This window comes from Arachis hypogaea, chromosome 14 (assembly GCF_003086295.3).
Source record: "Arachis hypogaea cultivar Tifrunner chromosome 14, arahy.Tifrunner.gnm2.J5K5, whole genome shotgun sequence".
In the NCBI taxonomy this organism is placed as follows: domain Eukaryota; kingdom Viridiplantae; phylum Streptophyta; class Magnoliopsida; order Fabales; family Fabaceae; genus Arachis; species Arachis hypogaea.
In genome coordinates this window covers 17,247,178-17,318,820 of record NC_092049.1, presented here as the reverse complement: position 1 = coordinate 17,318,820, position 71,643 = coordinate 17,247,178, and the positions used below count along the sequence as shown (strand labels likewise).

Below are 71,643 nucleotides of genomic sequence, written 5' to 3'. Positions count from 1 at the left end.
ATAGGTCAATTTCTTCATCGGACTCACTGCAAAGGTCGGCCCAAGATTTTTTGTTGAGTTTAGTGAGACCCTGGTCCTGTAAGGCTAGGAGGGTTTCGATTGGGATGGCATAGTCTGCTTTGGATTGTTTGGCTTGATTGTTTTGTGGTTCAAAAGATTTTTGGGTGGGTTGTTGGGTAGATGGCCCAGCTTGTTGGGTTTGGGTGAGTTGTTGGATAGATGACCCAGGTTGTTGAGTAGGTTGTTGGGTAGATGACTCTGTTGGGGTACTAGACCCAGATCTTCTGATTGTCTTATATTTATAATGTCATCTTTTTAGGCATCAATATATATATATATATATTATATATTCTCGACCTGTGAAGCAGAGGCTGGCTAGAGTACATATATAACCCAAAAGACAACCGAAACATAAATTTTGTTTCTCTAAAAATCAACTTCTAAGCGGGATACACAAGATAACATACAAAAGTGGAGAACACATATAACTAGGTACAAAATATATAACTCCCAAGATGAAATCTTTGCTTCCCAGAGAGAATCTAGCACGCTCAGCGAAGTACGTCACGTCCTGTATCTAAAAACAGAAAATTCCCAAAACGAGTAAGAACCAAAAAGTTTCCAGCAGGGTAATAGTTCCAAATAGAAATAATGTAAAACTACACGAACTCACTAGGCAATTCTAAACTCCAACAAACCAGATCTAAGCCTAGGGTCATATTAATCCAAAACTGGGTAAACACACTACATACTTCATTATATCCATGATCCAAATCTCAATTTTTCTCCCACACTCATCTCAGCTAGTCTCTTTACAATTCAATACCACAGAATTTCGGTATTGATTTTAGTAAATATATTCAACAGAAGCACACAGAATTTTAGTAGTAATTTCAGTAAATATATTCAGCAGAATCAAACACAATCAAGACTAGTTATAACATATACAACAATTAGCAATTAAACATAGATATACACATAGGTAATCCAAGTACAAGATGCACACTCAATCAATTTCATATAAATACATATGCTGCATGCTTGTCCTATTAGCCATGAGCTCACGTGTTGGTTAAACTGCCAGAACCCGACATATTCGGTAGCTAACCTGGACACTATCTTTCTTCTGTGAATCTCTAGGAGGCATATAATCGAGAGATTAGTGCCCTACCACCTTCTCCCGGAGGCGGGCATAGGGCAGCATAAATCGTAGGATGAATTCCCTATCACCTTCCCTAGGTAAGGCCGTGCCCTACATATTGGGGATTAGTGCCCTACCACCTTGCAGATAGAGAGAACCACGAACAAGCGGGACAGATCTACCGCCGTCCTTGTTCTAGCGTATCTCAGCTCAGTGCACAAGCGGGATTCACCACCGTCCTTGCCATGTCCTTGCCAAGGGTAAACAATAGTCAATATGAAAGCGGGTTATACCATTGACCTTGCTAGAACAGTGAATCAGATCATAGTCATCCTTATTATTCATGTCTTGAGTCAATATAGTATTTAGTAAGTTCATTAATTACAAGCTTTCATCAACTCATCATTAATCTTGACATTTCAATCCACAATCTTATTCAAATTTATCAATTTCATCCATCAATTATGCTCACACTCATTCCCAAGCCTAAATACTAGTTAGCGGACTTTAAATAGGGGTCACAGAGGTGAAAAAGCATATTGGATAGGCAAAAATAGTTAAAATCAATATTTTCTGAAAAATAGGACAATCGTGCGTATGCATGCCTCGTGCGTATGCACGAGTCCTCTTTGGTGCATATGCGTAGAAACACGCACAAAAAAATATTCAGTTCTGTAATACAAGTTGTGCGTACACATGGGTCGTGCGTACGCATGACTTGGCTTTTTTTTTTATGCGTACGCATGGTATGCGCACGAAACTCTTTCAATTCTGTAATACCCCTTATGCATACGAAACTCTTCAAACATGCATAACTTTTTCATTAAAAATTATTTTTCGTCTATTCTTTGAACGTCATAAACTAAACAAACTCAATTTTTATTTAAAATAATTTTCACAAAATTTAAGGGTCTGAGAACCAAGTTATAGCCAGTCGAAGTTTATTAAAAATTTGTTTTTACCAAACTTACACAATTGCTCAATTTCATCAATTTTTAATCCAACTCAATTCCAAACCATACAAAAACCTTTACTAAGCATACTCAACGTGCATTTATCAATTCTCTATCCCTTTCTAACCATTTCAATACCTAACTAACTAATCAAACCTTTAGCATACACACTCATACAACTATCATTCCATTCACATCAACAACACATAACACTCATATGTCCAAGTTTACAATCAACCAAAAATCAATCATCTCATACCACTTACATCCACTTACTAAATAGGGGATTCCTCACCCTATCACAACCTCCGGCTCAATTTTACATCAATTATATTTATAATCAATCATACAACAACAATTAAATCATGCATACTCATACATATACCCACTCAACTAATCACAACAACAACCAATTTTATTCAATCCTATCCTAGGGGCAATTAACTTAATCATTCATATAATTTTACATAATACCTACCCGAAACCAAAACCCGTACCTCTAGATGGCAGTTCCTCCAAAACTTAGCTTTCCTTTGGGCAACTCCAACATCCACCAAAACCTCACCACTTCGATCTGCAACTCAATTCCATACCAAATCGATGCTAAAATCAATTCCAAACAAGCCAAGCTAATCCATATAATCTAATCACAACAATAACTCAATATTCACACTAGAGTTTTTATTCAAAATTAGGGATAACAAAGAGATTGAGTTTTCTTACCTTGTACCACTCAATCTTGGGTAAAAATCCTACTTGGGATTATGTTTGAACTTTCCCTAAAGCATTAAAATCACAATTCTCTCAACAACTTATCCCAAAAATGAGAATTGGAAGAGAATAGAAAATTGGGCAAGAAGTTCTTACCACAATACTTAGATAGATTTAAAGAGAAATCCGAGACGAACGCGTGGCTGTAAATGGCTCGTCAATCGAAACTACGGTTAGAAAGTTATGAGCAATTAAAGGATATGGTGAATAGTGCACAAGTTAGGGCACTTCCTTCCTCTCTTATTCATTGGTTTCTCTTTCTCAATAGAGGCGAATGTTGTGTGCTGAAATGGCTAAGGGTGAGGGAGTGTTTTAGTGTAGGCTTGGGCTTTGGTCCAACATGGGCCCATTTGGTGATTTTTGGTCTGTTTTGCCCTATCCTGGGCCAAAACCTTTAGAATAAGTATTTTATTTTGTATCCTAATTATTTTTATTTCTTCAAATTATAAATTCTTATTTCTTAACATTCTTTACTCATAATTAATTTATTAATTATAATTTAACCGTGTTTTATACTTCCGTCTTTTTTTCTCTCTCTCAAAATCAAAAGCCCCTTCCTCAAGAACCCTAACCCTAACAAAGCCTCAGAGAAAATCACCAAAGCAAAGCAGCCACCATCAGCACCCATCACTATCGGTGCTGGCGGTGGCAACAGTGGTTGCCTTCCTCGCCTCTTGAAGGTTTGCTCTTCTCGTCGCGTCGCCAGAAGGTCGGTTAAGAGTTGCTGTCGTAGTCTCTATCCTCGTCATCGAGCCCGGACCTGTCCTTGTCGTCGTCGATCCCCTGTCACGTCGTTGTCTCTATCCACGTCGCTTCTCTCTCTCTCTCTGCGAAGTATGAACGTCCCTCTTCTGCCATCGTGAAATTACATAGGTTAGTTATATTATTCTGATATTCTGATTATGTTATTCTGATATTCTCTCTTCTTCATGTTCTACTTGAGTTCTTCCATAATTCAATTTAATTTTTTTTGAATTGTTAATTATAATGCTTTTGATTTTTAAATTGCTGTATTTTTCTATTTTGGATTTTGAATTTTGGTTGCTGTACAAAATAGATTTTGATTGATATAATTGTCAAAAATAGTGATAAGTTCAATTTCATTAATTTTGGTGAATGTATATTTTTTGCTGGTTGAGATTTTATTTTGCTGTATATAGTTTGTATTGTTGTTGGCAGTATTTTGTAGATGGAACAACCACAAAGTGATATATATTGTTATGGTGATTTTACTGAAACTAAGAAAGGTGAAAAACTATGAAAACTAAAGGTGTGTAACAATGCTAGATAATTAGTATGGGAATGCCATGTACTCCAGTGTACTTTACTAGAGTACTGGAATGCCATGTACTTTTAGGTTATCAGTTATATATTTGTCTTGTAGTGAAGCGTTAAAAGACTATATTAACCTCTGAAATTGATTTAAAATTACCCAATTGGTCAACTAAAAATTCTTCAAAGCTTGCTTCTTGAATTTAAATCTTTGCAGATTACATAGCAAGATGCCAAGAAACTTTATTGGCTTATAATGTTGCCTGAGTTGGAAGAATGAGATCCTTAACCATGTTCATGAGAACTCAATGTCCTCGCCTCTCCCCTGCTGTCCGCCATTGATACAGCGGAATGGACGAGAGTTGTTCTGATCTACTGCTACAGCTGTTCGGGGTTCTTGGCCTTCTTGACCTTCTCCTTACTATCTAAGTCGTTGTTCTACACTTGGGATTTTTTTTCTACAGTTGCAAGAAAGGTGAAAAGCGCGATTCAGCAGTCAGTAATGTGCGGGTTGCATAAGTTTGCGCCATTGAAGGGCTTATCGAAAGGTATGTTCCTTATTTTTGGCATTAATTTTTGTAGGAGGTGAATTTTTTAGGGCTAGATATAAGGCATTCGAGCTGACCCAGGGAGATTAAATGTGTTGAAAGTGTTTTGTTGGATTATTGACATGGTGTGTACCCGAAAAAATTGGATATGATCCTTTTAGATACATTAATTGATTCATGTTAAAGGATTATACTGGTGTGCAGTGGAGGATGGACTTTGGCATTTAGTTAGAGTCATGTTCTGTAGAGAAGCAATGGTATAAGTTTTTTAGTTATTCAGCAAATAAATGTTATTTTCTTAACTTTTTACAATTGTTTTATTTTTATAAACTTAATTAAAGAGTTAGTTTATTTATTTATTCAGCACATAACTCTTTTTTAATTGCTAGGTTAAAGAGATTAAGAATAGCTGCAAGTAATTTTAGTGGCATCAAGTTATTTACTATTCATCCGGTCACCACTTTAAAAGGAAAAGTGTTAGTTTTTACCTCTCCAAATTTCAATTCCAATTGGTTGGTTAATGTGCTTTACCGGTCGTCTGGTCTATTTGTTATTGGAAAATAAAATTGTCTTGTTTTACATTTGTTATGGAATTGGCTACATGTCTATTTCTGAAGCCTTCATGCCAGTTTAGTTGTTTAAACTTACAACAAATTTTGGTTTCACAATCACTATCAGTGAAGTTGAAGCACTTTATGAGCTATTTAAGTGCATAAGCAATTTGGTTGTTCATAAAGGACTAATAAGCAATGAACGATATAGCAAATTCATTTTTCTCCTAGTCTCAAACGTAGTTGTGTTTATGACATTTATTTTGTGATCTTCATTTTGTTAAGATATATTAGGTGTGCTTTTTTATTTGTTGATATGAATGATCAAGGTGAGGTAGTTGTTTGTATAGGGTGGGTTTTTCCGATGATGATGTAGTGAGTGTAAAGTATTCCTGGAAGCATTAAAATTGGATTAGAAGGTCTGTGTTTCCTATGTTAACATGTTACAATAAGTTGCTCTGTTAACAGGGTTGCATCAATTGGCCAGATTGTGACAGTGAGACTGGATATTATTGTTGCCTATGCAATTGTTGAAGTTCTTAGGAACCACAAGTGAGAGGATCCTCTAGAAGAAGCAGCAGCTGCCTATTAGGAAATAGATGAATAACATAAATCATGAGGCGATATCGACATCAACCAATCGTGAATCGGCGATGCCAGACCCAGAGAACGGGCTTTTGAATGAGGTATATAATAGGGTAGAACTTGCAGATTCGGATTATATTAGTTTTTTGTCATTCTGAAGATGAATAGTATAAGTTAATGTAAAATTCGGTGATCGTAGTATTGTTAATTGTTGTGCAGGAGATACTTTTTGACATGAGCATCTTAGGGGACGAAGCATGATTTCTGAATATGAAGCAGACAGATATAGAGCCTCAATCTGCTCAGGTACCAAGTCATGTCAGCGTTGAAGATGTGCTGAAGATGGAGTTCTTTACCCCTGGGGAAGCAAGAGAATTCTACACGAGTTATAGTAGGCTAAAAGGTTTTGCAATAAGGAAGAGTAAGAGGGTAAAAAATGCCAAAGGAGAGATTGTTAGTTATACTTTTGTTTGCAACAGACAAGGGTTTAGGCACAAGAAGTGGTTAGATAAGCTGGATAGAAAAAGATAGCACAAGCCTATAACGCGATGCGAGCGTGTAGCAGAGATGAGGATAAAGAAGAATCATACTAATGGAAAATGGTTTGTTTCACAGTTTGTGGATGATCATAACCACACCCTACTCTCTAAAAGGTTTATTGGATATCTGCCTTCACATAGGAATATGTCTGATGTAGAAATTGCTCAAATGAATAGCATGAGGCAAGTTGGGATAAGCATTCCAAAGATATACCAGTCATTTGCAATGCAGGTTGGGGGCTTTAACTTAGTAAGATTTACTAAGCAAGATATGCACAACGAGGTTTGAAAGCAACGTGTATTGCAGAACGGAGATGTAAATGCCGCACTGCGTTTTTTCAAACGCGCTGCCAAAAACGATGAGAAGTTATTTTGGAGGTATGAAGTAGCGGCTGGTTCTCGTATGTGTGACATTATATGGAGTGATGGTTGGAGCCAGGAAGATTATGAGGCGTTCGGTGGTGTCCTCGCCTTTGATGCGACGTATGGGAGGAACAAGTATAACCTTCCTGTCATTGTTTTGTCCGGGGTTAATCACCATAATCAGACATGCGTGTTTGCAGCAGCAATGGTTTCATGTGAGTAATAGGATTTGTACAAATGGGTGCTGAGATGGTTTATGGAATGCATATGGGGAAAGGCCCCGAAGGTAGTTATAGCTGATGGGGATCCTACTATGAGGCTAGCTATTATGCATGTTTTTCCAAATGCTCATCACAGACTTTACGCGTGGCACGTACTAAGGAATGCCACTGCTCATGTCTCACAACCACGTTTCACCCAATTATTCAAACAGTGCATGCTCGCTGACAAAGAGGTTGATGAATTTGAAATGTAGTGGGAGGCAATGGTTGATGAATGTGGTGTTCGAGAGGTTGAATGGGTGATGGACCTCTATAAAAAGAAGTTGTCATGGGCCACCGCATACATACGAGGCAGATTTTTTGCAGGTTTAAGGACAACCTCTCGGTGCAAGTCGTTGCATGCTAAGTTGGGTGGGTTTGTGGAGAGTAGATATGGAATATTGGACTTTGTTACAAATTTTCAAAGATGTGTTGATTTCCTTAAAGACAAGGAGGAGGAGCTTGACTTTCGTTCCTTTTATGGTACCCCGGTGCTTCAAACACAATTCCCAGAGATTGAGAGGTCAGCAGTAACCCTGTATACCCGTGAACTTTTTTATAGATTTTGAGAGTCCCTAGAGCGGGCCGTTAGATTTTACATTGTCGACTGCCAGGATTGTGAAAATGGATGTTGCTATGTGATACAGAAGTATCACCGACCGGAGTCAACCTGGCAAGTCTTGCACCAGCCGCACAATGGAACCTTTCAATGTAATTGCCGCAGGATGGAGTCATATGGGATCCCTTGTGTTCACATAATTGTAGTTCTGGTTGGTATTGATATCAGTTCTTTGCCAGAGACTCTGGTCCTCAAGAGGTGGTGCAAAAATGCCAAGAACAATTTGACTTCCGTTTGACAAGTTACTGAAACAGGTGATACTGCATCCCAGTACCGTAGCAAACTTGGTGCATTTGTGGACCAATGTAAGCGTTTTACCAAGGTGGCTTGTCTAAGGGACGAGGACTACAAGGCCTTTAGTGAAAAAATGGCACAGGATGCTGTCATGTTGGAGGTAGAGAATGGGTTGCGTGTGGCCCCAGATGTGAATCCACATCTTAACGGTGAGGGGGTGGTGGGATAAATGATCCGGTCCGCGTCCGGACAACAGGCACTGGCAGAGGAAACGTTTATCAGGTAACAAAGGGACCAAAGAAGAGAAAATACATCTCCTGCGGAAAACTGGGTCATCGCCGAACTCGCTGCCCCAATGCGCCTGCCCTGCGACAGGGATGTCGTGGATCGCTACCGTTCCCGAGGGTTGCCAGGCTCAACCTCAGGTTAGAACCATATGCTGTGTGTCGGTTATAATTCATGTGATTTTTAGGGTGGTCATGATATTTTTCAAACGTTGAATGATCAATGATAACCTAATTAGGACATGCCATATGTGAGTAGATCCCGAAACAAATAGCTGATAAAATGAAGTTGAACTTGATAAAATTGTTGAATTTAGGTAGATCTTCACAATTGTTCATTAAACAAATAGCATCATTATTTTATGAGGATGCAACATGTTAAACAGGGTAGAAGCATCATCAAAGTATAAATAGAACATGAGCCATTCACAAAGTAGGAGAAGCATAAATGTATAAATCTATGAATGTCAATATAGGCAATTCAAGCTCTTAGGGGGTAGAGGCATATGTTTTCTGTGAAATCAATTAATCATATTGGGAGGATTCATTAATATTAGGAGTGGTTTCTTTTGTCAGATCTGAATCCACAAAGAATTCAAATCCATTAGAATTTAAGTTGGAAACATTTTATTTACAACCCAACTTGCCTCTTTTTACTTTGTGCAGGCGACACCGTCACAGACAACTCGACAAAAGCACTCAACTTTTTTTGCCGCTGAACTTGCTACAGGTTATGTAAGTGCCAATATTGTCCCGTAACTATTTACTGACTTATGCTGCGCGTTTTGTTTAGATTTCCATCAGTAGGTTTGCTATTTGTGGGAAAGCACCCTAATCTTTACAAAATAAATGTAAATTGCAGCAAAAATTGCAGATGGGCGCAGGCACGAGGAAGAGGAAACTGAGGGTTGAACTTCCAAACACATTCCCGCAATTCATGTCATAAGAGGATAGCATAGATAGAAACACTTGTAACGGCTTTAATTATTCCTCTAAGTGTAGTAGATTATTTTTAAAGTTTACCTAGTGAGTGACAAGCCACCAACCATGTTGTGTAGTTGAAACTAGCGTAAGAACACTTTGTTTGACTATGTTGGGTTGTTATGAAATATCCTCTTCTAGTAACAACTTCGTTTTGTTACATTGGCTTCTTAGCGTCCTATAACCTGTGGACGAATTTACAGAATTTTTTTTAAAGCACCGTGTGTAATAATTAATATGTTGTCTTGTTAGGTGATGCATAGTTTGCTCCTGTAGGGCATCACATAACCAAGAAAGAAACGATGGAGTAGTGACAATATATCTTGACCAGTATATTGAGTATCAAATATATCCTAGGCAGTGCACAATCTCTTTGGTGCAAAACCGGATTAAAACACTCACCACACATGAAAATTTAAAAAAAAAAATCGTTATGAGAAATGAAAAGATGATCATGCAAGCTGACTAATACGGATTCATACAAAGGGAAACCATTTGCAACCAGACTTCCACCCGGATAATACAAGCTGAGTAGTTAGACATTAAAGTTTGGAATTAGCAATATACAACAGCAACAACTAACTTCAAAATATATGGACCTTGTTAACAGTTCCCACTTACATTCTTCAACAAGTCATCATGCAAGTTAACTATAACAGGTGCGTACATAGTCAAACCATTTGCAACCCAGGTGGGTGCATATACAATGTCGACCACCGAGATAATACAAGTAGAGTAAAAATACTAAAGTCTGGAATTAGCAATATTTAACAGCAACAAGTAATTTCAAAATATTTGGGCCTTGTAAATGGTTCCCAACTTCATTCATATATAAGCATGTAAATAGAGTAGTAATTAGGGAAGGAACGGGAGACTACGCCACACCGTCTCTGCCTTGAGGTCCACAAGAGCCTTAAGATCACTGTAGTCAGATGCGACAATTCTGGTTGCTGTTTTCATCCTCAATATGGCCTTATCACCCTGCGAAATATATATATATAAATAGTTTAGTGGTAATATCACCAAGGCCAACTTAATTTCCATAAACCTATAACGATGACGGTGTTCTTACCAGGTTTCCTAGGATAGCTGGGGAGAATCAGCCATTGTGAGACATCCACCAGATGCACTATATTCCATATTCATCTCTATCCAATGAAAATTATCACAGTAGTAAATGAGTGAGATAAAAGACATACAGTCTGCCACAATATTTAAAGTTATGTTCCCAACAGTTTGGTTTGTGGGGTGTGGTTTTGGATTGTATCAAGTATGAAAAAGTGTGTACAAACTAATTATGTGAGAGAAAAATTGCGGAGACATCATAAAATGACTTACGCGCCTAGCCTGCTAGGAAAGCTCATGGGGTATTCAATGCGTCCCCAGGTGTTTGGATCTGGCGAAACGTGTTTAATGTTGGGCAGATTCGGCTCAAGTTTGAAAATGTTCCCGAGGACAGCCATCTGCAGTTCCCATCACCATGGCAAGCATATAAAATTCAGAAGAAAGAGTTGCACGATAATTAAATGTACTGTGTACAAAATGCCTTGTGGGTTACGTACTATAAGGCGCATGTTGCGCTCACGCCTGGGAACAGACTCTATGCTTGTGCAAACATCAAGAGCATAAACAGAAGGTCTCTTTACATCCAACAATAGCATGTACCAAGTCTCAGGTGGCTCGCAAATGGGTACAAAGACCTGTTCAGGCGAGCAACAAAATACAACATCAGTTAAAATATATCCATATTTTCTGTGAATGCCGGATCTCTAATGAGTTAATGATAAACTTGGAGAAATTATGGAGAGACGATAACTTGAATATTTCTTACATGCTCAAGTTCTTAAGTTGGTGGCATCCAGCATCTCGCATAGCTCTCTATTACATGTTCCATCGGAGTTTGGAACAAGATCTCGGCGGCAAATGTTGACAGGAAGAACCAGCAACGGGGTACAAGGTTTGCCTCGGCTTGAAGAGAGGAAAGCATTGCAACAGTGTTGACGACCCTACATATTTCAAGTGTCTTAGCTTTGAATTGTGAAATCTTTCAATCAAATACTGTTGTTATTTAGGGGAGAGTATTAAGTCAAGTTCAAATGGCATTACATCAAAGTGGGGCATGCATTCGGGCTTAAGGGATAAGAACTTACCGCGAGGCAGGGTTAGCTCGTAATGCTTAAATAAGTTCTTCGTTTCCCTGGAAAGACAACAAACATGAATAGGGAGTTAGTTTGAATCCTGGAGATATATGATCAAACCCGAAACAACTGTTGAGTGTGTTCCAGATTTGCAGATTGTAACCTCATTTCTTCATTTTTGGCAAATATATACATCCCAAGAAGGCACTCGTCCCTAGTTAGACTCATATCGGCAGTGGGCCTGAACCACATGGCAAAATTCTGCGTTGGAAACATTTGAAGTGATTAGCATTGAAACTACACAGTGTATCTGTATAATAAAGAGTTTGAACCCAACAGTGAAATGCAATCATCCACAGGGTTAATCACATGGGTAATGTAACGTGACTTGCCTTAGGGATGTGGTAAACCGGGTTCTCCATGTTCGGCGCCGGAATGCGTCCCCGACCCCCCCTTCCAGCACGCCGAAACAGAGGTCGTCTCTGCGGCACCGAGTTGGATTGGGTCTTGGGAGGAGAGCCCATGGACGCATCGTCAAGCACGATTGCAGCCACCTCTGCGCTCGACAACCGCGGCATCTTCGAATGCCTTGGACCTAGCTCAGAAGAGGCATAGAGATCATAGAGCTGAGTTGTACTCTTGAAATCCCCTCCAACCTTTGTTCTCTGAAAAAAAAGATTAGTCAGTGTTCTGTTAGCAACCAGCGCCAAATGCAGATGCCGAACAGGCGAAATTTTTCATTGGGTTATGTACTTCAAGGCATCGTTGACGGATGAACACCGACTCGAGAGGTTCCGATTGGAAAGGCTTCCTGGGTTGGGGTATTGCAAAGGGGCTGATTTAGGCCGAATAACATTTGGCCCACGGTGCCAAAAAAAAAATAATGGTTGACACAAATTAATGAAAAATTTTGTTTTTTGCATTCAGCTATTTACTAAAGGCCCAACAGATACTTATCACTCTTATTTGCATTTGTAAGCGTGTTTTTAAATTCACATGTTATCCGCATTTATTTTTTCGAGACATGGTAACAACATTTAATAGTTATTAGCAGACTAAGAAAAAAATAAATAGTAAATAGTAATGGTAAATATCTACTAACATAAGAAAATAATGATAATCTCATAACATCGTTAATAATAATTATTTTGTCTAACTAAAGATTAACATTAAGTGGATATTGATTCATAATTATATATATATATATATCAATAATTGTCTTACTCATGAGATTTAACTAGTTAAGTTTCGAACGTTCTACCGATGTGATTTATTTTATGGTAATTTACGTCTATTTGTTTTTTTGGGTTATAATTTATGTCTATTTATATATACAAACAAAAAAATTGGCCATAGTTTTTCCTTTCCCAAAGAAAAGCCCAGATATATTTAGAGGCATCACATTAAAAATATGGTACATGGGTATTTCCCAAGTGAGCCAATGCACGTCTAGCTTAAGGGTTTTGATTTAATCAGAGCCATCAAGGGAATGGTCATCAAAATTAGGCCAAGTCAAAATTCAAATCATGGACATAAAAGGAAAGGGGGTATGGGGAATATATGTTACAGTGCGGACTATTAAATTAGAAAGGCGGCCTTGCTTTGATAAATAATAGGTTTGCCTTGCATCTTTTAAATCACTAAAGTCCCATAATACCAACTGCACTATGAAAAAATTCATAAAAAATTTGAAGTTGATGTGCGTTGGGTTTTTTTTTTTTTTTTGGTTTGCCTTCTTTGGGGTAGTCAAGCATGTGTGGCAGTTACAATGGGGTAACTTGCCTTTAAAGGATTTTTCATTGGATTTGAGGTTTACACCCCTCGCGCACAATACCATCGTAGTGCTCATGGGCACAGGTTTGATACGTCACCACACAAAGCTGCGTATACCTGGGCAAGGGATCATGTTTCAGTCGCCGGTGAACTTGTTATCTGTGATCAACGCCATAACCTCAAAAAATTTTTTATCTAGGAATACAGATAAATATATTTATGCTTAGCTAAACATTATTCAAAAAGTTCACCTATACAGTAGCATTGCATGGTGTTAGTGGATCATCCTTGGACTCGTTCAACGTTTTCGGAACCCCACGCGACCAATTAAGGCTTGTTGGTGCTTCGGTCGGGATTAGTGTTGCATCGGTGGAGATAACGGGTGTTGAAGAAAGATAGTCAAACAGCATGAGGTCATCCTCTGAACCCGAAGAATCCGGGACAACAACGTCCAAGCTCAAGTTTGTGATGGGGTCACCTAAGATTCCCTTACCTTTTTGTGAACTGGTTAGCTGATGGGTGAACATCTGACCAGGTGCTCCAATGTTGCTATTGTTCAAAACAACCGCATCAGCGGTGGCAACACATCGAGGAGTGTTTGGCGGCTGCGCTATTTTCTTGTCCATGGCTTCATCCTGGACTTGAACCTTAGGAGTAGGTATCATCTGAAACGTCTCCTCCTTCTTACATAAAATGGGTAGCATCATCTTGATATACACAATGAAAGCCTCCGTTCGGGTGGCCCGAACATCAAGCATTGCAACCGACTGCTCAATGGCCATCAAACGTGCTTCAATGCTCTGAAACGGTAACAGCTCAAAAGTTCATGTCTTCATTTTATTAATTTAGATCAAAATAAAATCGTTTCTTTTCGGGCAACAAAAGTTTCGGATCAACAACCGACCTCGATCGGAGCTTGTGGGGGGGGGGGGGGGACTTATACACAGAAGGCGGAATGAACTCTTCAACTAGAATGCCAGACTGCGACGCCACATTAAGGAGGGGCTACAGAAACAAAGGCCACGCATGAGCACTGGTTATGATTGCTCATGGTCACAACACTGTTGGTAGTGATAGACATAGTTCAAAATACAAACTTACCACGTCCATGGTTAGGTCAAGCTTCAAGGCGTTCGTGTCATGGTCATCATTTTTCCGGTTGGCTTCGTCCATGTTGTCAGGAGGTTGAAGCCTGAATCCATACATATGCAACGATCAGTTCCATCACCGAATTAGGCAAGTAAATTAAAAATATGAAACTCGCATCGGTGGATGTTTTCGCCACCCTTTTTTTTAGGCAAGGTTATCAATGTTACAGAGGTTACTTCTCTGATGTTAGGCAGGGCTGCTCTGGATCGTTCCCGGTAGAGTCCGATGCTTCCATTTGTGTTGCTGGACGTTCTACTACAGAGGACGATGTACAATAAAAATAGAAAGATATTTGGAAAGGAAGCCTTTCCGGCAGAATAGGGATCCTTTTTTCACTTAATTTCATTGCTTTTATAGTGACATATGGCTCATCTAATGTGACTGATACTTTGGGTAATCATGATGATTTGCTGCCTTGGTAATCCACTGCAGGAGCATTAAATGCTTCTGGCTTAATGTGCCAAGGGTTTGAAACTAAATTTTGACAATGTTTGAGCAGATCCTTGCATTGCCAGACTATATGACCAAACATCTGTATGACATGCCTCTTTATAGACCCTAATGGCCGTGAAACACCATTAGATCATGTACGTTAAAGCTAAGTATTTTACCATGGATAACAAGAAATAGTGGCAACAATAGCAAGAAGAAATATTTTAGATTAGATAATAACAAAAAAATTTTGTTTCAAGTTATCTTAGATAATATCATAAAAATTCTATCTCATGTTATCTGTAGTACTAATGTGAGCACTATTTTTGGCCTACAAATAGATGGAATACATAACTAAATTTAAACATATATAGACTCCAAATAAATTAGTGCAAAACTTTTGTGGCTTAGTAAGCTAGGGGGTCATCTAAAGTGAGAGTGTTTACATGGGGTCATCTAAATTGAGTGTCTACAGTTGATCATTGTTGAAGGCTCAAAATTTTTTTACACCTATAGCTTTATTTTGACAAAGTTTACTAATCGAGCTCTTCTTTAGCATATTCAAATAGACTTCTTTGGACGACTATGTACGATTCATCATACTTATAAAGTTCTCTTATATTCACGGAACATAAACTTTAAATTTTGTCTTTAAACACTTCCAACAGGTAATGAAAATAATCTGTGATATGTTTTAAATATAATGTTAAATTTAGTTTTAATTTATGTATATGGATGTTTCTAGCATAGGAATAAAATTTTTAAATTTTACCAAAAGAATTTTTTGTAAGAATAGACAATTTGGATGAGTTAAATTTAAAATTTTAAAATCACATTTTTATGGATACAATTTTTTAAAAAATAATTAAATTTTTTAAATAAACTAGTTGAATATTGTACTGTTAATATATTTTGTATTTAATTTGGCCCCTCTCCAATAAAATTTCTTGATCCGCCACGGGCTTCAATAGCAATTATCTTTACTTACTTAACAAATAGAATTTCTACTGACAATTTTTTTAAGCATAATAGGTCAATAACAATCACCTCTATTAATTTTAAAAATAGAAAATTCAGAACTCTGTTACGCTACAGAATAATAATCATGAAAATAATCATCTACATAAAAATTAGAATAGCCATCTGTATATGTACTAAAATTACCATCTTAAATTGACCATTAAAATAGAAGAACGAAAAAAAGAATAAACAGAAGAAACAACTATTGTGGTGAAAGATAGTTGTGCAAACTAGCCATGACGAAAGCGGCATTGTTGTGATGCATGGTGCTCAAATCATTGAAGAAGCTAACCATGCTTAGATCCGAAGAAGAAGAAGAGAATGGTGGTTTTCATTAGTGAGAAGAGGTTTGAAGGAATGGGAGAAAGCAAAGCCAGTTTGCATGTGAGGCGCGAAAACAGCGGCAACATCGTTAGGCTGAGCATCGGAGGCCGAGGCGCATCGGACTGACCGGCAGAGGTGATGACGAGGGAGGTTCATTTTGTAGTGCTTGAACAGCACCTCGGCTGTGCTGCGAGAAACAGCGGTGTACAGAGGAGTCCGGTCAGTAACTGGGTTATGATAGTCAGCCTGCCATAATACATGAAACCAACTAAGAGACTTGGTAAATCTCTTTACCTCAGCTCGTCGTTATTCCCGAAAATATATGTTGCTAAGCGACATTCATCCATTCACAGGCCCATGTCAACTGTTGGCCTAAACCACATGTTGTATTGCTGGAAGAAAAAATTAGGTTATCCGGTTAGTCTGCCGAAGACATGAATTTTATATCGAAACTGAAACGAGAAGGATAACAACTTGCTTGTGGTATGCGGTACACTGCTGACTCCTGGGTCGCTGCAGGGACATGTCCCCGACCACCTCGAGGTGATCTTTGGATGAACGGACGCCTAGATTTAGGTGTCTTGCAGTGCCCCACTAGCATGTCCAATGTTGGAGGTGACGACGAAGTTATCCCAGCAATTTTGATGCCACCAAACCTTGGAATCTGAGGAGATCGTGAAGAGGGCGGAGTTGGGGTGTACGGATCATACATGAGGGACGTCGAATCAGGTAAGCTTCCCCGAACTCGTAACTACAGAAGCAAAGGAAATATGCTCATAATGTGATTTTCAACAAGTGATGACAAGCCAACGATAACTGAAAAAATATTACGATATAATCACAATGCTTTTTTCATCGTAATTTATAACTAAAAAATCACAACTTATCAACAACAAAATATAAAAAACAGCATAGGTATGAGCAAGTTTATAGTGTCTTGGATCTTAAGCATACCTGAGAGTGTCAGGGTATTTATCTAGGGTTAGAGTAATACCACTATTGATGGTAAATAACCGCCGATTTATCTAGGGTTGTGGAGATTTCTCTTTCAGAGGTGGGAAGAGACATTCGGGGTTATTTATAACCATAGGTGTTTAAATTGGACCGAATTGAATGATTCAACCAAAAAATCGATGAATCGGACCCACTAGCAGTCCGGGCTGATAGTTGATTCGTACAAAGAGAAGAACTGAAACGAACCGGTTAAACACAGTGTGAACCGATAAAAACCGATTAAACTCGTTAAGAATCGGTTCAACCGAACCAGTTCCAATCTAAAATTTCCAAAAATTTCATGGCCTGGTTCAAACCCCTGTATTGAAAAAAACAAGAGTCCTTATAGGAATGGCAACGGGTCCCCATGGGGCGGGGACATACCCCCCGCCCCCCGTCCCCCGCCTCCAAAATCTGTCCCCGTCCCCGCCCCGTCCCCGCTACGGGTAACGGGGACCCCGTATCCGCCGGAGACCGGGGTCTCTGCGGATATCCGCCCGAGTTCTGTAAAAAACAATAAAAATAAAGAAAAATGAAAAAAAATTGAAAAAAATAGAAAATAAAGATAATCCCAAATTACATTCAAAAGCAGCCAAACATAATAACATATACATAATCTATAAATAACCAAACATAATTCATCATATCAAAGAAACGTAATTCTCAATAATTCTCAAGCCTTCTTCATCTTGTAATAGTTGTAATGGTAGTGATGTAGATTCCAATTTACTTGAATCCTACAGACATAAATTACAGAAATCACAAACATAAGTCATGCAAATCAGAATCAGAATAAAAAACATAAATCATAATTAACCTAAATCAAAGAAATTATAACACAATCACATAAATTATGTAAATCAGAATCAAAATAAAAAATTGTAACATAAACACATAAAATTACATAAATCACATAATTAACAAAGCATCACATAAATCAAAAAAATCAAAATCAGAATAAAAAACATAAATTATAGTTAACCTAACTCAAATCAAAGTAAAAAAAAGTAATATTTCTGATGCTTCAAACCACAAACTAAAAATCAATATCAGAATCATAAACTAAAAATTTCTGATGCTTCAAAACAAAATCAGAATCACAAATGCTTCAAATCAAAGTAAAAAAACAAATTCAGAGTTCATAAAAGCTACCTATCAGAAGGAAGAAAAGAGGGTCGGAGATCGGTGAAGATCGGCGACGGCTGAGAAGCGGCGTAGAGGCTCGGACACTCTAACGGCGAAGACGACGAAGACTGAGAAGTGGCGCAGAGGCTTGGATGCTCTGATGGCAAAGACGGCGACGACTCACTGCTTTTGTGACGTCGAGATTGAGAGGGGAGGATCTGAGCGTTGTCGGTGAGGGGCTCAGCGGTAGGAGGTGGTGGTGGCAGGTCGGCAGTGATGATTTCGTGAGAGGAAATTGTTTGAGAGAGATAGAGTCGAAGAGAGGAGAGGAGAGGAGCAAAGGACAGAAGAGAGGAGCGTAATGCAGTGTGAGTGATGGCTAGGGTTTGCTTCAACTCTCATATCTTATATACATATAATATGGGCATTTTAGTATTTTCACATAAACGGGTATTAAACGGATCCCCACGGGGTGGGTACTACTATCCCCGTCCCCGCCCCATATAATAAACGAGTCCCCGCCCCCCATCCCCGCGAGTTCAAAAAGCCCCCCATATCTGCCCCCCGGCGGGTAAATCCCCGCGGATACCCGCTCCGCCGGGGGGTTTTGCCATCCCTAAGTCCTTCCGTGCTATATCAACACTAAAAAATAACTAGATTTATTTTATTTAATATGTAATAATTGTTAAACATAATTTCAATTATTAAAATTAATTAACAAAACCTAAATAAATTGAGTGTGGATTATTCTAAGCTAATAATTTTCTGGTACACTATACTTACAAAATTTCTGAAAACCCAAAAATCCTAAGGATCATTACCAACATATGGAAACATAATTTTTACATGAGTCCTTCACACCTCTTCGTATGCATCACACGGAGCAAATTTCTATCAAACCCACTCCAACCTACTATTGCAGCGCATTAATGCTACGATTTGCCCCTTCAAGAGGGGCTTGGTGAATGTCATTCCTTCACCAAATGGAGTGAGACAATGGCGTAACGAGGTTTTACTTTAGGAAATACCAACTGTCAAGACTTTATCATTGCCACTGTCACGGGACGCATTCAGCTGACAGGTTAGGCTAGGCTACGACATGATGCTGGTGCTAATCATTCAGGTGCATTAATTACACATATTCTACCACTCAAGCTACAAACCATCCTCTTTAAGCATCATTCTTGGGCGAACTTGAACAAACACTTCAGTTTCATACTAAAATCATGAGCATCTCACTAACAGTCATTTTAATTACTCTCAAAGGGCCACCATCTCACTAACTTGCGAGTATTTTATTTATTTTTTATAATCTAATTTTATTTACTTCATTTAGAGTTTAAAATTCGTTAAAATTCGTGAATTGAGATTTAGATTATTTTATATAAAATAAATGAGTTGATATGTAACATTGAGGAGCGAAATATTTTTTTTTATTATTTATTATATTTGAATTTAATTTTTCCTACTTGACACTTTTACAAATTAGTTTTAAAGGCATATAATTTTATTTCATAGTAAAATAAGATAATATGAAAATTATATGTAGTCTTTACAAGTATTTTGAACAACACAAAATAAAGAATTAAAAGCCTAGTAATCAATAAAATTAGTGGCATAGCAGTCACAGATATGAAAATACTAATAAATGCATAATCAATGAAAGAAATAGACAAAATTTAAATATAATAAAATAAGTAATGCTATTTTTCTCGGGGCAAATAATGACAAAATTGTTGCTGGAAATAGACCTCATGCACACTATATTACATAAGTATGGAATAACATATTAAGTAATTAAGTTTAAGAATATTACGAATGATTTTTATTGTTTTATGTGTTAATGTTGTCTTGTTATGTAATTTAGTTTTATTAAAAAAAAAATTTTGTTCTATCCAACAAAATTTAGAAGTATTGTTTATACATACTTTTTTAAAAAAAAATTCTAAATACTAAATAATTTTTTATTGAAGAAATCTAACAAGTTAACAAATAAAAATATTATTCTCTAAAATGTCAATTCAAACTAAGTCTATAATAATTCTGATTAACAATAAATTTAATGTGACATACGCATAATTTACATAAATGAGTTGTGTCATTTATTCATCTAATTGATTCGATTTAATTATTTTTTTACGACAAATTCATTGACATATATTATATCCAATTATGTTATACTATAATATCTAGGCATGGAACTTAGTAGTTGAGACAATTAGGACATTATAAATTATTTTAATGTTAGCAGCTCCAATGTCTATAATGGATCAGGCATATTAGATGTGTATTTGGATTATTATTTACAAATAAGACTTTTTATATAATTGATTTTACAAACTCAAATTTAATAAAAAGTGAATCAGTGTTAAAGTAATTTATGTTTCATAATCGGTATAAAAATAAATTATAATAAAATAAATGTTGTTCGAATTACATTATTTATAATTATATTAAACAAAAATTACTAAAAAAAGACATAAATTTATATTATTCAAAACCATATTATTCTAACACTCTTTGATTACAAGTTTTTTTGAAAAGAATTTAAACTTATTTGTTGAAATTTAGTACTCTTTACGTTATAATTTTTTAGTATTCTTTTTTAGTACTTTTTTTGTATTTAAATATATCTTTCTTAATAAAATTTAAATTAAAAAAATAACATCTTATAAAAAGATACGTATTAATATAACATGATTAAAACATTTATATAAATAATTAATATTAAAAATTCTATCTAAAAAAGTACAATAATATAGATGGGTGAACATTTAAAAAAAAACCTCTAATTGATTATTTATGGTGAATGAGAGTTTAAATCCGACCTCATGTACGCGTTTAAAGAAAAATAATTAACTAGACAAAAAAAAAAAAACTATGCCGTTCAAATAAATTAATTGTGTTTTTTATTCTTTTAACACATTTGCCAAAAACGTCCTGATTCTACTTTTTTCAAACAATTACTCATCATTCAACTAACCTTTTTTAAAACCTAAAAAATAACTTTAAATTAAATAAAATCTAAATTCACTCAACTCTAGAATCTTCCTGTGAAAGTCTCTTCACATCATGGCCTGAGCCTCAATAAATCTATCTGTCAGAACCATCTTCACATCTCTCACATACTCACCTGAATAACAACAAACCACTCCATGCCCTTGTTGATTTAGACCAATCTCCTCCTAAACAACATCAGAACAACCAACCTGCTCGAAATCTGGAACGTAAAACACCTTGCCGAACCGCCAACAACGATGGAGGCCGAATTGAGAAAATTTACTTACTTCGTCATCACCAAATGAAGGAACATGGGACTCTTCACTTCCTTCGACGAGGCCAGTGCTTAGTTCATCGACTATCCAAACGCCGAATACTAGGCCTTCAACTGCCAGGCTCTAGCCCCTTGGTTCTTACATGGCGCGATTAAAGGCAATCGAGAAAGAGAAGGAGGCGCTTGATGAGATGACGCAGCTAATGGGCCAACCGGATGACTTGCCACCAAAATGCCCTCCGACCGTCGTCACCGAAAACGGCCGTCAGGCCCCTCTTTGTCGGTGTAAGTCTTTCTTCACCTCAATACATACCACAGTCTGCTAAATTTACACCCTTTTCCAAGACATGCCTAACGCCTAACTTTTCAACTTTCACACAGGGATTAACTGCATCCCACCTAGCGAGGTTGCTTCCGGTGCCTATGCCGTCAACCTTAGCATGGAAGAATTTCTCCAGAAGGTTTGCTATGGCGCCTCCTTGCCACCACCTTCCTACTTTCGTACTGAGCTGGGTGTTCGTGACACAGGAGTCGTGTATGCTTTCTCAGTCGTTCTCCCTGGGAACCCGTTGGGAGCCGACATCCACGTTAAGGGAAGGTACAGTCCTCTCGAGATAGATGCTAAGGAAGATGTTGCTTACAACATGCTTCAAAAAGTCCTCCACACCACGGATCAAGAAATACGGGACTTCAACTACTTGAAAGCAAAGATGCTTGAGAGGGCCAACAATGCACTTTCTGAAGAGGTTCAACGCCTCGAGGAGAAGTGTCGTCTCCACGGCTACGACAGCAGTTTGGACAATGTATCGCCATAGCACTCTTCCAACCTTTTATCCAATCCAGCTACATTCCACAGATCAATCGTCACATCATTAGGAGGGCTTTTAATTAGTAACGTTACCGGAAATATATTTCTATACTGCATGCTGATGTCGGTAATTGTTATGCTAAGCTTCCATGATCAATCCAACTTTTGTAATCCACTTTATTATGAATGAACTCTATTCTGATCCAAACACTAATTTACTCAACACTCAAAATCAAGTTATAAAAATTCCACCCCACATGATACACCGATAATGACCCACGCCTAATTTTATGTCTCAATACGCCACACAACCACAAACTTTTATTTATAGTTCCAACTTTTAACACCTTCTGTTTTTGGCTATCACCTGTAATTTTGACCACTAAATCTCAGGTTATCTTTTACTATAATTTTACAACTATTTTTATTGTGAAATTGGCACAACCCCAAACCACGAATCAAAAACTTTGAGGTAAAAAATTAACACAATAATGTTTATTCATTTATTTGAAAAATACCACTTTACATTTTCTCAAATTATCTTAAAGTTCAATTAACAACGAAAAAGTCACAACAGGAATTCAAAAAGAACCAATTTGTTAAATTTTTTCTTTTTTTCGAAACAATTACTATAAAAGACTGTTAACAAGATTTAGTTATTAACGATTAAATCTTTTTATAGTATTTATAATAATTAAGAAAAATGACCAGCTCTTTTTATAATGAGATAAATATATCTTTAATTATTTTTTTATTATTTTTATTTTCTTTATTTCTTCTAAAATTTTAATAATTTTAAATAATTATCTATTTCTTATTTATTTTTAATTTTTGTGATGTTTTGTCTTGTTATGTCAACGAATAAACATCACAAAAACAAAAAAAATCAATGATATTAAATAAATAATAAAAAAATTACAAAATTTTTAAGAAAAATATAAATTATCAACATCAAAATTATAAAACATAAATAAAAGATAATTAAGGATATATTTATTTTTCTATAAAAAATTCTGCTTTTTTTTAAATATTATAAAAAAATTCTGTCTTTATTAATAATTTTGATATTAATTAAATATCCTTTTTAACAATTAAATCGTTTTTAACGCTCTTTTTAAAATTTTTTTGGTCATACATCAAACTCTACTTAAATATATTCACCCACAATAACAGAAACAATATTCTTTAGTTGTGTTTTTCTATATGTACTTACTCTTCTTTAATTAGTATTTTAAATAAATTCTCAGTTCACCTCCATTAACTCCAAAAAAAGAAAAATTTATAACCACCTAATCCAAACTGATTCATTTAAAAAAAAAATACACAGCTTAAGCCAAAATTTAGACGAACTAAATTTCAATTATGGACATAAGTATTGTTTTTCATTTTCATTCATATAGATAAAATTTTTTCCCATACTCATGGACATAATTAATTAGTCCATTTTCCATGGTTTCAACCCAAAATTTTACGGATGGCTCATTGAGTTGGCTTGGCTACCGCTCTCTTCATTCAACTCCGCTCGAAGCCATTGTGCTGTGCCCCTTCTTTCTTCGATGTTATCCACAATGGGTATTTTTACATAATCTTACTCCGCAACGTCCTAACTGGTGAAAAGTGCAACATACACTCTCTTACCTTAATATTCACAACAACCACCTTATCTAGGATCTGAATCATTCCAATATTTAATAATAAATCTCAATACTAAAAAAGGCTGGAGAACTGAAATGCCAATAAAATACACAGGCGTATCTGAAACGTTTCCATTAGTATGAAGCCATCTCTGTTTGATTGTTTCATCATGAATGATTGATGGCTAACACAACTTTAATTAATTCGAGAGAACAACTCATTGATTTTTGTCGCGATAGGCAATTGGCTAATTGTAAAATTGGATAGACAGTGAATAAATTATGAATTGATTTATTTTTGTGCAAGTTTCTAAACTTCGTCTCTGATCTTTTTTCTCCAGGGGTTCTATGTGAAAATTATTACATTAAAGAGATATCTAAATTAAACTATCAAATTATATATTAACAGTTGCTCAATCTAATTAACGCTATAGCTAGCCTATATTAATGTTAGCAACATGCATGAATTAAAGGTTCACATGGTTCACATAGAGTTACTAGATAAGGAAAAACAAAAGAGGATTGTTATTTTAATGGTGATGACTACTTCGCGTAGAAGAAACCGTGAAGAAATTAAATGTGTTTATTCATTAGAACATCTAAATACTGATTTTTGAAAAGAGTTATAAGAAAAAAGAAGGAAATAATTAAGAGTAAAGTACCATTTGTATCCATGGAAGTTGAAAACGCCGATAAATGTACCCACGAGAGAAGAAAACTACCAAATGTAACCATCAATCGTGACATCCGTGGGACGAAACTAACCAAACCATATTCCGGCATTGACTCCGTTAGTAACGCATCTTCCGTGGCACTTTCCGGCGTGACATGGCTTGGGGGGCTTCACACGTGGATTGCTGAGCTGTGTGATCGTTATAATGTATCCTCAACCCCAAAATTTCCCAAATTCAAACCTTGTTCCATCCCAAATAAGAACCATAACCCTAGATTCACAAAAATCTTCAAAATTATACTAATGTCGAGGCGAAGACTGTTTACTCCAACTTCGAATGGCAGTGGTAGTGTGTCTGGAAGCTCAAATTCAGGAAGGGTGCATGATAGAAAGTTCAATGGGAGATGTTTCTGTGGGTTGGGGGTGACGCTGTTACAGTCAGGGACGGTGATGAATCCTGGGAAGTGGTTCATACGTTGTCCCAATTGAAAGGTAACCCGTTTTACACCCTGTTATGTGTGAGTTGAATCGGTATCTGATTTTAGTTTTTCTGCCATGGATAGAACTCGGACTGAAACTTCTTTACATGGGTAGACGAAATCGAAGGGCAATGGGAGGGTTTGAGGAGAACACTGTCAAAAAGAAAGATGCAGGAAGACGTTAATGAGGCTAAGGCTGAACTGAAGATGCTCATGATGTTAGGGAGGTGTGAAGCTGAAGTTAGTAAAGTTAGGTTTTGGCTTGTGATTATGTCAATGGTGGTGGTATGTAATGTTGTCTGCACTTTGTATCTGATTCTCAGGGAGTTTTGAGCACAAGTAGTTTGAGTGTTAGGGTTTGACAAAAATACCCATGTTCGATTCTGTATCTGGTGTTTGTAGACATCTCGAATCCAGAAAATGTCAAATAGAGTCTTATAAGACTTGTAACTTTGCAGAAGTTATCTATTACTAATTTCAAGTCATTTTTAGTCTCTGCTCCAAAATAACATGAAATACAGGCAAAATAAGCTCATAAGTACGTAGAAATTGAGAAACTGAAGTGTTCAAGTTATAGGTATGAGTTTTCAACCACGACCATGCACAAACACCGAAAACCAAAACATAAGCAATTGTAGGTATAGTATGTGACATATCCAACAATTGTAACATAAACTGCCATGGCACAGTACCAAAAAAAAAACATAATATAAAGACTCTTGCTTCATGGAATTAGAGTGGAGTTGCTGCTGCCGCTTGACCCTTCCTTCAAGTGTGCAGTTGTTGACCTCTCTTTTGGTGGTGGACGGAAGGCAGGCTGAGGCCACCTACCTGAGCTTGATCCTATCCCTGCGGGAGTAGGAATGAATTCCATGAATCTGGAAGTAGTGCCTTGGGAGGCAGCTTGCATAGTTTGAGGTGTCACAGTTGGTGGCACATCAGAGGCCGTGGGTAATGGAGTAGTAGTAGTTGGTGTTGCTGGAGCAGAATGTGGTTGGTGAGTAGTTGGTGGTGGTCTTCGCAGATTCTTCTTCTTCCTTGGTGGCTTTTTTGCAGTTGGTGGCCTAGTTGAAGGAGACCTCAGTGGATTAGGAATGGGTTGAGGAACTGGGGTGGTCTCCTACAACAGCAGACACATATGATTGATTTGATTAAGAACTTTTAAAATGAAGTTGTAAAATACATCATTAGACTTACATGTGGTGGCTGAGATGCAGCTGCTTCAGCTGCTTCAACAGCTTTCAGAGTCTCCTCCAGTCTTGCAGCCTCATCCCCATCATCCTCAGCAGCTGGGTGTTGATTGGAACTTTGTCTCCCAACACTCCCAGCCATTGCTTCCTTCTTCTTGGAACAGCTACGGCTGTTGTGTTCAGTCTGCAATACATGTAACATGAACTTTCAAATTGTGGACATTGAAAGCACAAGTAATGGGAGCATATGAATTATGGTTTACCTTTAGGCAGTACTTGCATGTGTTGGGGCCAAACTTTCTGGGGGCCCTATGAGGATCTGGGGTGGGTTCTTTTGGGGCGTCGTTCTTTTTATCTCTTTTCAACTTTGGCCTCCCAATCTGCTTCTTGTATACTGGGGACAATATAGGAGGTAGATCAACATGCTGCCAGTATTCTTGACTAGAGACAGGCTGGATGACGTACTGGTATGTGCTATTATATGCCCCCATAGAAAGCCAGTTATGTGCATGTTCCTCTGGCTTCCTATTCTGGTATGCCAGTGCAGCACATGCATGCCTGCACGGCAAGCCAGTCAGTTGCCAAAACCTACAGGAATAAGTCCTCTTGCCTATATCCACCATAACCTTATGAAGCAGGCACTGTACTTCATACACATTTCCAGGATCATCTCCAGTGGGAAACGGCCGCCACTTATTGCTCTCTCTTTTCTCTTTTTCAAGCCTACTCTGTTGCACAGGAGTGATTACTCCATTATAACCCACTAACGCCTTCTTATTTCTTGCAATGATACTCATCATATAACACCGCACCTCTTCCAGCATAGTTATGATAGGCTTCCCTCTCATTTTCTTGATCCTAGAATTGAATGATTCGCAGTTGTTGTTTATGTAGTTGTCAGACTTTGGATACTAACTAAAACCACTCCTACTCCATTGACTTGGAGGGATCCTATTCAGATACTCCCAAGCATGGGGATTGACCCTTTTGATCCTATCCAGTACAGCATTGAACTCTTGAGGGGTTGTGGCCTTGGCACATCTCCACATTGCCATTTTCAATTCTGTGGGTGGATTCGGTAGTTGAATGATCCTTGTTGCCTCATCGAAGGTTACCTTTGGTGAATGGATGGGTATATTTGGTTGATCATTTCTTAAATCTGGTTGTTCTGTGTTTCTTCGACTATGATAGACTTCTTTCTCTACCACAGCATCCTCTGTTTGAGCATCCGGCCCAGGCACACCTCCTACAGTCTCACTCAATTTCACCACTCTCTTTCTCTTCTTCTTTGGGGTTGGGGGTCTCCTAACACACAGTTTGGTTCTGTGCTTCACTGGGGTCCTATTAACAGTTAATATCTCAAGCTCTGGTTCGGGTTCATTGTTCTCTTCTACGAACTCAGGAAGGTCAAATGGATGCTCGGTGAACACCTCAACTCTCCTCCCATTAGCAATGGCTGCTTTATACATACTCACCACATCCATGTCTAGTCTAAGCAACCTCAACCCACCATCCAACTCCTTCCCATGTTCAAGCCAGTAAAGCTCGCTCACATCATTGTACCTTATGTCCTTTACTAAGTCATTCATGAAGAACTTATTAAGCGTGTTCACATTCACTCGTTCAATCTCTGTTTTCTCACCCCCAACATAAGCCAGTTTCCCATCATCACCCTTTTCAAATTTTCCTCTATGACTAATGACTAGCGTAATGTGGATAGTTGCCATCTGCAAACACACATATATACAGAAGAGAAAACGAATTCACAACCACATCATAGCCACTAAAAAGACACCCTAATAAAAACATCATACCCACAACCATGCACCAAAAATCCAGAAAACCATCACAGAGAAATCGAAGGTTAGTGCTTACCTATGGATGAGACCACGCAATTCCAACAGCTGACACGATCCACACCAACAAGCACCCTCTCTTGAACACGGAGATTATCATCGGCACCGGAGATTTTCTATAAGTGGAGAGGATGAACAGTCTACTCTTAGGGCTCTACCCTCTGTTCTGTGAAATGCGCGAAGAGGTGTACCTTTGATAACTGTTCAATTTTAATTTCTCTTTTTTTAAAAAAAAATATAATTTTGAAATCCAATTATATTTTTAGGTAATTGTATTTATAATTTCCACGTGTGAAGCCCCAAGTCATGTCACGCCGGGAAGTGCCACGGAGGATGCGTTACTAACAGAGTCAACGCCGGAATAAGGCTTGGTTAGTTTCGTCCCACGGATTTCACGATTGATGGTTACATTTGGTAGTTTTCTTCTCTCGTGGGTACATTTGTCAGCGTTTTCAACTTCCATGGGTACAAATGGTACTTTACTCGAATGATGAATTTGTTTTCTGCCTGGCTAAGAATTTTTGGTGTATTTCTATGATAATCACCCTTTTGTGCCTCAAATATTAAGAGTCTCATCTTGATTTTTTGTGTTTGTTGGAGGAGAAAGTATGGAAAAATAATGTTAATTATGAACAATGTGAACAATAAATTAAAAAAGAAAGGTAAAATTAAAATTAAAAATCAGACTATTAATTAATTATTTAATTTCAAATTTAAAAATTTTAAAAATTAGTATTAACATTTAAACTCATTCACACTACGTATGGTTATTTTTAATTTTACCATGATCTCCAATACACGTCCAAAACTTGCTATCTTCTCTTCTCCGGTTCTCCCCGTCCTCTCCGTCACGCGTTCGTCGTGCCTAACTCATTTCTCTCTCCTGCATGTGTGTATACCTGGCGGTGAAGCAGAAAAGCAACGGTGAGATACCAGGCAGTGTAAGTGGTCATAAGAAGACCCAAGAAATCAAATTCTGTAGTTATGAAAAGAATGAATGAAGACGTTGGTGGCACAGCAAGCACCGAAGATATAAGTCCAAGTCCTCTTATCAAGATTATCGTTGATGTAATATATGTTGCTGGCACAGGCGATGAGTTGGATAACAGATCCAAAAAGAAGAAACGTGCAGTTAAATGCCAAACCCACGTTCCTCCAGTGCTTCCCCAGGAGTCCATCAAGAACCTCGAACCACTGTATCACGTGGTTCTTGAAGTTCACCCTTTCTCTCTCTTTTCGAGTTCTATATTCTACGTACAATATGCTTATCACAGTATGCTTATCAGGTATGTCGTCCAGCTACCTAGCAGACCGTACAACTTCAAAGTCGTTTTCAACCACCGCCGTCTGACGCGGACACCAACCTTGCGACATCTGAAAAATTTAAGATAGATCCAAATCCAACAAAAAACCATCGCTACCTAATGAAATGAACATCTAACATTTGTTAATTATATATACTTAAACTAATCATCCTCGTAAGAATTACAATAACCATCCACCAACCTATTGGACTGAACATCCATCAATGGGCACGTGGGGGGGGGGGGAGAAGCATGGGTGCGGATGTGGTTATTTTAATTGTTATGTGGATGATTATTTTGATTGGATTAGGTTTAGTTATATATAATTAAAATATATTGGATGTTCAATTTATTAAGTATGCGGATTATTATTTTTATCCTTAAATAAATGGTTATTTTCACTATGGGTGAGCGACACCGGTGGCGGCTTGTGGCAAGCCGAGCAACGACGATAAAGTGGGATGATTATTGATGAAGGTGGGGGTGGCAGCCGGTTGAAAAAGAAGAGGATGTTGGAGTGAAATGTTTTGATGGATTAGGGTTTGAGATGGTTATTTTTTTAGAATAACCGAGTGAATTTTTTTATTTAGGTAATTTGTAGAGTGTATTTTAATTTTTATAAGTATTTGGACTAAATCTGCAGTCCATTATTCACATTGTTTAGATTTTTCATTGTCTTCCTAACAGAGTTGTTGTTGGAGTATATTAACAGGTGAGCTTCCCATAGTATTTTTGTATTTTTTGTTGTTTGAAATGAAAAAAGAGTGGAATTTGTAATGCCACATAGAAAAACCTGTGTAAATTCATTGATGCAAGAAATTCTTTTGTTTTTTATTCAATTGCTTGTTTGAGAATTCATTTTAAATTATAAATTTTGATGTTTGAAGTTGATTATGAATTTTTAATGATAATTATGGATAATTTATTCTGTGAAAGAAGAGTGCTTGAGAACTAGCATATTTTGTGATTTGTAATCATCAATTAGGCATCTTTAGTATTTTTAATGATTTGAGATTATATCTAATAGTGTGGAATTACTCACTTTTATTTTACTAATTAAGTACTAACAAGATTTTAATAAAAGTGCTAGCTTCCTAGACTCTCTCTATAAAATTTTAAATTTTATTAGCTTAAAAATTATTAAATTTAAATATTTAAAATTATATATTAAATTTTTAATAATTTTATTGTAAATTTAATTAAATTGATTTACCACAACTTGACTCCAATTAAACCCCTGAATTAATCATTCTACCGATTTATTGAACGATTTAGTTCTCGCAACTTTATTTTTAAATATCTTAGTCTTTTAAAAACTATTAGACACTACCTAAAACTCTCCACAAAACATATTTTATAGTTCAATATTCCTAATTTTTTTAAGCATTAAAACGAGGAATATTCCTAATTCTGAATATAGCAAAATAATTGCAAACGCTTTAAAGATTTTTAGTATCAATAAAACAAATTTTGAAACAAACCAATAACCAATCAATGGTGGTGTGGATTACAAAAACAGGGGGCCTAAATACCGGATGAACAAAAACTGGGCCCACCAAAGTAAAATATTCATTTGTTTATATGATAAGCGCGTGACCGTTGATCTCACATACTTCTTCCTCGTTTGACCCGCGGAGCACCACCCTTCCATCACCTCGGTTTCCTCGTCGGGCTGCTCTCCACTCACTGTCCTCACTGAAATGGATGTGGGAATGCCAAGAACGATTTATGAGTTTATGGGAGAATAGCAACAGTGAGAAGCAAGAAAGAGAAGAAAATGGGGCATGAACTTTTAAAATTGAGTCGTTTCTTTAATTTCAATTTAAAAGGACAGGCAAAATCTTCTTTTCATCACCAATATATACAGACTACGTGCATTATTGCTAATTACGAAAAATACGTAACTATTAGTTGTTAAAATTACTTTTTGTTGTTGAAATAACATTACCCCAATAAATTAGAATGAGAAACCTAATTATAGAATGAGAAACCTCCTATCCAACTAAACCGGATCAAATCAAATTAGGAGAATTGCTCTAGTGGCCATCATTTATGTTTTGTAATAGGTACCCCTAGAATTAAAGGCCAAACACTAAATAGAATCTTTTAAGTGTTATATGAATGACTATTGTGTAGCCGGTGTAGGTAAATTTGTAATGTCTAGAGAGGTTATCTATCTCCAAAAAAAAAAAAAAAAAAAAACATATTTCAGAAAAAATTTAAAATTCATTTTATCATATTAATTTTAGTTTTTTATGGTATTTTTTAATTTAAAAAATTAAACATTAATTTATTGTAAATTTGATCTATATTTAAAATTTTAAAGCGAAATTTAAACTTCTATCATTTATTTAGACAAATAAATAAATTAATCGCTTGACCAACTAAGTTGGTTAATTTATGACATTAGTTTTGTTACGGCTTGGCCTAAACCACTAGCGGGCCGGCTCGACCCGAGCACCACCCGACCCGAACGGTCAGGAGCGGGACGCTCAGTCGCCAACCCGGACACGCGTCCCTGACAGCTACGCTACAGCTGTGTGAAGGAAGCATCAAGGAAGGTGGGCTTGTCCTTGATGGGCCCACCTCTGACACGGTATATATGGCGAAGGTCCTACCCTTCCCCCAAGCTACGTCACATACCATTTAACCCTTTTTCGCCTGCACACTTCACTGACTAGAGCGTCAGAGTGTCTTTGCATGTGGCACCCCCTTCTCCATACGAAGAGCTCGGGACGCCGGCTGCACACCCTTCAACCCAGCAACCCGGAACCAGGCGATTCTCCTCTCATCAATCGAACTACCAACCCGAACCGTCCGGTACCTGACCTACCGAACATTGGCGCCGTCTGTGGGGACAATCACCTGTATGGACCTTGTACTGAGCCCAGGAGGAATAGGCCGCGAGACCGAGCGTAGAGGGGAAGCCTCTGCGGCTCCTCCCCAGCAACGCACGAGTTCCCCTCTAAGACGAACCACACGATCTCCCGAAAGGTGCCCCTTCGGGGGAACTAGCGACAACAGCGCCAGAATAATGCAAGAACTACGCCACAGAATGCAAGACCTGGAACGCTGGCTGGCAGACCGATAACATCATCAACAAACTCTCGAGTCGAGCTACTCCCGCTCCGTCTCGAGAAGCCGCTTTCGACGAACAGCTAGCCCACAATCTGAGCCCGAAAATGCCAGGAAGGGAGGACGCGCGAGAAGACGCCGGGACCCCCTCATATACGCCAGGCACGACAGGCATACCACAGAGCGAAACCGCGAGGACGCTCGTCGGGAGGACGACGAGGGAAGAACAACCAGAACGCGAGGACCAGTGATAATGGGCGCAACCCCATTTTATCGTTCCATTCTCGAGGTCTGGCTGCCAAAACACTTTGACAAGCCAACAGACATGAGGTACGACGGAACCCAAGACCCGCAGGAGCACCTTACGGCTTTTGAAGCCAGAATGAACCTGGAGGGAGTGGGAGACGAGGTAAGGTGCCGCGCTTTCCCGGTCACCCTAGCAGGACCTGCAATACGGTGGTTCAATAACCTCCCGCAGGGCTCGGTGACCAGGTTCTCAGACATCAGCCGTGCCTTCCTGGCTCAATTCACAACCAGAATCGCAAAGGCAAAGCACCCAATCAATCTACTTGGAGTGACCCATAGATCCGGCGAGCCGACCAGGAAATACCTAGACCAATTCAACGATGAGTACTTGGAGATCGACGGGCTGACGGATTCGGTTGCAAGCTTGTGCCTGACGAACGGACTTCTAAATGAGGACTTCAGAAAGCACCTCACCACGAAGCCGGTGTGGACAATGCAGGAGATCCAGTGTGTAGCCAGGGAGTACATCAACGATGAGGAAGTCAGCCAAGTCGTCGCTGCCAACAAACGGTAGCCCTCTTACAATCAAAACTGGCACCACGGGAGCGGAGAAAGACAAAAGGAACACTCCAGGGACGGCTATCCGAGCAAGGCGCCCAGGCCATTTCCTCGAGTCGGGAAGTTCACTAATTACACTCCCCTCACCGCACCAATCATGGGAGTTTACCAACAAATAGCCGAGAAGGGGATCATGTCGAAGCCCCGACCACTGAAGGAACGAACAGGGGGGAATCGGAGCCTCTACTGTGATTACCACAAGGGCTACGGGCACAAGACACAGGACTGCTTCGACCTGAAGGACGCACTGGAGCAAGCGATCAATGATGGAAAGCTAGCCGAGTTCTCCCACCTCATTAGGGAGCCGAGGAAACGGAACCGCGACCATGAGGGCGAAGACAAGACCCGGGCAGCAAAGCGATGCCAAGAGCCAGAGGACAACGACCACGGCCTTACCATAGTGAACGTGGTAACGGCGAGAAACGTGGCGCCTAGGTCCAAGTCGGCACATAAGAAAGACGCCAAAGTTCTGGCTATTTCCACATCCTCCGCGCGAAGCCCTAAGACACTTCCATCCTTTTCATTCGGCCCGAAGGACCAATGGTTCGACGAGGTCACGGAAAGCCCTCCCATGGTCATTACGGCTAGAGTGGGAACCGGCCTCATCAAGCGGATCCTTGTAAATACGTGGGCAGATTCGAACATCATGTTCCGCAATGTGTTTGACGCCTTGGGTCTGAGGGACGCCGACTTAAAGACCCACCAGCACGGCGTTGTAGGGCTCGGCGACCACTTCATCAAGCCAGACGGGATAATCTCCCTGCCGACCTCTATGGGACAAGGCCAAGGGAGAAGAACGGTAATGGCAAAGTTCGTGATCCTACGAGACTCCACGGCCTACAACATCATCCTAGAGAGGAAGACCATCAATGACTTAGGGGCAGTCATCAGCACAAGGATGCTGCTAATGAAGTTCATAACTGAAGAAGGATCAGTAGGGTCTGTAAGGGGAGACCTGGAAACGGCAATCGCTTGCGACAACACCAGTCTCTCGTTAAGAAAGAAATCCCAAGAAGCGTTAAGAGTGTTCCTCGTCGACTTGGACGCCAGAGTCAGCGACAAGTCGAGACCCGAACCAGAAGGGGACCTGGAAAAGTTTAGAGTCGGTGACACGGAGGAGAAGTTCACCTTCGTGAGCAGAAATCTCCCTCACGAGCTGAAAGAACCTTTAATGGAAATGATCAGGGCCAATGGCGACCTATTTTCCTGGACACCGGCCGACATGCCAGGGATAGACCCCCAACTCATGTCACACCATTTGGCCGTCAAGCCAGAAGCCAGATCGGTGGCCCAGAGGAGGAGGAAGATGTCACAGGAAAGAGCAGAAGAGGTGGCCAAGCAGACGGCCAGCCTCCTCGAAGCAGGATTCATCCGGGAACTTGACTACTCGACCTGGCTGTCGAACGTAGTCCTAGTAAGAAAGCATAATGGGAAATGGAGAATGTGCGTGGATTATTCTGACCTCAACAAAGCATGCCCCAAGGATAGCTATCCCCCTACCCAACATTGATGCACTCGTCGACGCGGCAGTGGGGTACCAGTATCTGAGCTTTATGGATGCTTATTCCGGCTACAATCAGATACCGATGTACCGGCCAGACGAAGAAAAAACGGCATTCATAACGCCAGGAGGAATCTATTGCTACAAGGTAATGCCCTTCGGCCTGAAGAATGCAGGGGCCACATACCAAAGGTTGATGAACAAGATATTCGACGACATCATTGGCAAAACGGTGGAAGTCTACGTGGATGACATCCTTGCCAAGACCACCCGACCCGAAGACCTTCTACGCGACCTAGAAAACGTGTTCGCGGCCCTCCGACGACACGGCATGAGGCTCAACCCTCTCAAGTGCGCCTTTGCCATGGAGGCCGGGAAGTTCCTAAGATTCATGATAACCCAAAGGGGGGTGGAAGCCAATCCTGAAAAATGCCAAGCAATACTCCAAATGAAGAGCCCGGGCTGCGTCAAAGACTTCCAGAGACTGGCGGGAAGGCTCACCGCGCTATCTCGTTTCCTCGGGGCGTCGGCAGCAAAGGCCCTACCTTTCTTCAACCTAATGAGAAAGGGAATAGCATTTGAATGGACCCCGGCATGCGAAGAAACATTCAACCATTTCAAAAAGATACTTGCAACACCACTTGTTCTCGGTAAACCCGTGGTCGGAGAACCGCTATACCTGTACCTAGCTATAACGGAGGAAGCGCTGGCGACGGTCTTAGTGCGGGAAGAAGCGAAAGTTCAACAACCAATTTACTTTGTGAGTAAAGCGCTGCAAGGAGCAGAACTCAGGTACAGCAAGTTGGAGAAGCTGGCACTAGCGCTCCTAACCTTTTCTCACAGACTACGGCAATACTTCCAAGGTCACCAAGTGGTCGTAAGAACAGACCAGGGAATTCGTCAAGTACTCTAGAAAACCGACCTAGCAGGAAGGATGATGACCTGGGCCATCGAGCTATCCCAATACGATTTAAGATACGAGCCTCGACATGCAATTAAAGCACAAGCAATGGCAGACTTCCTGGTGGAAGTAACCAGAGACCCAACCGAGGACACGGGCACACGGTGAAAGCTCCATATAGACAGAGCCTCCAACCAGACGTCCGGAGGCGCCGGGATCATCTTAGAAAGCCCAACCGGGGTCATCTACGAACAATCGGTCAAGTTTGAGTTTCCCGTATCGAACAACCAAGCAGAATATGAAGCCCTTCTAGGCGGCTTGACCTTAGCCCGGGAAGTCGGGGCTACGAGGCTAGAAGTATGCAGCGACTCACAGATCGTCACGTCACAAGTGAATGGAAGCTACCAAGCCAGAGATTTGCTGCTACAGAAGTACTTGGAGAGGGTCAAAGAACTGAGCAAACAGTTTGAGGAGGTCACAATCCAACACGTTCCGAGAGAGAGAAACACACGGGAAGATCTCCTATCCAAGCTAGCGAGCACGAAACCTGGAACTGGCAACCGATCCCTCATTCAAGGCATCACGAAAGAACCAGCGGTGGCCCTCCACCTGACCAAGATAAGCCCCTCCTAGATGGACTCCATCACCGATTTCTTGCAAAACGGCAAACTCCCTGGAGGTGAGAAGGAAGCTAAAGCGTTGAGAAGGGGGCTGCCAAATACACGGTCATACAGGGCCAACTGTTCAAAAAAGGACTTAGCCAACCCTTGCTGAAGTGCCTACACCCCGACTAGACGGACTACGTGCTCAGAGAAGTCCACGAGGGGTGCTGTGGTCACCACATCGGGGGCAAAGTCCTAGCGAGGAAGCTCATCCGAGCTGGATATTACTGGCCGTCAATGATGGAAAACTTCAAGGAGTTCGTGAAAAAATACGTTAAGTGCCAAGAGAATGCTAACTTCCACAGAGCATCGGCCATCGAACTAAGCTTGATGACGTCCTCCCGACCCTTCGTACAGTGGGGAGTCGACCTCTTGGGGCCTTTCCCGGTTGGCCCAGGGCAAGTCAAATATCTCATAGTCACCGTCGACTATTACACCAAATGGATAGAGGCCGAGCCACTGGCCACCATCTCCTCGTCCAATTGTAGAAAATTCATGTGGAGGTAGGTGATAACTCGGTTCGGCATCTCGGAGATCGTCATCTCGGACAACGGGATGCAATTCACCGATAAGAAGTTTGTAGAGTTCCTCGCCGGCTTGGGCATCAAACAGAAATTCTCCTCGGTAGAGCACCCTCAGACAAACGGACAAGTCGAGTCCGCAAATAAGGTCATCTTGCTGGGCCTCAAGAAGCTGCTAGACAACAAGAAAGGGGCATGGGCTGACGAGCTCGCCTCGGTCCTCTGGTCCTACCGTACAACTGAGCAGTCCGCCACGGGAGAAACCCCCTTCCGCCTGACGTACGGAGTAGACGCAATAATACCCGTAGAGATCGGCGAGCCGAGCCCACTGTTACTTCTCAAGGGGGTGGTAGAAGCTGTAGAGAAGGACCTAGTAGACAAGACCAGGGAGAAGGCTCACTTGTCAGAAGTAGCACTAAAGCAAAGAATGGCCCTGCGCTACAACACCAAAGTACTCAAGAGAGATTTTGAGCAAAACGACCTCATCCTACGGCGCAATGACATTGGCCTACCGACCCAGGGAGAAGGCAAACTGGGAAGGCCCCTACAGGGTCAAAGAAGTAATTGGCAAGGGCGCCTACAAACTGGAGAAGCACGATGGAAGGGAGATCCTGAGAACCTGGAATGTGGGTAACCTGAGAAGGTTTTACCCCTAGCTCAAGCATGCCGGCCAGGCGATCTAGGGAACTTGATCACTTACCTTTATATTTGCCATGGTAACAAACTTGTTTAACAAAACGAAAATGCTACAGATAAGCAAAGAAAACGATAATCGCAAGCCGACCAAAGTGACCCTTAAAAGTGTAACAAAGTAAATTTCACAAGTTCCACAAGTTCTACAACAAAAACACAGATCTACGCAAAACATAAGTTTCAAGAGCTCATTTCCTGGGCATATCAACAATCTTGCCATCCTTGATCGTTTTGAAAACCCCAATCGCCGACGTATCGAAGTCGGGAGCCACGATCTTCACCTGGGCCTTAAGTGCCTCCTCAGTCATGAAGATCGCGTTCTTTCCCTGCTTTCTAGTCTCCTTATGCTTCTTCTTCAGCTCCTCAACCTCAGCTCGAGCGGCCCTCGCCGACGAGGTAGCCGCGTCACGTTCTTCCTCCAAAGCCACCACCCGACCTTGCGCCGCGTTAAGTTGGCTCTCCAGAGTCATCTCCTGCTCGGTCAAACGGGACACGGTCTCATCGGAGGCGTTCAACTTCTCCTCGACAGACGCAGCTCTCTCCTCAGCAGCCTTAAGCTTCTTTCCCGACTCGGACAACTGCTCCTGAAGCAGTTCAACTTGAGCTTTGAATTCATTGTTGGCCTTGGCAACAGATTCAAGCTTTGTTCGTAGTGACTGCATCCCTGATAACTCGAACTCGGCCTTCCGAGCTATTACAGCTCCCCGGAGAAGCGTGCGGTACATCCACCTCACCTGCCCCGCCAGTTCGGTACCGAGGAAGTGATCCTCCGTGCCGGGGATCAGTTGAGAGTCGATAAAAGGCCCAGCGTCGAAGTTCCTCTCCATCACAGTAAGAGCTCCCTCATGGATGGAGGATGCCCTCTGCCTTTTGGGAGTGGGGATAAGCTTCAAGTCATCATCCTCTTGTCGGGAGGAGGATGAATGCCCGATGCCGGCCATCTCCTCGGGAATAGGGGAAGCATGCGCCCCGGCAAAGTTTTTATCAGACATCTCGGTGTCACAAGGTGACGGCATCGACTGATCTTTCTTCTCCTCAGGAGGGTTCCCCGGCTTCCCGTCAATCTTCTCATCGGCTTTCTCCTCATCACTCTCCTCCAGAAAGGTCTTATACAAACCCTCAAGCCCCGTCACCGAAGCCGACATCTCCACCGCAATGGACAAACAAACATGTTAGTCGTGAAGCCGGCAAAACCAAATAAAAGCAATAACAATGCAAAAAATACAAGGCAAAGTAGCTCACAAATATAATTTCTGGCGACCTCCCGCTCACCCATAAGGAGGTGGGGGTTCACATGGTTCTTCCCGAAAACGGCCCACAACACGTCGGTAATTCTCTTGTCTATGGCAGACATTCCCTTATAAGTCACCTTAATGAAGGTGTTAGACCCAGCCCCAAAACTCCAGTACGTCGGGATAAGTCGTTCCCCCTCCAACGACAACCAAAAGGGATGGCGACCTTTGACTGGATGCACCTTAAAATACTTATCTTTGAACCCATGATATGAGTCCTCGAACAAGTCGAAGATCTTCCGACCCTGGGCAGATCGGAACGACATGAACCCCTTCCTCGCTTTCCCCTCCTTGGAAGGATTTGTAAGGTTGAAGAAAAAGAAAAAAACATCAATAGAGACCGGCAGCTCCAAATACTCACATACCATCTCGAAACAGCGGATGAAAGTCCAACTGTTCGGATGCAGCTATGACGGCGCAATGGATATCCGGTTAAGGAGCGCCATTTGAAAAGCAGAAAACGGGATGCGAACTCCCACCTGGGTGAACATGGCTTTGTAAAACCAGATCCAGTCGGCAACCCGGGGGAGTGGAAATTAATTTCGTATAACCGTTCGCTGGGGGCAGGGACGAAGACGTCGTAATTAGCCTCCTCGTCTGTCCCTCCGCACAAGTACTCGCCTTGTCGGAACTTCGTTAGCTCCTCCTCGGCCATCTGGTTTGGGGAGTCCTTTAAGTCGGAAACAAACCAAGCATATGGATCATAGCTCGCGGCGGAGGTGGAAGTTCGTGAGACGACGCGAGGCATACCTATAGTGGGGTTACCACTCGGTTAGTCTAACAGGCCGGGAGCTCGGAAAAACCCAGAAACTATACTCAGCCTATCCAACAACTAAAATCAAGTATGGCTAAGGCACAATCCAAGTCAAGAAAGTGAACACCCTGGAATGATAACCCCCTAACGCACCTATTTAACACTAAGACCATCTGGCATACAAATCAAACAAGCAGCAAGCACAAACAGCAAACGTATAGAAAAGCCAATAATAAGGATAAGAGAACCTTGAAGCAGAAAACAGAAGGGATCGATGTTTACCTGGATTGGTTGCGAAAACTTGAAAGAAAAAGAGATGCACAAGGATGCAAGAACGAGGCTTTGGGATATTTGGGAGTGAAGAAGAGGAAGATAGGAGAAGCAAGAGTGGGAGAGGAAAACAAATGCAAAACTGTTTAAAACTGCCACTCAAGAAGCGCGAAAGGCCTGGGGGCAAAATGGTCTTTGCGCACAGGGTTCTCCAACCCATTATGAGCATTTAATGCTCCGCACGAGGAACGAGGCGACAAACGGTCACCTCAGCAACAAACAGACACGCGCGCAAGAGGCACGTCTCCTCCATGGGCGGCCGACCTGGTGACAACACACGGAATAAGAGATAACGCACCACCAACCACATTCACAATCATTGCTGGCGCGTTGGGGGCACTGTTACGGCCTGGCCCAAACCACTAGCGGGCCGGCCCGACCCGAGCACCACCCGACCCGAACGGTCAGGAGCGGGACGCTCAGTCGCCAACCCGGACACGCGTCCTTGACAGCTACGCTACAGCTGTGTGAAGGAAGCATCAAGGAAGGTGGGCTTGTCCTTGATGGGCCCACCTCTGACACGGTATATATGGGGAAGGTCCTACCCTTCCCCCAAGGTACGTCACATACCATTTAACCCTTTTTCGCCTGCACACTTCACTGACTAGAGCGTCGGAGTGTCTTTGCAGGTGGCACCCCCCCTTTTCCATACGAAGAGCTCAGGACGCCGGCTGCACACCCTTCAACCCAGCAACCCGGAACCAGGCGATTCTCCTCTCATCAATCGAAGTACCAACCCGAACCGTCCGGTACCCGACCTACCGAACAAGTTTATTATTGCTACATCATCACATATGATGTTATTAATTTCTAAGAGTATAATCAAAACAATTTTAAATTAAAGCAATTAAGGACATTAAAATTAAAAGATATTTGAAATTAAACATCAGTTACGAATAAAATTAATATCAGATATAAACGTTAATTACAATATAAAAAACATGTTTATCACTAAGAAATTAAAACCTTCGTAAAATTAAACTACTTTCACATTATGGTAATTAATTACAAATGAAACTTACGATGAGTGAATGAACAAATAAGTTAAGACTAGTTTACTCGTTCAACTTTATTGATATTATTTTTAATTAAACTATTTATTTTAAAAATTTATGATTGTTAACATAATAATATATTTTTTTTCCTATTTTTACCTAATCTTTGTGTATTCTTTTTCATCCATAACAATTCTATTCTTTTATCTTTATTAAAATAAATTTTAATATATGATTAGATCATTATTTTATAAACAATTACAGTAGTGAAATTAATTTTTAACACATGAAAATAACAAATGTGACATTTTAATTATAGGAACAACGCATCAAATCTAACTATATATAATTTTTTTTTGAAAGTAATCTAACCATATATGATTAAATAAGTATACGAATGGTTAAGAGAGCATAGTCAAAGTAAATGTGTGTAGTGAAATAAATGTAATAAAAATTTTAAAAAATAATTGTGAGAAATATTGTTAAATCAAGTAACTTTAGTTATATACGTTTTATCAAACGTACACATGGTAACGTTACTATAAAAGATTTAATTTCGGCATATATAGTTCAAGAAACTAAGGGTTATAAATAAAAGAAAGAAAGAAGTGTATATATGTTAGCCGCAAAACTCAATGTAATGTTGTGCCAAAGAGCTAATAATCGATCACAAGAATCAACAAAATGAAGATCCTATTTTTGGCACTGAGTTTGAGTATAGCAGCCTCTTATATGATAAATATTGTTGCATTTGCTAGGGTTTTAGCTGAAGAACCTCCTCTTGCTGCTGATTCACCTGATTACACCTTTCAAGATTATAACATTTTTGATGATGAGAACTCATCATCACCTGAATCAGGATCAGAGCCAGCGGTGATTATTATTGGGAAGAAAGATAGTAGTAATAGCAGTGTAAGTGCATTAGCTAAAAGGTTTCTTGCTAACCAAGGAGAAAAACTATACACACTTTTCTGCAGTTACAATTCGGGGAATATAATTATCACTGAACTCTTTTGCCGGAAGAAGCTAAGGGAAAAGGTTAATATTGTAACTTACTCAGCAAATAGTTATTAGAAAGTTTAATTTCTACTTGGGGAAAAAGTTAATGAAAGAATAACTTTGTAATCTATTGAATATTGAATAAGGTGGGGTTTGTTTATTATTTTCTTTATCTTTTCGTTTATAAATACTGGCGGTACCAATATTGTAAAGACTAGCTAGTTACACTTTTTTTTAATGAGATAAAATATAAAATTCGATTATTATAACCACGCACTAAGGATTATATTTAAATTAATTTTATCTTAATAGGATATATAATAATAAAGGAGAAAGTTAGGGGTCAATAATGCTTTTAGTGTAAAGAAAAAAAAAGAAATTAGCCAATAATAATTCAAATATGAGACAAAAACAAAAAAAAAATGTTGGTTATTAATTACTTAAAATTTTTTATAATTAATAACAAAAAATATGATTTTCTCGCAAATTTTACAGATTTTCATTCTTAACACGACAATTATACGATGCATAATATTAGTTTTTGGTATAAAATACATATTATAATATTAAATATATATTAAAAATAAATTAAATAATAATATACATAAATACATATATAATGGTTGATTTTAATAAATATATAATATTTTTTTATTAATAAATAATTGACCTACACACTTAATGGAAACAATGCAAGATAGAATAAAAGGTAAACAATAATAGATATTAATTAGGGCAAAATACTATAATAAGCCAACATCGATCCAAATTTACCTATATAAGCCAAAATGAAAATCGATACAGCAATGAGCCAGGTCATATTTTTATGTAATTCGAACCAGGCTAGTTCGAACTTCATCTTCAAATAAATCGAACCAAAGTAGTTCGAATTTCAAAGAAAAATTGAAAGTAAATCGAACCAGCCTGGTTCGAACTAGGAATGCAAGTAATTCGAACCACTCCAGTTCGAATTATGGGTAAATTAGGTCAACATGTAATTCGAACCACCCCGGTTCGAATTACGCTTAAGCTAGGTTGTTAGTAATTCGAACCCCCTGGTTCGAATTACTAGGGAATGGGCTATATAAGGAGTTCGAATCAGCCTCATTCGAACCATTCTCACCTTCCCCTGCCCCACCAAATCTCAGAGAAAACGACCCAGATTCTCTCCGCGAAAGACCTGAACGGAATACTCTGCTCATGGAGGACGATCCGGCACGGTTATATCGCTTGGACGGAGTCGCCCATATAGCTGGGGTCATCAACGAAGAGGTTAGTACGGAAATAACTTTGTTTTACCGATACATGTGAGTTTGTGGTTTGGCATGCGAGTAAGATATTGGTTTAGTTGGTGGTTTATTTTAGTGGTTTATGTTAGTGATTTCTGTAAATGGTTTATGTTAGTGGTTTTTGTTAGTGGTTTATGTTGGTGGTTTATCTTAGTGGTTTATCTTAGTGGTTTATGTTAGTGGTTTATCTTAGTGGTTTATGTATGTGGTTTATGTAAGCGGTTTACGTTAACGGTTTACGTTAGTGGTTTTTGTTAGTGGTTTATGTTGGTGGTTTATCTTAGTGGTTTATGTTAGTGGTTTATGTTAGTGGTTTATGTATGTGGTTTATGTAAGCGGTTTACGTTAGTGGTTTTTGTTAGTGGTTTATGTTGGTGGTTTATCTTAGTGGTTTATCTTAGTGGTTTATGTTAGTGGTTTATGTTAGTGGTTTGTGTATGTGGTTTATGTAAGCGGTTTACGTTAACGGTTTACGTTAGTGGTTTCTAATTGTGGTTTATGTAAGCGGTTTAGTTGTGGTTTTATAATGTTAGATCTTTCATGTCAGTAGCCTATGGTGGTTTCTAATTTAAGTTTCTTATGCAAATGGTTCTCGTTCTTGGATTTTTAAGCGGCTATACATAGTAAGATTTTTTGGTTTATCAATTATCGTGTTGATTATGTTTGTCACCGGTAATTAAGCTGGTTCTAATAATGCGGTTCATTTCTTCCGCAGCCTCAGCGATGCATCAGGAGCATGCGGCGGTAGCAGGGCATGGTCCTGGATGACAGATACGTTCCGTACATGCAGATGGCTGGTCTTTACCATCTTGCAAGGCTGAACGATAGATGGTTCCGGTTGGACGAGGCCCTTGTCAGTGCGTTTGTTGAGCGATGGCGTCCGAAGACTCACACGTTTCATATGCCGTTCGGAGAATGCACGATCACACTGCAGGACGTGGCATACCAGCTGGGTTTGCCAGTGGACGGGCGTTACGTCAGCGGCTGCCTATCAGAGTTCCATATATACATCGAGGGTGGCCGTCCAGCCTGGGTTTGGTTCGAGGAGTTGCTTGGAGTGGTACCTTCTCCTAGCCAGGTTCAGAAGTACGCGGTCAACTGCAGCTGGTTTCAGGAGACGTTTGGTGAGTGCCCGGAGGGAGCTGATGAGGATACTGTGCGTCGTTATGCCCGTGCGTACATCATGATGTTGTTGGGCACACAGCTTTTTGCGGACAAGTCGGGCAACCGGGTTCAGATCAGATGGCTTCCATTTGTAGCTAGGCTGGAGGAGATGGGGACCTACAGCTGGGGTTCTGCAGCACTGGCATGGTTGTACCGGTGCATGTGCCGTGTGGCGAACAGAAATGTTATCAAGCTAGCGGGCCCACTTCAGCTACTTCAGTCATGGATTTTCTGGCGATTTCCTCGGTTTAGGCCTGCAGGATTTGAGACGTTCAGCTGGCCATTGGCCTCGAGGTACTTTACTAATCTTTGTCTATTTCAATTTACTACACATAACCGCGTGTTCATTCATAATGTATTGGATACCCTAAGCACACATATAAGTAGCGGTAAAACATGTGCATGTTGCAGGTGGTCAGGTTACATCCCTTCCAGTAGCGAGAAGGGTCCTAGAGTTCAGACGTGGAAGCTCTGGATAGACCGGTTGCAGGATAGAGAGGTCAGTATGTTACTTAATTAATTTTTTAATTTAACAACGATTTACGAGTTGGGATCACGAGTTGCCCTGACATTGTATCGTTCTGGGTGCAGTTTACCTGGATGCCGTACAGTAGCCCCGACGTACTTCAGGTCGTGCATCCCGAGGTTTTGGAGCCTCGGCATATGGTGCTGTGGCGGTCTGTTACATCCCTTATCTACTTTGCCGTCATAGAGTGGCATCAAGTAGATAGGGTTCTTCCGCAGTTTGGAGGGGTGCAGCCCCGTCCACAGGCCGCCCTGAACATCGACTTTCTGATGTTGAAGAACGGCAGAGGCGGCGATCGATGATTCCCGTCCCATTTGCAGAAGTGGCATCAATATTGGGACGACCGGACGGAGAGCGTGCTGAGATTCGATGTTGTTGCTGACCCTGGTCCGTCGCATCAGTTCTTGGATTGGTGGAGTCAGCACGGGAAGAGGTTTTTGTCTCCGGATCCGCAGTTGGGCGATCCGAGAGCCGTTGCTATTCCTGTTGAGGCCTCACAGCGGGGAGCTGGGCGAGTACCTGAGATAGATCGGCCTGACGACGTGTCGGACAGGAGGCGGGTTGATAGGAGAGCTCGCGTGGGCACACGTCGTAGCCAGCGTGACTGGGGGTGGCTTGAGCATGCTATGGAGGCCGGGGACGAGGCCCGCCCCGCTGGGGGTCGACGACGACATCATCCAGGCAGAGGTAGAGGGCGTGCTGCGGTTCATGCCACTGCACCTGACGCTGATGACGATGACGATGATCAGACTCCACAACCTTGTAATATACCCCTCGCCGGATGCTGTAAGTCTTCACACTTAACAGGGCCTCGTCTTTATCCTAAAATTGCTGACCAACCTGGAACTCTGTCAAACCAGCAGTCCCTTCAGCATCTCTAGCTCCGAATCCAACAGAGTGCCCTGAAACACCCTCTTGCCTCATGGCATCTAGGTCCAAAGAGGAAAAATGTGGTGGATACTGCTGTGTGCCAGAACTAGAACCACCGACCACCAATGCAGGCTCAGTCGCTCCAACCTCGTCGCCGCTGTCATCCTCGATCATATCCGGCTCGACGTCGTCCTCATCTACATCACCCAACACTCCGTCTCCGACGCCAACCGGTGGAACTCCCTGTAAAGCGTTCGGCAGAATATCAACTGATCCTACCACGTCGCCTACTCCATCATTCAGATCAACAGCAAAAGACGGGGAGGCGACTGCTTCGACCGCTGGCTCGTACACAGGGTCGGACGAAGAAGCAACGGCAGGCCTGGAACTTGAACCGGCTGCCGCTGCTTCAGTGTTGGCATTCCGGTTCGAACCCCCTGAGCTGGATACCACATCAACCAACTTTGCCAACAACTCTGGTGTCCTCACCTCGGGAAACTGCCTCTGACATAGAAACATGACTTGCAGGTCCTCATCACTACCAATCGTGAAGCAATCATACTTCACCGTATCCTGCAAGACAGTGATTGGAATACGATAGAAAAACTTCTTCACTCGCTTCACACCTTCCAGACCAAGTTTCATGAGCACAGATCTAACAAGATCATCATAGCTCGTCGTTGGTTTCACGACAATACAGAGAGGATCCTTATCTGTAAACTTCACACCGGAGCGAATTTTCCTCTTAATGGATCCTCTATGGTGAACCAAAACCACAAAATTTTCCTCACTAGCCATATTACACCCTCTATGAGAGCAACTCACGTTTAGAACCATATATATATACTGCACTGTCTACCACTAAATCGAACCGGACTGGTTCGAATTATTTGATGCAGCGTCTCCCCATATAATTCGAACCAGCCTGGTTCGAATTATGTGCTACGTTCTCCTCCCAAGTAATTCGAACCACCCTGGTTCGATTTACTTGAATGAATTTCTCTCTTAGTAATTCGAACCACACTGGTTCGAATTACTTATGAATAGAGTTCGAACCACACTGGTTCGAATTATATAAATATAGGGTTTGACTCATTGCAGAAACGAATTTCAATTTGGCTCATTTAGGTAATTTGCAACTTCTCTTGGTTTATTCAAGTTTTTTGCCCTATTAATTAATTATTATTAAACTTTTATTTATTTAAAATTATTATTTCATAAAATATCTTTTAAATATCTATATATGAATGACATAACGTACTCATTCGGTATATATTCGATCGTATTTTGGGAAACCTATTTAAAAGGTGATATAAAAATATTCCTATGTCAATTTTTATACATATATTAAGTCACTTTTAAAATTATTTGAACACAAATAAATAAAAGGAAATTGTAACATATAACAATAACAAAGACAAACTTATATCTTCTAATAAAAAATTTTGAAATTTGGTTCTTCTAATTATGAATGATCTCAATATAATATTTAAATTTAATAACATATGATAATTTTCAAAATGATTGTTAAAAAGAGATAACAATCAAATTGGTTTTCAGTTTTTATTACATAATTAATTTAGTTCCTCAAACAATAATGAATCAAATTAATTGAAACATACCGTATAGAAGTTAACGTTTCATCATATTAGTGTTCGTTAATATTATATACTAATTTATGGAAAAATTAACTTAATTTTTTTTTCAACGGTAGGATATGATTTTCATTAACAAAAATAGATGGTCTAAAATAGACTATAAATAAAAATAGAAAATAGATAGATCCACCAAAATTTTAATATATATCTTGTTGTAAGAAAAAAAAAGGAAAAATAAGGCTTTTATATTCTTCGACGTTCTTCCATATCCCTCCAAGCTGCTGCCAAGACTTCAGATGGGGGAATTTGACGGTCTTCAAAGATGAAAACGTTTTGGGCTTTCCAAATCTGCCAGGTAATGTTTGCTGCGAGTTCTCTTCTTTCTTTAGTTGCTTCATTTATTCTCAATTCATTTTTCAGTCTCATCCACCATTTACAGGTTTTTTCTTGTTGGTCTGGTGTGGACAAATTTACTGCTTGCCAAACATCCTTTGATTCCTTGCACTCCCAGAAGCAATGAAAGGTTGATTCCTCAACTTGATTGCACCGCCGGTAGATTGGGTTCATTGATTGAATTCGAGATTAGATCTTTTGAAGAATAGGTAGTCCCTCATGGATAATCTTCCAAAAGCAATTTTTAATTTTTGGATGACAATTTATTTTCTATAAATTTGACCATAATACTTTGTGTTGGCACTATTCCGGTAGGTATTCCAAAGGTGGGTGAAAAAATTGTAAGCTTATCCTGTATGCCGAGTTCACTGTGAAACTACCTCCTTTTCCTTTCATCCAGGTAACTCTATCTTTAGTTTCATGTAGCTGTATGTTGATGATCGCTGTAGAAAATTTTGGGTTGAAGATTGATTGAATTAATGGTTGATTCCATAACCTGTTAAGTAGGATTAGGTCTGAGGCTCTCTCTGGTCTTTCTTCTGTATCTTGTGAGAGATTAGGAGTGATGGCTACATAATCTCTGACCCATGAATCCTCCCTAATTCGAATAGATAGACCTCTGCCCACTTCCTAGAGAATTGCTTTCTCTAAGACTTTCCTTCCTTCCATTATACTACGCCAATCCTAGGAGGGATTTGTATCTGTTTCTGCTCTTAGGAGACCAGAATTTTGATAATACTTACTCTGGTAAACTTTACTGATAAGAGAGGTTAGCTTGGTGAGTAGATGCCATCTTTGCTTTGCTAACATTGCCAGATTAAAGGTGTTAAGGTATTTGAAGTTAAGTCCTCCTTGATTCTTTGGTCGGCAAGTAATTCTCCAACCAATCCAGTGCATTCTCCGTTCAAACTCCTTTTGGCCCCACCAAAATTGTGGGATGGCTCTTTGAATTTCTTCAAGGAGAATTTCTGGTAGTTTGAAACAACTTAGAGTGTAAATAAGATTCGCCGTGGCCACAGCCTTAATTAACACTTATCTGCTACTAGTAGATAAAAGAGCTCGTTTCCAATGACTCAATTTCTGAATCACCCTATCCTTAATGAAGTTGAAAAGTAGCCTTCTTGGATCTTTCAATCACTGCTGGGAGGCCTAGATATTTGTTCTGATTTCCAATGTGTGGTACCAAAAGAATTTGAGCTAGCTGGTTGCGGATGTGAACTGGGGTATTTTTTGCTGAAAAAGACCAACGACTTATTAAGATTAACCTTTTCCCACATATTTTCTCATAAACCTGTAAAATCCCAAGCAAGTTTTGGCATTTTTCCTCACTTGATTTGTTGAAAAGTATTGAATCATCTGCAAAAAATATTCAGTACTTTTGGAATAAGACAGATATGTGTGTGATTGAAGGCTTTAAAAATTTTACCACCGGAGAATAAACTCTTTACTGCCTGAACCACATCACCTTTGATATTCTCCAAAAGAATTGAAAAAATTTGGCTATAAAACCATCTTCCCCCGGAGAGGAGAAGGGGTTGATGAAATAAACTGCTATTTTTATTTCTGCTTCAGTAACTGGCCGAATCAGAGATCTGTTTGTGGATGCATTTATCTTGTTTGGTATATATTGCAACTCGACTTCCGGATTTTTAGGTTGGCTAGTAGCAAAGAGATCTTCAAAGTATTTTTGTGCTACTGCTGCCATACCTTCCGGATCATTAGCAACTCCACCCTTGTTATCCTCCAACTCCACTAACTTATTTTTTCTATTCCTGGCTTGAAATTTGGAATGAAAAAATTTAGTGTTCTTGTCTCCCCAATTAAGCCACTGCACTCTCGATTTTTCTCTCCAATACCCTTCCTCCTACTCCAATGCCTCCTCTAGTTCCGCTTCTCATATTCGAATACTATTTTCATTTGCCTCAGAATTTTTATTGGATTCTTGAACAATCTAGTCCTTAAGGTGCTGAATATTGGTTTATGACTTAAAGGAAAAGGTTCTTTGCCATTCAATGATCTTATGCCTGCAATGTTTTAATTTCCCAGCCAGCTTGTACAATGGTGAGCCTTGAATGTCGGCCCTCCAAGACCTTTTGATTAGATTAATAACCTCTTCATTCTCACACTAGTGTTCCTGAAACCTGAAATGACGCTTTCCCCTCCTTTCCTCCATCCCTGAACTGAGAAATAACGGTCTATGATAAAAACCTGTGTCCTCTAGATGCTTCACAACAGCTGCTGAAAATTCAGTTCGCCAACTATTCGTAACTAAGACTCTGTCCAGCCTTTCTCTAATAAAATTCCTTCTAAATTGTCAATTGCTCCTTGTGAATTTATCACCCTCATATCCCATGTCCACTAACCTCCCGGAATTGATAAAATCATTGAAGTGCTGGATGGAAGTTGCAGTCTTAATTCAGCCACCTTCTTTTTCATGATTGGAACAGATTGCATTATAATCACCAATCACTATAATACTCTCACCCCCTCTCTCGAGAACTTTTAGAACTTTATTAAATTGTCCCGCCCTTATACCTTCTTTAGTATGCAAGTAGACACTTATCACCTTCCATTTCATTTTGCCTTGCCTATCCTTCATTTTGAGGTAAATATAGAAGGAATCGTACTCCACAATCTACATTATAATCCCTTCTTTCCATGCAATTACTAATTCTCCCACTATACTGATTGGGTCAATTGTAAACATAGAATTGAAATCACACCTCCATAACACACCTTCCACAGTCGAGGAATTATTCTTTGTTTCACATAGGAATAAAACCTTGGGAGAATAGGTTTTGTTAATACCCTTTTATGTTGTGAACTATCAGGGGTTTTCCCAAACCCTGACAGTTTCACATCACCATCTTTATCCCTCCTTTGGTGCTAATTGTTGGGTGGCACCCTCTCCCTTATTCACTTCTCCCACATCATCTTGGCATTGCTTCTTTCCACTAGAGCTTTTCCTTGAATCTTCATACCTCCTTTTAACTCCTGTAATAGATTTGTGGGTGTGGGTCTTCCTTGCCAACTGCTTTAAATTATGTTTCCTAGGTCCCTGCTGTCCCTCTTCACCCTCCTTCGCACCAAATGTGAACAAGTTTTCTTGTGTAGCAATTTGAATTATTGTTGTTGTATTTTCGGTGCTAGAGCTTCTTTCCTCGAATATCTCCTTTCTTTCATGTGTCTCTCCCTTACTTCCTTCTTATGCTAGCAGTTTGGGATTGCTTTGTACTTCATTCTCTTGTCCTCTGTATTGTGAGTTCTCCTTTTAGACAGAAAGACTAGCAAAACTTTTAATTAGGCTCACCGGAGTTGGTTTCCTTTGTTTTTTCTCTCCCTCCCTCACTATATTGGGGCAGTTTGAATTTTTATTTTCTTTTTGGTTCTCCAGACGCCATCCAAACTGATCCGCTCTAAGCCATACCCCCCATTCCTCCTCCTTTGCTTCTCCTTTCGCTATTTGCTCCAAATGAGTATTACATGCCCTAACCTCATGTCCAATACTCCCGCAACAATAGCAAAAATTACCAATCCTCTCATATTTAAGGTGAAGATCAGTAACTTTACTGTTACTGCCAGAGATCTTGAGTTTTCGTTTCAGAGATTTGGTTATGTCCATTAATACTTGTATTTTCAGAATTTTTTCCTCCTTACTCCTCATAGAAAAAATTTCTACATCCATTACCTTTCCCATCATCTCTCCAATTCTCCTTCCCAGCCTTGTAGTCTTGCAATGTTCAGGCATTTCCCACAGTTGTATCCATATAGGGACATGGGAGAATTCTGAATCTGTGATCTATATATCTTCACTCCATGGCCTTATATTCAGAATATAATTTTTGAAAAGTTAAGGGGCTCCTTTCTCCACTCTAAGTAGCTCAATTTTATCATCAAAGAAAAACTGAAAAAGGTTACCTCTATGATCTTGGACTTTAGAACCATCTGACTGTCTCCATATTGATCAGAGTGTTGCTTCTAGAGTACCTGCACTGAATGGTCGATCCGCCAAAAGCCGCCATACTAGACTTTTAGAGCATTTCTCCAGACCCTTCTTAATCTCTTCATCCCCAAAGTGAATTACTTATTCTTCTTCTTTCTCTAAACAATTTTTACTCTGTTCATGAAAGACAGACGAGGCTGCCATGATAAACTTAAGGCACACCACAAAGTTGATTTTAAAAATAGGGATTTATCTGCAAAACCCTAGCAGAACCAAAAATACCCTAGCAGAGCAGGGCACAATTGATAACATACCCTAAAAATTAACTTAATTGATGGTTTAAAATTAAAAGAATAAATTAGATTAATTTAAAAGCTAAGAAACTAATTCAATCATTACATAAAAACAAAACAATTAATTAATTATTATTTAAACAAATAGAAAAATTCATTCCTCCTAAATATCCCTAACATTGCACACCTTCCTTTGGAATTGAATAAATGTCCTTGACTCTATGAGAGTGTGAGACCACAAGCATATGACATATTACATTTGCGGGGGCAGTGCGGCCTATCGCTAAACGCCTACACACCAACATCCTTGGGATTTTTTATTTAAATTGAATAAATATATAAATGACCAAAATGTATAAATGGTGAGCTATTTACAAAAATGCATTATGTGACACATTTTGGATGTTGAGGGGTTAACTCAAAATTGAGCATATCTCGGCATCTGAAATTCCATGCTATGATTGGGTGACGTTGAGACATATCTTGATGCACTCGGAATATGTGTTAGGGGAGAGATCGTGTATTGAGCACCCGAGATATGCAGAAAATCAGAATGGGACCTCAATATCCGAGATATATACAAAAACTGCAATTGGGGTCTCAGCATCTGAGATATACTCGGATGCATATATAAGGTCACAACATCCGAGATTGTTGTGCATAACCATCATTTTTAAATTTATGTGACCTTCTAAATGCTTAAGGTCGAGTTCCTTCAGAAAATATGGCCCCCGAGAATATGTCCACGATGAAGACATTAACAGACTGAATGCTATTTGGCACGTAGCTGGAGCTTTAGATTTTGATGTTAGTAGTTTTTTCTTGTTTTATTTTTAGTGAATAATAAGTTTAGATGTTTAGTCTTTAATAACTTAGTTAATGGAGTAGGTATAGTGAGTAGACTAAATTAAAAGATCTATATTAGTTTTCTTGATATACGTAGTATGATTTTATATTTTGTATAATTGATTGTAAATAATTATTACTTAAGTTAAATAAATAAAATAGATAACAAATTGTAAGTTAAGTTAAATAAATAAAGTAAGTAACTATCAATTAAGATGTTAGTCTAATTAATAGATAACTAATTGAAGTCATGTGAAGTTAGAATAGTTTAACATGAATGAATTTATTTTTTTACATATTGCTTGATAATTCTGAATGATATATTTTTTTATGTAATGTTTGATAGTCCTGTATGATTTGTCTTTATTGCAATATGCCCAATGATTTATCTTTAGTTAATACTATGAATATTAGCAATAGAAATTATGTTCGTACTATATCTATTGCATTTAATATATATGTTTATCTACTTGGTTTATAATTTTTAGTAATGGTTAAACACAATTAATGGTTTAGACGAGATTAATATTAGAGAGTAAATGTTATGAAAATTGCAGAGACTACGGTTACTGTTGTCACGCCGTGTGACCCTGGGTCTCCCTTCGCCGGACATCTTGTTGCTTATATAAGGAAAGCTGGATTTTGGCATGTAGTAGAGTTGAGAAATTTTATGTTTGACAATTTTTTTATCTCTATATTTGTCGAGCAGTGGAGGCCCGAGACCCACACGTTCCACTTTTCATGGGGTGAGATCAACATTACGCTCCAAGATGTTGCCTACCACATTGGTCTATGCATTAATGGAGAGCCGATCGGAGATTGTATCAGAGACTTCCAACGATAGCATGGACACCCCATATAGGAGTGATTTGAGGATTTACTTGGTGCCAGGTTGCCACCACAATCAGAAGGAAGGAAGCAGGTTTTCGAGGTGAGAATGACCTGGCTGAGGGATAGGGTTGCACACATTCCAGCAAGGGCAGCTCCGGATACACTCCATCAGTACGACCGGTGCTACTTGATGACGCTTATCAGGGGTTTCTGTTAATAGACAAGTCTACTACACTTGTCCCCTTGAGATGGTTGCCACTGCTAGAAGATTTTCATCATTGTAGCCAGTTGTCATGGTGTCTGTCCTGCTCTGTCATACGTACTACTCACAGTGCACCGTGGCAGGGCGTGATGTGACTGAAATTACAGGGTGCGTGCCGCTTCTTATCTCGTGGATCTACCACAGATTTTCATGTTTAGTCTGGTGGGTTACAACGTCATCAGGTTGCCACTTGTAGCTATGTATGTACATATTATAAATAATTTTTAAGTTACTAAGTAGTAGACATTAAACACATGTTAGATAATGTAATTAATTAAATTCTGTTCAACTATTTTTATTCTACATAAGTTGACAGGACTAGGGCAACAAAGTAGAGATCGTCGTGATGGCAGAATCTAGAGTTTACGTCGTCGCATCGATGCCCTGACAATTGACTAGGTACGACATTTTTTGGTTTCTATATTTTTTCATGCATTAGTATATCGTTTCTAATTTCAGTACTTCAACCCGATGTGAACAGTTTTCATTGTCTCAAACTCAACTAATGCGAAAGCTATGGGAAGAATGTTGTTATTACCATCTTGTGCCATAGCAATTAACAGCACGCCCCCGTACTTTTCGTACAAGTGTGTCCCGTCCACAAATACAGAAGGCTTGCAATGCTTAAACGCATCAATACATGGAGAAAATGTCCAAAAAACCCTTGTCAAACTGGCTCCACTCTCCGTCAACCATGTCCTCATTGTAATAAGGAACAGTAACGCATTCGTGAATCGTACCTGGGAGGCACTCTTACAAAGCTTGTAACAGTGTAGGTATCTTGTTGTACGACTCTTCCCAATCGTCATAGATCTTGGCAATCGCTTTCTACTTTGCCATCCACACCTTTGAAATAGTAACTCTGATGCACCGCACGTTGCAACACCAGGATAGACACCGACGGGTCAGTCTTTATCATAGGTAACACTACCTTGCAAAATCAAACTACTATGCAGCTAAGCATGGTCTTGAGACATGGTAGGTGCCAAACAGGTATGTACTCCACCGAACTTACGCACCTCCCTACAAATTTCTCGTGGCTGTCAACATTCAGCAAAACACAAAATTAACGTAATAAACTCTAACGCATCTAAAATAACATATTCCGGGTGCACTCAGGATATGTCTCGACGTCGTCTGGTCACAGCATGGGGTCTCAAACGCCGAAATATGCTCAATTTTAGGTTAACTCCTCAGCATTCAAGATATGTTCCATAATATATTTTTGTAAATACCTCACTATTTATATATTTTGGTAATTTATATATTTATTTAATTTATATAAAAAAATCCACATCCTTGTTGATAATAAACAATAGCACATTTGATTTTATAATTAATAAGTTTTTTATTTTAAATAAATAAAATTTATTTTTAGTTCTTTAAAAAAATTGAAAAAAAAAACTTAAAATATTACCTATTATTTTATAGTTAGTTATTTAAAAATAAGTTAAAAAAATGATGAAATTCAATAGACCACAAAATTATAAAAAGGTACAACATTATTTCAATTAGGATATATATTTAGAGTAAAGTATTGTTTTTGTCCCCAACGTTTTGGGTAAATTCTATTTGTATCCCTAGCGTTTAAATCGTCCTATTTGTATCCCTAACGTTTGTAAAAGTGATTCAATGTTATCCTGCCGTCAATTACACATCATGAGCGCTTTAGTTTGAGTTTTAAAAATCTCTTCTTGAAGTTAGAATACAAATGTCTGGGATAAAATCGATGATCTACTCCAAAAAATAGCTCATCAAATGTTGAAACTAATTCCTACAACATTTACATAATTCACTTTTTTAGGGACATAATTGAATCTAAACATAAATAGTGGGTATAATATTAAAATCGAACACATCCAAGTGAGACCTAATTGAGAATAAATACATCGAAGTGAGAATAATTGAAAAATATAATCTGATTTGTTAGTATAATTGATAGTAGGATAACATTGAATCACTTTTATAAACGTTAAGGATACAAATAGGACGATTTAAACGTTAGGGACACAAATAGGACTTACCCCAAACGTTGAGGACAAAAACGATACTTTACTCTATAAACTAAATAACGGCCTAACAAAGGAGGATTTTTTTTAAAAAAAACTTTTAACGCTTATCATATGACGCTAATTGGGACTTTTAAAATAAAACATTTCAAACATGACAAACCTTAAAAGGAAGTTTTAAAAATTTCAATCTTTTGAATTAGTATCATTAGTTCATTACTATATTATTATTCATTAAAAATATTTTATCAATTTTCCTTTTAGACAGGGAGTGTGGCTTTTTTTGTCATTAGTGAGGGGCCTCTCTTGTTGAGTGGGGCTTTATATATATACGAGGTATTTATTTATTCAACACCCGGCACGACACAATTATTTTGGGTCCTAATTTTTGTTAACAAATATTCCAAAATTATTTATAAATTCTATTTAAAATACATACTTTAAAAATTTTCTCTTCATTGAATGCACTACAAAAATTTTAGAAACTTAAAATTTTTATATTTTTATTAAAAATTTTCATATTAATACCTTAACTAACTAATTAAATCCTTGGGTTTTATTCATGAAATAAATTTGACTTATTGCATATTAGTAAATTAAATTTAAAATATAACTTATTTGACATTATTTGTTAATTTAATGTGTTTGTAATATGTATGTATGCAATAGAAAAATCTTCAGTAGTCTTAATTTTTTCTGAAGTCTTAAAATTTTATGATGTATATTGTTTATGTTATGTGGAATTTAGGTTCATCACCTAGATGGATTCAATAATTATATTATCTTCAAATGAGTTTTAACTATGATTTTTTATTTAAATAAAATAAAGATATGATTTTTCAATTTAGAGAAATAAAAAAATTATTTTTTTTGTCTGATAATAAAAGAACTTTAAGGAGGCTTTAATGAACCAAAAGAAGGAGAACGATTCATAACAATGAGTAAGAATACAAGATAAAAAAAAATTGTAACGTAGAGAGAGATAAATGGTAAAGTCGATCAGACAATGATAAAAAAAAAACTTAAAAGAAGTTGAAGAGTCAATTATCATATTGAGGGTGAAAGAAATCATTCTCAATCTCTTCAAAGATTGGCACATAGTGGTTGAAATTAAATGTTTGGACTCATTTAAAATGTTCCTCACATTTGACTCAATAAAAAACATGAAAGAAACTATAAATTCATTTTTTCTCTTAAACTACTTCGAAAAGATAAGATGGTCTCAAGAAAAAACAAATAGAGAGTGAAAAAAGTATAGATCGAATCGAGATATTTGGAATTCTTCTACAAGCGTGGTGTGAAATTTTTTTTATTAAGATTGCTGACAGATTTTATTTTTGATATTGGAGTAGCATTGGTATTTTTTTAAGATGTGGGTTGATAGGGTGTTATTTTCAAATGTAAAACCGTTTAATTAGATAAACAAAAATTGGACCATTCGATTTGTGAGAAGTACAGAAATCAGACCGTCCGATTTGTGAGGATATAGAAATCAGACCGAAGAATTTTTGTTCGGACCCTCCGATTTGTGTATTTTTCACACTTTTAAAAAATACCAAAAATTATAATATTAAGATATATCATCACTTTTAGTTCCATATAAAAAAAAAAAAGCCTGATTGCTGAAGTGTGTGAAAAAGTTGTAAAATAGAAAAAAGATTCTACAAATCTAAAAAACTTCAACTCAGTCAAAGTATTAGTTGATACTAACTGGGGCCTTTAAATTAATGATTTGTTGCAATTAGTTCTGAACGGAAAAAAATATGATATTTTTGTGAAAGAAACATGTATGGAGAATAAAAATATAAAAGAGAAAAATAATGTTAAAGAGCAATGCTCTGAGGATAAAGGCTATGGACGTGGAAGATATATGAAAATTTGAAAGATTAAAACCAGAATCTAGAGAAAAAAGATATTAATGTGTCAACACTAGTGTCGAGTACAAAGAATAATAAGAACAAAAAGGTAGGCGATATTTATGATAATCTCTTATAGGTGTATAGAGATCAGAGGTGGATATGCAAGTAGGAAGAGGAGATCAATTCGATTTATAAATTATAGAGAATCTAACTTTCAACGAGGATTCAATCTCAACCAGATGCTTCCATGATGATAGGATTTTTGAAGAAGTAATGTAAGAGATACAATTGGGCTTGCAAGGGGTATAAAAATTTAAATTACTAAAAGCATATGGGGACAAAAAAACGAATTTTATTCAGGTCCATTATATCCATCTATGTTCGAGATATTATTGAGAAATAATTGACACAAACTGAGTTGAGAGAAATAATAAAGAGAATTAAAATATCCAATTACAAAAAGTGATAAAAGTGAGAAAAAAAAAAGATTAAAAAAAGATGAAAGTAAAACACATGTAAAGAAAATAGAATGCCACACAAATAGAAAGGTAGCAGGTACACAATCAAAAAGAAGAAAAAAAGTATGTTATAACCAATAAACACAAAAAATACTAAACAAAAAAGAAGAAAAGTTCACAAAATTTTAGAGATAAGAAAGAAATGACTCTGATATAAATGATGAAAGTGATACCGATGGCTCAGGGAAGGAAGCAAGAAGAACATAAAAACTTGGGTCGCAACTTGATTTACGATGTGGTAACGAAGAAGTTGTGGTGGAATTTCTATATAAGGAAGAGATGAAGAAAATACCAAAACATATCATAGTGTAACCCAAAAAATAATCAGAAGAAGATCAGACAAAGAGAAACCAAATTCTTTTTATAAGGTGTAATAGTGCGTCAGATTTAACATTTGAAGAGCTCGATGTTAGACTTTATGAGTATTTTTTATTTGGTATTTGCTTGTATTTTTTTGCTTGTGTTTTGATTTTTTGGTTTTTGTTTTATTTGGTTAGGAAGGGTCTTGTTTTGTCAGAAAAATAGACAAAAGTACACCTAAATTTTTACTCGGAGTACAAATGTACTCCTCAATTTTTTAATGAGTCATTTGCACACATGAATATAAAATTCCGTTGTCAATTCTACCCTTCTGTGGCCTGAGTAAATTTTTTGGCGGTGGTGGAGGCTAGGTGGCATGGTGTTGTATGATGTGGCCAATTTGAGGTGACACTTTTTTTTTTGGTGACTAAATAGAAAAGAAAGAAAAAAAAAGATACAAAACCATATTAATTGGCTAGGGTCATATCTAAATCTATTAGATGTTGAAGCTCACTCCATGGTTGGCTCCAATTCGAGTGAATGTCCGCGACAGAAGTAGCTGCTTTAGCCATACAATCTGCAACACTATTTGCAGTCCTCTGAATTAAAAGAATAGAGACTCTCCAATTCCAATTCATAACCTCCTATATATGCTTTGCCAAATCCCATTCCGGAATATCCTTACCAAGCATTCTTTGGTTTACCAAGAAAAGAGCTTCTAAACAGTCTGTTTCACAAATAACCTCACGAAATCCACTCTCCCAAGCAAGAAGTAAACCTCTCCAAATTGCATACAATTCAGCAAAAAGAACACTGCACACTTCGACTTTCCCAGTGCAACCTTTCAACCAACATCCATCAGGATTGCGAATGATACAACCAAAACCAGCATAGCCAGAAGGAGCAAACCAACTAGCATCACAATTCAATTTAACAGAATAAACTGGAGGTGGAACCCAATGCAAACAAAGTGAAGGAGGAGACAGAGATTGATGCATAGCAAAAATAGTGTGAAACTCCCTTACTGAACTACGAATCAAACTCACCACTTTACTAGCACTCCATGAATCATCTATATTAAATAAGTCCTGATTCCTGCTTCTCCAAATCCACCAGATGGTCAAAAAGAAAAGAAAAACATTTTCACTCCTTGCACCTCTGTAGAGCCAATCATGTAAATTCGAGTTATTTGAATACAGGCCTAAAAGGTTCCAGACCTCCTTGGCACTAGGGCACTCCCGAAGACAATGAAGAATTGATTCAGAACCATTCTGACACCGATGACAGGTGCTAGATAAAGCTAAACCACGACCCAAACGAAACTCTGCCGTAGGAATAGCATTATGAAGACTGAGCCAAATCAAGAACTTGTACTTCTCAGGAATATGCAGTCGCCATACCCACAACCAATTATCATGCTCATTCCAGTCAAACTTTCTTTTGGCTAGCCAACTGTACCCACTCCTAGCTGAGTAAAGTCTAGAAGATGCCACACCCCACGACCAACCCGAACTCTCTCCAGCATTCAAATCCGGATTATAAGCATTCAAACGCTGTTTGACATCTTCTGGAATGGTAGAGAAAATATCATTGGACTGAGGGAAGATTACAATAGGCTTTTGTTGCAAGAGGAGCTTTTTTGGTACCAAAAATCTAGAGAGCAGTGGGTCAAGTATGGGGATAGAAACACTAAATTCTTTCATCTTCAGACTTTGGTGCGTAGAAACCATAATAGAGTACATGGATTATATGTTAAAGATGGGTCTTGGTCTACTGATCCAGATATTCTCCAGGAAGAAGCCCTCTCTTTTTACAAGAATCTCTTTGGTACAACGGAAGAGGTTGAGGTTGATTGTTTAGGGGATGTTCCGATGCCCACTCTAAGCACTGAGGCTTGTGCTAGGTTAATTGACCCTGTCTCTTTTGCGGAAGTCAAGTCAGCAGTATTCAGTATGAGCCCTTTTAAGGCTCTTGGTCCAGATGGCTTTCAAGCTTATTTTTTTAAAGAATATTGGGAGATAGTAGGCACTGAGATTTGGAATTGTTCGGAGCGCTTTTTTGGGAGAGTTATTAAATCCTAGCATCATGGAAACTCTGATTGTGCTTATTCCTAAAATTGATAACCCTACCTTTATGAAGGATTTCAGGCCTATTAGCTTGTGTAATGTTGTTTATAAAATTATCACCAAAGTATTGACTAACCGACTTCGGCCTTTTCTTCCAGATATTGTTAGTCCTTTACAAGGAGGTTTTATTCCAGGTCGTGGTGCTCCTGATAATATTATTGTGGCCCAAGAAATTCTGAATTTCATGAAGCACACAAAATCCAAGAAAGGTACTCTTGCTTTTAAAATTGATCTTGAAAAAGCTTATGATAGGGTGGATTGGAGGTTTTTGGAGAGTACTCTCATTGCTTTTGGTTTTCCTATCATCACTGTTAATTTGATTATGACTTGTGTCCGTGCATCATCTCTTTCTATTATGTGGAATGGGAATAGATTGGATAGTTTTGCTCCTAGAAGGGGGCTTAGACAGGGCGATCCAATGTCTCCTTACTTATTTGTGCTTTGTATGGAAAGACTTGCTTGCTATATATCTCATAAGGTGGTTGAGGGTGTGTGGAAACCAGTTTCTGTCACTAGGGGTGGCCCAAAATTTTCTCATTTATGTTTGCAGATGATCTCTTACTCTTCTGTCAGGCTACAAAGAGTCAGGTCCAAATGGTCATGCATTCTCTTAACATTTTTTGCAAGGCATCTGGCATGAAAGTGAATCTTGAAAAGTCTAAAGCTTTTTGTTCTAAAAATGTGACTGCTCGTAGAAGAGATATTTTTACTAGTGTTTCTTCAATACGTTTTGCTTTGGACTTAGGAAGATATCTTGGAGTTAACCTTAATCATTCCCGTACCAGTAGGGCTTCTTTTCATTCGGTGATTGAAAAGGTGAGGGGAAGATTAGCTAATTGGAAAGGAAGGCTTCTAAATAAAGCAGGGAGACTTTGCTTGATCAATTCTGTTGCAGCATCCATTCCTGTCTATCATATGCAGGTATCTTTTTTTCCAAATTGGGTTTGCGATAAATTATCTTCTATGATGAGACAGTTCCTTTGGAAGGGTCAAGTTGATGGTAAAGGTCTTTCTCTTGTTAATTGGAGGACCGTGATCACTCCAAAAAAATTTGGTGGCCTGGGTGTTAGAGATCCTGCGTGTGTTAATATATCTTTACTTGGTAAATTGGTGTGGCAACTTTTTCATTGTCAGGACAAGCCTTGGGTTGCTCTATTGAGGGCGAAGTATCTGAGGAATGAGGGAGTTTTAGATGGCCCTGTCCCTTGCAATGCTTCTCATGTTTGGAAGAGTATCTCAAAGGCTTTTGGTGCTCTTAAGGATGCCTTCTCTTGGTGCGTTGGGTCACTTGATCAATCTTTTTGGTTTGACAATTGGAGTATTGAGGGCCCAATTGCTCAAGATGTCCCTTTTGTACATATATCTGACTCTGATTTAACTATTAGAGACGTTTGGAAAGATGGTCAATGGAATCTCCATGAGGTGACACTGTGAAAAATAGAAATATTCATTATGAAATTTGTTGATTTTTTTAAAAAAAAAAAAGAAAAAATTTTACAAGTCTCTTTATTATCTCCGTTTTCATATTTCAGTGTTGAATGAAAACATGCCCTAGCAAAGAGTAAGCATAGTGAACTTCTGAGCACTTCGCAGTTCGTTCATTGCAGTTCGTCGTATGCGTTACATTCTGAAGGAAAAAGCGGTAGGGCAAGAAGCGTGGAAGTCTAAACGCAAGCTTGTGCGAGGGAGGAGAGTTCAGAATCAGACGCGATCAAAAGGTAATGCTTCCTTCCTTCACATATATCTGTGTTATGATATGAAAATGCATCAATTTAGTTATTCTATAGTTTGATAGAGGAATTTTTGATAAATAGATGGCAAATCATATAACCTTTGTGTATCATCACAAGGGAAGATTTGAGAGAAACATGAATGGAGTTCTAAAATATGTTGGAGGGGAGATTGTTGTGATTCCTAGGGTGAATGTGGAAACTCTGAATACATTTTTTATGGTGGGATCATTTAAGGATTTGGGGTATGTCTTGTTCAAAGATTTTTACTGGGCTGAGAATGAGGTATCGAATGGTTTGCATTTAATTAGGCTTGACAGTGATGTAGTCCAAATGTATGAATTTGGTATTGAAAATGGAAGAATATGCCATGTTTATTGGGATCATGTTGTTGATTTACCTGAGGAAGTTGAAGTGGTAGACGTTGTAGATGATGAGCCATGCCCAACTACAGATACCATTGAACAACCTACACCACAAGAAACCCCAAGAAGAAGAAGTAAGATGGCAATCTACAAAAAGCCTACCCCAAAAAAGTTGTATGTTAAGAAGGCTAATAAGAAAAACAAAATCAACCAAAGTTGCAATGAAATAACTGACACAAACTGAGATGAGAGAAATAATAAAGAGAATTAAAATATCCAATTACAAAAGGTGATAAAAGTGAGAAAAAAAGGTTAAAGAAAGATGAAAGTAAAACACAGGTAAAGAAAATAGAAGGCCACACTAATAGAAAGGTAGCAGGTACACAGTCAAAAAGAAGAAAAAAAAAAGTATATTATAACCAATAAACACAAAAAAATACTAAACAAAGAAAAAAAAAGTTCACAAGATTTATAGAGATAAGAAAGGAATGACTCTGATACAAATGATGAAAGTGATACCGATGGCTTCGGAAAGGAAGCAAGAAGAACATAAAAACTTGGATCGCAACTCGATTTACGATGTGGTAACAAAGAAGTTATGGTGGAATTTCTATATAAGGAAGAGATGAAGAAAATACCAAAACATATCATAGTGTAACCCAAAAAATAATCAGAAGAAGACCAGACAGAGAGAAACCAAATTATTTTTATAAGGTGTAATAGTGCATCAGGTTCAAGATTTGAAGAGCTCGATGTTAGACTTTATAAGTATTTTTGATTTGGTATTTGCTTGTATTTTGGTTTTTTAGTTTTTGTTTTATTTGGTTAGGAGGAGTGTTGTTTTATATGAGTATTTATGTGTATTGGTTAGTGAATGTCGAATACCTCTTATGAGATTGGACGTTGTTGTTATTTTACTGTTGTTTTATTAGCTAATCTTGTTTATTCCGTTGAGCCTTTGAAATTTACTCCTTCTTTGTGGTCGAGTACTCTAACTTAGCATCTAAAAACAAAATCTAATTTCAAATCAAATTACATCCTAAACAATTTAGGGCTTCAGGGTTAGCATCCCCTCCCTCCTTCATCTTCTCATTCGTTCTTCGTATACCTCCAATAACACAAAATCAGATTATCAACCATCAACAACAATCATAAATTATGTTAATTTAAGTTTATTTTAATTGTTTTAACATAAAAAATAAATTATAAAAATTCATTCCCTAAAAATTAGCAGAAGAAACACTGTAGCAGTAAGTATTGAGCAAGGAGCAGAGGAGGGCTTACCAGATAGAGAGACGACAAGGGAGGAAGGTGAGGGACTGCGAGGTAAGTAGAGGTCAGAGACCGGAGAGGCGAGCTGGTGAGGTGAGTGATGGACGGCGAGGGGAGAAGTGGGAGCTCCGTGAGGGACAGTGGCGAGGTGAATGACGCGGGTGGTGGTAACGCAGACCCAGAGGCACAACCATGGCAGCAACAACACCACTGTCGGCGATTGATGCGTGAGCATCTTTTCTTTATTTTCTGTTTATTTTAAGTTAGAATTTAATACGTTTTAATGAGTTTTAAATCTTATTTTAGTATTTGAAACCTCTTTGGATGTTACTTTGAGTTGCTTTGATGTTTTAATTATTTCAGGTGAAGTTTGGATCGGTGTGACAGAGTTCGTGTGCAAGAAAAGAGAAGATTTTGAAAGCTACCAAGCTGGCGCTAAACGCGGACTTGGGCATTTAGCGCTAGCAACTCAAAAACGCATGGAAACCCTCTGCCCATTGGGGTTCCTGACATTTAGCGCCAGGAAGACAGAATCAAAAGAGGAGCTTCTGCCCACTAGGGCACGCACTAAACACTGAATCTAGCGTTTAGCGCCAATAACATGGATCCACTGTCACTAAAGGAGCATCTTTAGTTGGATTTAGCTTTTAATTGTTATATCTTAATTTATTTTAGTTATTTTTATTTAAAAATAAAATCTTTTAGCTTTAGAATTTATTATTTTATTTTAGTTTAAAATCAAATTAGGTTAGATATAAAAGAAAAAAGATTCAGCCCTTCGGGGGATCTTCTGACTTACGCACTTTCACATTTTCTGAACCCTAGTTTTCTCTCTGAGTTATGAGCCACTAAACCTCTTTGGTTAAGGTTAGGAGCTCTGTTTATTTCTATGGATTAATACTATTATCATTCGATTTTAATTAATGTATTGATTCAGTTTCAAGGATTACTTTCATTCTTCATCTTATGAATTTAGGTATATCGGAAGAACAACCCTTGTTCTATCTGAATTCTTGTGATTCTTGGAAAAGTTATCTCACTTGAATACTAGGTTAAAAGTAAATTTCTCCTAGACTTCTAATTGCTTGAACCTAACGGGATACGTGACATATAATTCTTTTATATTTAGGTAACTCTCTAATCTACATTAAGTGACCAAGGAATTGGCGGTTGATTAGGTTAAAGGAGACTAAATCACTAAGGAAATAGGGTTTAGTCAATTGCAGTTTGCCATGAAATGAATCTTGTATGATTAAAATAGTTGGTAAGAAAATTTAATTCGGAAGAATAAACATCTCCGAAACCTTAACTGTTTTCTCACATACATTTCACACCGATTCTACTGTTTGCTTACTCCTTCTCTGAAGTACTGTTTAATACTTTTGAACTTCGAAACACCAATTACTGCTTGCCTGACTAAGTGATTCATTCGACTATTGTTGCTCAGTCCATCAATTCTCGTGGAATCGACCCTCACTCACCTGAAATAATACTTGGTATGACCCGGTGCACTTACCGATTCAATTGTGGACATTCTAATTCCGCACCAACGGCAATGAAGACCGGAGGATTCCTTCCCTTCTCTGTTACAATTTCATGGGAGAGAAGAAAGATTTCATGGGAGAGAAGAAATGGGCTGGAGTTTGTAAAAAAAATGAAATTGGGTTTGGGTTAGGATTAGATTTTAAATTTAAGGATATTATTGTAATTTCAAAATATTTCAGTCTTACTTTTATTTCAAAACAAATAGGATCCTGATATATAACTCAATCCTATACACTTTTACATCAAACAGAATATTAAGACTTATTTTAGTTTCAGTTTCAGTTTCAGTCTCTCTTTCAAATGCTATCTAATAGTTTTTTTTTTTAATCCAAATTGAAAAACCATATAATTTACGAACGAGAAGTCTCATTCCATCCTACAACGAGACAAACATATCTTTGTAAAAATACTAATTGTTTGCTTATACAACAAGATATGACACTAAAAAATGTAATTATTTTTATATTTATCCAAAACAAAAAAGTCATGTATTTATTTTATTTAAATAAAAATGTCAATTTTAAGTTTTAACTAAGTGAAGGAATTAAAAAAAAATGTTAACGAATTATAATTTAAATAACATAATTTTTCTATATTCATCTAAAAATTACGGATTCGAATCTCATTCCTAATTTAAAAAAAAAAAAACTAAAAAAAAGGAAAACACGATCTTAGAATTGGATTGAATTTGATTGGGTTTTAAGGCAACGTCGTAATTGCACCCTTTATTTGTACTCAACTAGGAGCGAGTAGGATATATAATTGTAGCCTTCATAATGATGAAATGTATGTAGAGAAAGCAGCTAGATATGCGGGTGAATGGACCACTAAGATGCTTCCAAATCTTGTTACGCCCTTCCTTCTTCGATGTTGCACATTATCCACAGCGAATGAATGGCTGAAATTTTGCTGTTGTGTTCAAGAAAAATAAATATCTTTTTGTTGGGTACGTGACCTACACACGCCGTCAACACGTTTTTTATTTGTTATTACAACTTGTAATTTGCGACAAGTACTTTATCAAGAAGCAAGGAACAAGAATGAATTAATGAATGAATATCTTTGGAGTGTGCATCTACTCATTATTCATTATTTTAGTGCAATCCAAGATGGAAATAATGTAGCTATCTAAATCTTGCATAGTAACTGTATATTAAAGTATTATACTTGCTAGGTAGAGGGGACCTTATCACATTTACTAATAACTAAAAGCAAGCTGTTGAGCTGTTTTTTTTTTTATTTAAGAAAAATAATGCCAACTCCTGTTCAAGAAATTTGAGGATTTTGAAATATATGTAAAAAATTCACTCATATATATTCATAAGAAAGTATTTCAAGTAAATATTGTACCGTCAACATTTCAGTTAACACTAATGTTGAGTTCGAAAAAAACTTTATTATTTACTATAATTTGGTTGATTGATTAAAGAGTGATTCTAATTTGTAGTTTGATTGTTTGTGTTATAAAATTTTAAATTTAGCATTAGTGTTAATGCTAATTTAATTTAAAAAGAATCAACCATCAAAAGTAAAATACGAAGAGAATATGAAAGAAATTATTGTTGCCAAATAAAAAATGACTAGTGTGATTATGCTAAGGGAGTTTATTGGTCGGTTTGTTTCGGATTCAAAGTGAAATGAGAACTAAACTAATTAAATTGTAATTAATTTGATTTTATGTTTTTTGTTTTTTTTTTGTGTGTGTATTCGAACCAAACTAAACTAATCAATAATTGATTAGTTCAGTTCGGGTAATTGCATGGGTATTCGATGAATAAAAATTCAGAAAAAATGAAAAGATGAGGAATTTTTTTCGAAAATCCGATAAATATGCTAAATATGTAATATCAACTAACAAGTCAATAATATTCTAGCAATAACAAAATTCAAATAGTGAAGATTCAAATATACTAAACACTAAATACATCAAATTTTAAACATATTAAAAACTAAAAACCATCATGAATGGCAGTGGGAGTGGATGCACTCGGAGAGGATGTGCTTCCAACAACAGTGTCACTAATAGGGTTAGTTTTTGCCATTTTTCAAGCTGACAAAAAAAATAATAGAACATCAGCCACTTAAAACTTTTATAATCCGTACAGAACAAGATCTCAGAACTCAGAATTTCAAAATAAAACAATTGAAGAAAAATTGAACAGAGTAAAAAGAACACATTTCTCGTAACAAAACAGAGACAGATAATATAAAAAAATTGAGACTTAACAAAGAAGACGATTGTCATAACAACAAAAATGGTGAATACCGTCGGATTTAGCGTCGACTTTACCGGTGGATTTACTGATAGTTTATGTGTCAAATTTGTCAAGTCAAATCATTACCGGCAGATTTTCATTTCCAACAGTAAATTTGCCAGTAATAATTGGAGAAAAAATGGGAGAAATAGGAGCAAAATTGAGCGTGTGATTTATCAGCGGATTTTTCCACCGGTAAACCCAATTAGTGGAACACTACATTTTGGTGACCCGCAAATCATTACCGACGGATTTATCTGCCGATAAACTTTTCCTAAATTCAAAACGCGAACCTTCTCCTGTGATTTTCAAAACACACACACACACACTCTCTCTCTCTCTCTCTCTTTCTCTCTCTCTAACCTTCTCCTCTCTCTTTCTCTCTTCTCTCTCTACCTCCGACAGCCTCTTCAGCCACCCTCTGCCAGCGCCGGCCACCTGGATTCTTCTCCAAAGACTTTATGGACTTGCCTTGATCCTGTTTTGTTACCTAAAACGAAGCTTCTCCCAATGTCTCTGCCATCGTTGGTTCCACTGCCGCTGCTGCACCTTCTGTCGCCGGAGCAACATCTCTCCTCCCTCCTCCAAGTAGGTTGCCCTCATCCCTCTCCCTATTCCATCATCATTTTTATTTCCCTTTAAATAAAAAATTATAACCCCTTTTTGAACCTTAACCGTAATCCTCTTTTTACTTTCTTCAGTTGACTCTGTTTTATTAATGCGTGTTTATATTTTTTTATTATCATAATAAATTTTATTTTAGTGTTCTTATTCATTGACGTGAAATTATTCTAACTAATATGTTTGTGTGCTGTGATTTTTTTGGGTAACTCATCATCCTAATATTAATGTTACTGTTAAGTTGCCTAGACAGGTGAATTTCTTGTCATTTTTGTTAACTATTTGGTTATTAGATTATTCTAATTTAGTTTTTGTTAAGTTCTTTTGGTCGGTTTCTAAATGTGAATTAGAGCTTAATTGTGAATGTTGGATGCTTGGTGAAACTTTGGACGCTGAATTTTGGTGGTAGAACTTGTGAGCTTGCCTTGTGGGATTGTCTTGGATTATACGAGGAAATCGGCCAAGGTATGGTTTTAGTTTCTCGTATTTAATATATAATGTCTTGTGAAAACTAAGGCTAGATGACCATAGGATAGGTTGGATTGCATGATTATGTTAATTTCTTAGCACCCTTGATGATAATTGTTGAAATAGGTTGAGTATTGGTTGTGATGATAGATAAGGTGATGTGAATGAATATGTATGAGGTGGTGTATTGATGCACTTGTTTGGACAATTGAGAAATTGTTGTATGAGATTTGTTTAAAATTGAGGTATGATTGGTTATGGTAGGGTGTGGAACTGTGTTGGCTGTGTTTTGGTGCAGGGTATTTGAAGGTTGTGGTAGGCTTAGAGAAGGGGGGTTGAATCTATGCCTTTCTTTTTAGTTACTGAAATGACCTTTTAAAACAAACTTTGGATTCTGATTCTGTTTGAACTCAGCAGCGGAAAATTTATGAGACAATTTATTTTTGTCTCATGAATATCAGAAAACAGAACACAGCAGAGAAGAGAGAAGCTAACACCAGCATGTATCCTGGTTCGGTTGCCTTGTGCTATGCAACTTACGTCCAGTCTCCTCCACAACAATGGACGAATTTCCACTATAGTTAAACGTATTACATACACCAATTCCACAGGATTGACACAATCCTTTCACACTCAAGTTCTAACCTAACTTGACATTGGCTATGCTAATACCTAACTATTCACTCTTAGTGCTAACCCAACTAAGAAAGGGATACCTCACAGGTACAAGATACAAGACATAGACATACCTAAAGAAATCAAAAAACAACTCTAGGCTTTTAATCATATCATTTAGTCTTTTATTTTTAGTAATTAACTCATGAGAAGGATCCACAATGTGCTTTCCTTTTAATTTTTCAAGTTCAGATTTTAGAAATCTGTTTTCTTCAATAATGTCCAAAGCACATTCAGTTTCTTTCACTTTTTCTTTTAAAAAATCATTTTCAGCTCCTAACACATCTCTTTCAGATCTGCATTCATTGTACTTGTCAAGCAGTTTTGAGGTGTTTAAAGTGAGATCATTAATAATAGCATGTAAATCATCTATAGACAAGTCAAAATAATTTATCTCATCAAAATTATTATTTCCAGCCATGAAACAGTCTTTATCTTCACCTTCAGAATCTTCTTCCTCATTGGAGTCATTTTCAAGATCCTCCCAAGCTGCCATGAGCACTCTCTTCTTGTCTTTCTTTCCTTTGTCCTCCTTCTTGAGCTTTGGACAGTTTAGCTTGAAGTGTCTAGCCTCCTTGCAATGATGACACGTCACCTTGCTCATGTCCATCTTGTGTTCCTTTGAGTTTGAACCCTTATATTTGCCATTGTTCTTCATCATCCTTCTGAATCTCCTAGCAAAAAACATAAGCTCATCATCTGAAATACCATCACTGGACTCACTCTCTTTTGGTTCTATTTTAGACTTGAGGGCTATTCCCTTTTTCTTTGAGTCTGGGTTTGTGTGTGTGGTTTCATAGGCAAGGAGTTTTCCTCTCAACTCATCATAGGTTATAGGGCTTAGGTTGTTGCTTTCGGTTAGGACAGTGGCAGTGGTTTCCCATTCTTTTGTGAAGCTTCTAAGGAGTTTTCTACTAGGGTTTGTTCTGAGTAGTTTGTACCCATAGCATCAAGGTTGTTGATTATGATTGAGAATCTCTCAAACGCTTCATCAGTGCTTTCTCCATCCTTCATGTTGAACATCTCGTATTCTTTTCGCAGCATATCAATCCTCGTTTCTTTGACCTGTTTAGTGCCTTCGTGTGTAACCTGGAGTTTTTTCTAAATTTCTTTGGCTGTCTTGCATCTAGACACCTTTCGGTACTCTTCAGAGTTAATAGCACAGTGAAGAAGGTTGATGGCTTTAGCATTCAGCTCCATCTTCTTCTTGTCATCCTCATTCCATTCAGCTTCTTCTTTTGGAGTCACCACTCCATCAGTACTTGTTTTTGTTGGAATCTTGGGACCGCTCATAACAATCTTCCATATGTTGTAGTCAATGGATTGGATGAAGATCCTCATCCTCTCTTTCCAGTAGGCATAGTTCTTCCTGTTGAAGAAAGGTGGCTGGTTGTTTGACTGGCCTTCAGTGAGGGTGTAAGCAACTGTGGTTGTGCCCAAGTTGTTCGCCATTGGATCTTTGCTCCAAGCGGTTAAGCTTGATTCTTGAGACCTTAGCTCTTGATACCAATTGAAGGTTGTGGTAGGCTTAGAGAAGGGGGGATTGAATCTATGCCTTTCCTTTTAGTTACTGAAATGACCCTTTAAAACAAACTTTAGATTCTGATTCTGTTTGAACTCAGCAGCAGAAAATTTATGAGACAATTTATTTTTGTCTCATGAATGTCAGAAAACAGAACACAGCAGAGAAGAAAGAAGCTAACACCAGCATGTATCCTGGTTCGGTTGCCTTGTGCTATGCAACCTACGTCCAGTCTCCTCCACAACGATGGAGAAATTTCCACTGTAGTTAAACGTATTACATACACCAATTCCACAGGATTGACACAATCCTTTCACACTCAAGTTCTAACCTAACTTGACATTGGCTATGCTAATATCTAACTATTCACTCTTAGTGCTAACCCAACTAAGAAAGGGATACCTCACAGGTACAAGATACAAGACATAGACATACCTAAAGAAATAAAAAAATAACTCTAGACTTTTCTCTCAAGTGTATCACTCAGCCTCTTTCCACTCATG

The 71,643-nt window shown here is 38.4% G+C and overlaps 6 protein-coding genes across 7 annotated transcripts; 4 read left to right on the top strand and 2 right to left on the bottom strand.

Moving 5' to 3' along the window:
- Positions 1-9,665: 9,665 nt before the first annotated feature.
- LOC112741711 (uncharacterized) lies at positions 9,666-12,172 on the bottom strand. The gene is made up of 8 exons (XM_072213863.1): positions 11,632-12,172; positions 11,403-11,500; positions 11,252-11,298; positions 10,933-11,107; positions 10,664-10,801; positions 10,440-10,564; positions 10,174-10,249; positions 9,666-10,082 (listed from the first exon to the last, which is right to left on the bottom strand). Exons 1-4 carry the CDS (start codon positions 11,815-11,817, stop codon positions 10,983-10,985), a joined length of 456 nt encoding a protein of 151 aa, XP_072069964.1. The 5' UTR covers positions 11,818-12,172; the 3' UTR covers positions 9,666-10,082; positions 10,174-10,249; positions 10,440-10,564; positions 10,664-10,801; positions 10,933-10,982.
- A 776-nt stretch (positions 12,173-12,948) lies between these two features.
- Positions 12,949-14,683, bottom strand: LOC140178268 (uncharacterized). 2 transcript variants are annotated; one of them, XR_011870778.1, is made up of 5 exons: positions 14,338-14,651; positions 14,114-14,204; positions 13,917-14,017; positions 13,264-13,812; positions 12,949-13,171 (listed from the first exon to the last, which is right to left on the bottom strand). XR_011870778.1 is itself a non-coding variant. In XM_072213862.1 (4 exons), exons 1-4 carry the CDS (start codon positions 14,505-14,507, stop codon positions 13,794-13,796), a joined length of 381 nt encoding a protein of 126 aa, XP_072069963.1. In that variant the 5' UTR covers positions 14,508-14,683; the 3' UTR covers positions 13,190-13,793. The 2 variants fall into 2 exon arrangements, 1 of the variants encoding a protein (XP_072069963.1); XM_072213862.1 differs by lacking the exon at positions 12,949-13,171 and having other exon boundaries at positions 13,190-13,812; positions 14,338-14,683.
- Positions 14,684-21,152: 6,469 nt separating this feature from the next.
- On the top strand, positions 21,153-22,307 carry LOC140178827 (uncharacterized). Its single transcript, XM_072216087.1, has 2 exons — positions 21,153-21,614; positions 21,711-22,307. The coding sequence occupies exons 1-2, from the start codon at positions 21,473-21,475 to the stop codon at positions 22,142-22,144; spliced, it is 576 nt and encodes a 191-aa protein (XP_072072188.1). The 5' UTR covers positions 21,153-21,472; the 3' UTR covers positions 22,145-22,307.
- A 10,294-nt stretch (positions 22,308-32,601) lies between these two features.
- Positions 32,602-33,168, top strand: LOC112742331 (uncharacterized). The gene has a single exon (XM_025791566.1). The coding sequence runs from the start codon at positions 32,602-32,604 to the stop codon at positions 33,166-33,168; it is 567 nt and encodes a 188-aa protein (XP_025647351.1).
- A 3,663-nt stretch (positions 33,169-36,831) lies between these two features.
- On the top strand, positions 36,832-37,431 carry LOC112742329 (uncharacterized). The gene has a single exon (XM_025791565.1). It carries the CDS (start codon positions 36,832-36,834, stop codon positions 37,429-37,431), a length of 600 nt encoding a protein of 199 aa, XP_025647350.1.
- Positions 37,432-43,903: 6,472 nt separating this feature from the next.
- On the top strand, positions 43,904-45,141 carry LOC140178512 (protein MAIN-LIKE 1-like). The gene is made up of 3 exons (XM_072215682.1): positions 43,904-44,607; positions 44,725-44,812; positions 44,905-45,141. The coding sequence occupies exons 1-3, from the start codon at positions 43,904-43,906 to the stop codon at positions 45,139-45,141; spliced, it is 1,029 nt and encodes a 342-aa protein (XP_072071783.1).
- Positions 45,142-71,643: the final 26,502 nt, after the last annotated feature.

Excerpts from the sequence above, each read along its gene's own strand:
- LOC112741711 (XM_072213863.1), bottom strand. The coding sequence starts at position 11,817 with ATGCCGCGGTTGTCGAGCGCAGAGGTGGCTGCAATCGTGCTTGACGAT. Across the intron at positions 11,501-11,631 it reads CGGTTTACCACATCCCTAAG|AATTTTGCCATGTGGTTCAG; the intron begins GCAAGTCACGTT and ends TTTCCAACGCAG. Across the intron at positions 11,108-11,251 it reads CGAGCTAACCCTGCCTCGCG|GGTCGTCAACACTGTTGCAA; the intron begins GTAAGTTCTTAT and ends TGAAATATGTAG.
- LOC140178827 (XM_072216087.1), top strand. The coding sequence starts at position 21,473 with ATGGCGCGATTAAAGGCAATCGAGAAAGAGAAGGAGGCGCTTGATGAG. Across the intron at positions 21,615-21,710 it reads TCAGGCCCCTCTTTGTCGGT|GGATTAACTGCATCCCACCT; the intron begins GTAAGTCTTTCT and ends ACTTTCACACAG.
- LOC112742331 (XM_025791566.1), top strand. The coding sequence starts at position 32,602 with ATGGGCGCAACCCCATTTTATCGTTCCATTCTCGAGGTCTGGCTGCCA.
- LOC140178268 (XM_072213862.1), bottom strand. The coding sequence starts at position 14,507 with ATGAAATTAAGTGAAAAAAGGATCCCTATTCTGCCGGAAAGGCTTCCT. Across the intron at positions 14,205-14,337 it reads CCCTGCCTAACATCAGAGAA|GCTTCAACCTCCTGACAACA; the intron begins GTAACCTCTGTA and ends GTATGGATTCAG. Across the intron at positions 14,018-14,113 it reads TTGACCTAACCATGGACGTG|CCCCTCCTTAATGTGGCGTC; the intron begins GTAAGTTTGTAT and ends TTGTTTCTGTAG.
- LOC112742329 (XM_025791565.1), top strand. The coding sequence starts at position 36,832 with ATGCAATTCACCGATAAGAAGTTTGTAGAGTTCCTCGCCGGCTTGGGC.
- LOC140178512 (XM_072215682.1), top strand. The coding sequence starts at position 43,904 with ATGGTCCTGGATGACAGATACGTTCCGTACATGCAGATGGCTGGTCTT. Across the intron at positions 44,608-44,724 it reads AGCTGGCCATTGGCCTCGAG|GTGGTCAGGTTACATCCCTT; the intron begins GTACTTTACTAA and ends TGCATGTTGCAG. Across the intron at positions 44,813-44,904 it reads ACCGGTTGCAGGATAGAGAG|TTTACCTGGATGCCGTACAG; the intron begins GTCAGTATGTTA and ends TTCTGGGTGCAG.